Source organism: Lichtheimia ornata (genome assembly GCF_029851405.1).
Source record: "Lichtheimia ornata isolate CBS 291.66 chromosome Unknown scaffold00091, whole genome shotgun sequence".
NCBI lineage: Eukaryota > Fungi > Mucoromycota > Mucoromycetes > Mucorales > Lichtheimiaceae > Lichtheimia > Lichtheimia ornata.
The window spans coordinates 1-69302 of NW_026695411.1; the positions used below are offsets into that span (position 1 = coordinate 1).

Consider the following 69302-nt stretch of genomic DNA (forward strand, 5'->3'; position numbering starts at 1 on the left):
CGTTCAATGTCGCAAACAGCCCAAAAAATATTTTTTGGTCGTCGTCGTCGAAGAGGTCGACCCCCCAGATCCAGTTTGGCTGGTGGCGACATTGCGAAATCTGGGATTGGCAAGCTTGATCGTGAAACTTGCACCCAAGGTGCAGTTGGTCAAGCCAAGCCCATTGCTCTAATAAAAACCCCACGTTTCATTGTAAAGTTTGGAGATACAGGCACCTTTATGTTTGTAAGCGTGATGCTATATGAGAAGTGGTCTTTGTTCATTGCCAAGTAGCCAGACCTTGGAGAGCCAAAGATGCAGAAGGACCTCTTTGTGTAACTCAGCCAAAAAGTCAGGACTTCAGGGACAATGCATGAAAGGTACGCAACCCTCACTTTTATGTCATACATTGGCAGCTAATAGCCACTTTTGTGCATTCCCAACTTTTGTGCATTCTATTGTAGGTGGACAATTCTCCTGCTCTAGACATTCATTTCCATGATTAAAGTAGGTTGATCCGAGTTGATTTGGTTGAGTTACGCTCACACAAGATTACATCGGTTGAGCTACATCGAGCGTGCTTGATGTCCAGAGTGATGTAATCTCTCTTTGACCGCAGCTCAGTCAAATCAGCTCGGATCAACCTACTTTAATCATGGAAATGAATGTCTAGAGCAGGGGCATCGTTCCCATGCAGTGGATCTCGCAACAATAATGATTGGATAAAAGTGGCCGTTAGCTAGCAATACATGCCTGTTCCTAAATGATCCATAAAGTAATTATACAGTGACCCTTTCATTCGTGCAAACGTAGCTGTGTTACACAACGCGACCCTCTGCATCTTTTGCTCTGTCAGGGTCTAGCTACTTCACAATGAACAAAGACCACTCTTCATATAGCATCACGCTTACAAATATAAAGGTGCCTGTATCTCCGAACTTTACAATGAAACGTGGGGTTTTTATTACAGCAATGTGCTCGGCTTGGCCAACAGCACCTTGTGTGAAAGTTTCGCCTTCAATGTCGCAAACAGCCCAAAAAATATTTTTTGGTCGTCGAAAAAAGTTTCAAGAGGTCGACCCCCGGATCCAGTTTGGCTGGTAGCGACATTGCGAAATCTGGGATTGCCCACGATGAACTTCATACTTTGACACAAGATTCCTTTGACCCCGACGAGCACGTTGATCTATTAAAGAGCCCATGTTTGATTGTAAAGTTTGGAGATACAGGCGTCTCCATGTTTTTACTATGTTGTAAGCGTGATGCTATATGAGAAGTGGTCTTTGTTTAATGTAAAGTAGTATGACTATAATAGAGCAAAAGATGCAGAGGGCGTGTTTGTGTAACTTGAGTCATTCAGCACAGGCGATGCATGATTCTTGTACACTATTTAGGAATAGTTCAAAATGCCAGCTAATAACCTTAGTCCTCCCATTCACCTTTGTTACCCGATCCAATGCATACGAACGATTGTCGTGCTCCAACCCAGCATGCCCATCATTTAACTTCCTTGATTTGAGCTAACCTGGTAGTAAGGCAATGGCTGTTGTTGGATCATCATTCTCATGTAAAGTGTAAAATGGCACACAACCTTTTGCTATATGTGAGGATCATTTCTTTTATTTATGTGTACTATTGTCTATTGCGAAGGTGATGATAATAATGGGTGGATGGTGTGTGTGGGGTCATTGAGTGGCCTCAGTGTAATAGCAGTAGGGGATTTAAACTTGGGGGCGGCAGCTCCACGACTTGAGACAACGCTTCTCTTTTTTTCTCCCACCTTTCCTTATTCCATTCACGACATCTCGATCAAGGTAATGTACTATAGAAGAGTGCTCTTGTTGGCTGTGAGGTGTTAATGTAGTTCTGAACATGCATTGTCAGGGAGAGTGAGTGTGTCCAAGTGCTGAGGAATGAGCGTGGTTGGTGGTTGGTGGTTGCCATGGCGATATTGTTGCTTCCTCTTGTTCGTTGCTTTTCCCGCTCTACGCTTGGTGTCAACAGGTACATTCAGAGTCCAATGTTGCAGCAAAACTTGTTCCATTGACGCGTTAGCTTGCATAGGGGACAAGTTTGGTTTCAAGGCGTTGGCTGGTTTGGCGTTCTGTTTCGGCTCAACTATACTACACCATGGTTTTCGGTTTCCAGTAACCAACAACAACGGGTCTTTGTGTATATGGAAAAGGCAAGTACAATGAAACAAGCAATGAAAAGGGTGTTTATTGTGCGTGTGTGCTAATAATGAATTGAATAGGTTTCTTTGGTCAGGCAATGCAACTTGGGGGCATCATCATCATCTCTTTGGGTTCAAGTCCCAGCCTGTATCAAGTGGCCGCTGCGTCGCTCTGCACTAGCCAAGCGTGCTGGAAAAGCTTCTTGGAGCGCGTCCAGGGCTCTATAGGCCTGCGTTTGAGTTGATGGGTCGATGACGATGGATTTTTGGAAGAGCATGGTCACCGTGTTGAGGTAAAAGGGGATTTGCAACAGCTTGTGAATGTGTTTAACCAACAAGCTCTTCTCGTGATAGGCTCGTTCTTTCCCTTGAGGATTTCTTTTCATGAGGTGGGAAAATGATTGGAAGGATTGGGGATCATTCTTTCTTTGGGGAGGATGAATGAGGACAACGATGAGCCTGGACTCTACGTAAGTGATGTTTTTCCTTACCATGGATCGAACTGGCCTTGCGTGATTCGTGCAGTGCCTTCTCAAGAACAAGGGATCGCGCAACGTTGCTCGTATGGTGGTGATTTGGTTTGTGAATTCCTTCTGATTTGCTTTCTTCCTTTGAGAGGATCGAATAATGGTATACCAAATCGTCATCATTCCCGGTATCTGATGGTCTAACTTGGCTGCTTTTTACTTATAGAAACGACAATTACGACAATTACGAGTTTGATGATGATTACAACAATGGCGACAATAACACAAGCAAGCATGGTTTACCTTTCTCTTGCCCAAGTTGATGTTGATTGATCGTATTCCATATCGCGTTGACATCGAACAAGAAACCTGCAGGATCGCATTCTTTTCTACTTGTGACCCCTTGGCTATTTGTGATGGCGACTTCGAGTACGACAACGATGACGACTATGTGGGAGCACGACTACGAGTACGACTACAAATGATGGTGAGTAAGGGAGGCGAGGTTGGTGGCAAAGTAGGTAGCCATAGTTACATAAAGGAAATAAAGGATTGTTTATTATCGCACTTGGACTTTGCTAGCTTATCCCTTGTTGCATGCTTGTGGATTACATAATAACATTGCTTGGATTCGATGAAGTAATAAAGGTGGATGTGTGGGTCCCGCCCATTGTTATCATACACACTGTGTGCATACCTTCCGAGAGGCAATCATCATCATCATCATCCATTCGTGCAGCAATCTGTCAATGAGGCGTGTATCATTTTACACTGTACACGATAATGATGACCAATAACAGCAACAACATCCATTGCCTTACTACCAGGTCTCCAAGCAGCCTTTTTCTAGAATGACTTACAACAGGCATAGCTGCAGATCTCTTAGGATGGCTGTTGAAAGTAAATGGCATTATCATGTGAACGATGGCCAATGTATCGTGTTTTTAGTGTCGGTATGTGGATCAGCGAAGAGTAGACAACCTAATATGTGGATACAACTTTTGACTTTGAAATGTGCTGTACAATATACAAGATCAACAAACAATGATCATCACTCATGGATCAAACAATGAGAGAAATCAAGCGCAACTAGCCCGTCCATTAGGCACCATGATTTATCAATCCGCCCCATCACCATCAACCACATCAAAAGTCCATGCACATGTTGTGTTAATAAAAGTTCAAACGCCTGGTATGATTCTTATTTTGCTTCCTAGCATGCTTCTAATATCCTCAAGGAGTGGGTCGTTTAGGCGGTAAAAAGGACGAAGGAATAGCACTCGTAAATTTGGGCATTGCAGCAGACTCAACAAAGCCATTGGCTTGGAGGATTCGAGGAACCTTGGAATGTCCAATTCAAGTGAGGTGATGTTTAGCTTGGATAGTTGTAAAAAGACGTCGTCAAGAATAAGGTCATCACTCCATATATGTAAATGCTGCAATTGATCCAACTTGCCGATAAATCCGAAACACCTTACATGCTCACTCTTGGTATTATCCGCCTCCTTCATCAAAGGCCAACTGATACTCAAAGTCGCAAGTCGTGGCAATGTTGTCAATGCATCCAATGCATCATTGGAAAGTCGTATGTGCTTGGGAAGTGATAGTGTGTGCAATAAGGAATCAATGCTGCCATGGTAGTGAATAAATCGCTCAATGCCTCCCATATCCATGGTGGTAGGATTTCCATTCAACCCGAATGTGAGAGACTCAAGTTCGCAACGACCAACAAGGTCATCAAATAATACACTCGTGTCCACCTCAGTGTCATCCATGCTGATCTCCATTTTTGTTAGATGGGGCGATCCTCGTGCCACCCACCTTGCCATGAGCATATCCTTAGGATCGATTAGATATTGCGTGTAAGTTGTCATTTTGGTGAAAAGGGGGTCACCAGCACCCTGAATTGCATGAGCAAGAATTGATGTGTCATATGTATCGTTGTCGTTATCGTCATGTCTCATGCGGCCCCTAGGCACTGGAATGTAAAAGTAGACATGTTGTAAGGTGTGGCTGTTGCGTCTCATGAAATCCACCAGGTCTTCGAGATCCACAAAGAAATCATTCGCCTCATCGCAGTCAACGTAGAATGTATGCACACCGACACGATCACCGTCACCATGGTCGCTTGTAGTCGTAGTAGCCGTGGGAAGATAGAAATAGGAGTCATCATCATCATTGCATATAACAACTTTGAGATTTGGGCAATTGTCTTGGAGGATCTTCACATCTTTGAAGTCATAAACAGGATTTGCCGCAAAAACTTCCAACCCAGGTAATCGTTTAGTCATATCATGGATATCCAATTCGTCATCAAAGTGCGAAAAGAGCAACCTTTTGAGATTGGTATGGCATTCAGGTGCGGTATCCATTCTAATGTCCACATTGCGTATCGTCAAATGTACGAGGTTTGGGCAGCTACTGAGAATCTGACCAAGACAACCACGGTATGCATATGATTGGACTTCCAGGTGTGTCAAAGTAGATCCCAACGTTGTAAGTGCATCAATGGTTCTTCCAATCATCTCGTAATTATAACCAGGACTGCATAAACAACATCAATGAATAGGCTGCTTTTTGGTAGGGTGTAATGTAGGTAAGACCACTTACTCTTTTGCGATTAATGTTTGTAACGAAGGAAACCTTGCTTTCGACGTGAGTTGAGGGAATTCGGTAGCATCATTTTGGAGCGTAAGGGAAGTACAACGTGGTGCAAGATACTCAGCAAATCATCATTGCTGCCAAGGTCGTCTTTAGCCGTGCTGAATACATGCAATTCTCGAACACAGGATAAGAGCTTCTCTCGCCATACACGTGACACGTCAAGATATTCTCGGATTTCACTTGGTGCCATCTCTCCCTGAGACAAGATCCATGGTGCGATATTCATAGTGATATCCAAAGGGAGTTCATTGATGAAATGATCCTTTTGCTATCACGTTCTTGAGCCATGGATCGCGCTTCGACAAGTCGTTGACGAGAGGGATCAGATAATGCAACAACAGCCAGCCCTTGATCATAGATCTCAACCGCCGCCTTTTGTCGTCCTTGAAGTGAATACACGTGACCAGCACACAAATATACAGCTACCGAAGAAGGAACCAGTTGTCGCATCCAAGCAGCATCCTTCAAGGCTAACTCAAAGTTGCACTGGTTGCCAAGGCTCTTGCACGCGTGTCGAGGTGAGTGAGTTGTTATTGTACGCATTGTTGAAGACGACATGTCGAATCGGCAATGACACTGGTGCATGAGCCTGACTTGATGGCAAGGATCGGTTGCTGTGTAAAATCGCTCCATACGCTGACCATGGTTGATAAAAGACAAAGGACTGTAGATTGAACCAAGCTGGATCGTCCGCCCGGACCATTGGCTTGTGCGACTATCACAAATGCCATCATTTTCAGCCGCAGACAATGGATCACCCCAATTAGAATCATTCTATTATCTTGTTTACTGATATATAAAGATAATGTGCATCATTGGATCATCTTACACCCTTGTCGCCATGAGTAAAATGGACCATCTTGTAAGAAGCGGTACGTAACGGATCTTGGCTATGTTATGTACAAATCCACGTCCGTTTATTATACATTTCAAGACTTCTCGAAAACAATGGTTTTTATATCATCTAGCTCGTTCTGCATTTGAACAAGTTGGCCCTGCAGATGTCAAGAGTAAATGTTAACATGCTAGTACATCTTCTGCTCCATCCCATTCGACCGTTTACTCACAGCTAGCGATTCAAATACTTGTGTTTGTCGTTCCTTCCTTGCACCATCTGCTGTTTTTTCATCCTATGGGCACTGGGATCAGAACTTCCACTACCATATACATCATCATCATCCGTTTTCTCACCTTCACATCCTGGATCTTCTCGCGCTCTTCAAGCTTAACCGGAAGCTGTTCTTCCTTGATATCTTGAAAGTGATCATGATGCTTCTTGATGGTATCCTGTGCATGAGCTAAACATGAGCATTAGATAAACAGCACTCTGCCTGCTCGATCCATCCATCCAATATGTAACTTACTCAGCATGGATGCCAATTGATTGATTCTCTTTTGCAAAAATGCAGCCTTGGTGGTACGCTTTGACTCATCATAAGCAGCTTTCAACCTTTGTAATTGAAGAGAGAATTCCATCTATAGTCCATAAACTCATTACCCAGAGCACGTTGGAAACCCTCCTCATCAGATCTTACCTTTTCCGATCGTTCTTCCAATCCATGCTGTACATGTTCCTTGTCGGCTTCAAGTCGATGAATATCCATATCCTTAACCTTAAGTTGCTGAACAAGGTTGCTTGCTGCATTCTTTCCAAATGCCATCAATCCGCTTGTCATCGTGGTGATCTCCACAAGTGTACACTTACATGCTCCGACTCATATTGATGCTGTAAGATGCTCAATTGCTGTTCATACATGTCGGCCTTCCGATTTTCCATCGCATTACACATAGCAACGGTCCGTATTTCTCTCACCGTCTGCATAAGCTCCAAGGTGTCGATTGTGTCTCTCAACACGTCGTCCGGATATTCCTGTTTCCACAATGTCAGCTTGCGATGGTGGATCTTTTCCAGGTACTCACATTAACAAAAGCAAAGACGACTGTTTTACATGATCCATAAAAGCATTCGGCTGTGATTTTGGTAAGCAAGTGATCCGTGTCGTTGATGATGCTGCCTTCATAGTTCACATTTGCGTAGTTGTTGAGAAATTGCACTACATATCATAGCAACAGGGTGAATCAATAACAGCTGCGATAATAGGATAGATCGATATTTACCAAATTCTGCGAATGAAGCACTCTGATCGGATGGTTGACAGAAGGGGAATAACAAATCGATAACGGTAATCGTTCCAAGGAGATGTTGACTGCCTGATAGCCGAATCTTCAATACAAAGGGCACCCTTGCTCCGTATTTGGGGATCTTCCATATGTCATCAGCGTTGTCGACCGGCTCCATTATCGCCTGCCAACCATTCTTGTCGATTTCTTGTTCTTTGTCACCATCGATGTAAGCACAAAGAAATGAAGGAACAAAGAATGTGCACTTAACTCTTCAACTTGCGGTTCACTCGTAGATCGTAGTAATCCTTCTCATCAAGGCCTAAATAGCTGAATGGGTCCAGGTAAACATTGACGAAGTGTATAATCCCCCAAACCATGTAAGATGTAATCACTCACGCGTAATGCAATTGGAAGGATCGGTTGCCATCTTGTTCTTTTGATTCATTGAGTTTTTCATCGAGGCGAGATAAGATTTGATGTATGATTGTTTGTCTATGTTTCATTGTTAAAAGGAGATGAACATGGGCCACCAAGTCGCATGACACATACCTATTCTTGAATGAATCCAAAGGCCTATACGACTATATCAATACTTCACGATTTACCCCGTTCCCCAATCCTATATTGCTTACCCTGTGCTCATGAATACTGCAGCCGAGTTATACCCTGTACCGTATGATGAGAATCGCCTATCAATAATACCACAAATTATGGCAAATCATACCATCAAGAGCCATCTGAACCAGATCTTCGACTTCAGCTTTACACTGCTCAGGCTGTGTCACACACCGAGAAAAGTAGTATCGTGCTCTACATGTTTACCGTGAGATTGTTGATATAAAAGAACCTTCGTCTTGTCGTGGTGTACCTGATGGGTCCAAACGCGGTAATGTCTATACGCGGCGATCAGTACGAGCTTGAGAGTATGAGGGTGTTTTCAAAAGTGAACCTACCAGAAGGAATGTCAACCGTAATAGAAGATCCCGGGACAGTGGTGTTGATTCGAAGACACGGTGCAGATGCCGATTGCGTAGTAGTTGGTGGCTGTACGTAAGCAATTGTGTGGATCTTGGACATGGCCATTGTGAACAAAGAGACGAGGAGGAGACAAAGGCGGTTCGAGCGCTGTTTGTTTCGTTGCTATTCCTCTTATGCCGCTCCACGCTTGGTGCAACCATGAAACATTTAGAGTCTTACATTCAGCCGATCTTGACCTATTGACGACGTTGCAAGCTTACCATGCTGTGATGGGTGTACAAGCTGGCACAGCTGACCTTGTTCGGTGGGATTCTCCTTATGTCGTGCTCGAGTGGATCAATGGAACGGTGTTTGTGAAAAGGCGATTACAATGATACAGGAGGAGCAATTGTTTTATATAGTCTTATCCTTTACCTATTCATGTAAACGTGTTAGCTAAAAGAGTAAAATAGAAGGTGTTAATAAAAAAGCGGGAATGAGCGATACAACAATAGGAAAATGTATGTATTCCATAATGAGGATGACTTTGTTTAAATGCACCAGAGGAAGACAAGAACAGCAAAAGAGAAGTCATGTGACCCACCCATTTCAGTGTTACGACTACCCGTAGTGAGTTTTACGGGTAATCGTGCCGAAGCTTGCATTGTTCGGTTACACTATGCCCCTCTCCAACGCATGGCATAGATTACATAGTAATCCCATCCATAAAATCTTAACATCCATAGCAACACAATTTATGCGAAAACATAGAGTAGCTACCATGATACACTGGGTATTTTACTTTCTAGTGCCCTTCTAATATAGGTATCTTTTGGATTGCAGGCAGGGTAAATTTGTAGATCTTCTAATTGCGGGCATTCCATTAGGGTCAATAAGCTAGTTGGGGCCTTGTTCATGAGGAGGAATGACATGACTAATCGAAGGGACTTGACTTTTAGATTGGACAGCCGTACAAAGACGATATCAGGTATTGGATCAGCGATGAATAATACTAGATGCAGTAATTGTGGACTTCTCAACCCCAATTTTTGAATGAAGCGTGAAACCTTTTCGCATCGGTATCTTCACCTTGCACCAAAGGCAAGCTTAATCCCAAGGTTGTGAGCTGTGGCAGTGTTGTCAATGCGTCCAACGCATCATTGGATAGGCGTACGTCTTGTGGAAGTATCAACGTGTGTAAGTGCGAATCAATTGTGTTGTGATATTGAATAAAACGCTCGATGCCTCCCATGTCATCTTCCAAAGGATCCATGATTGTCAACTTGACGATAGCCGATTCAAGTTCGCAAAGGCCAATCAGATCATCAAAGAGTGCACCCACATTAGCGTTCATGGTGTAAGTCGGGTACAGGTCCAACTTTTTAAATGGGGTGAGTTCCGTGCAACCATGCTGGCCATGCGTAGATGCTGCTGGTGGCGTATTTGTTGAGTATAGCTTGTCATTCGATTGAACGTAGTCAAAGCATTGCTATCTGAGCCATGATCAAGATGTTGTTGTTGTTCACCACCGATAGGGAGTGACCCATAAAAGCAAATGTCTTGTAATGTATGGCTGTTTCGTTTCACTAATTCCATCACATCATCTACCACGCCATGATCCTCATCCAACCAATGACCATCATCCTTGATTAAAAATGAACGCACACCAACAGCAATAGTAGTAGAGTCATCCGACGATGGCGGCGTACAGTCATCATCATCATCATCACAATCTTGGCTACTATTACCGATGACCCTGAGCTTTGGGCAATTGCTTTGGATGATCCTCAAATCACCCGCATAGTAAAAAGGTGTAACCATAAATCTTTCCAATTCAGGGAATCTCTTGGTGATATCATCCACGTCGAATTCATCTCCATGATTTATCATAAATGATAACGATTTCATATTGGGGCAGCATGTGGGTGCTGTAGACATGTTTGTATCAACCCAACTCATCTTCAAATCAACAAGGTGGGGGCAGCTTCTGATAATATTGGCAAATGGGATGTCGCATCCTTCTTCAACAAAGATTGTCAAGTGGGTCAAAGTTGTAGCTTGAAAAGAGATAATGGTGTCCAGGATAAGGCCACTGTTGACATCATCTTCATCTTCATCTTCATAGCTGTAACGAGTAAGGAACAAGGGCCTAAGGAAATGAATCAGATGTAAGGGATAACATAGAGGTATCAACATACTACATGCTTACCGGAGTATGCTCAAAACTCGTAATGATGGGAACGGTGTATTCGACATGAATTGACGTAACCAAGACGCTTCACTGCGGAGAGTAAGAGCGGTACAATAGGGTGCAATCAGCCCAAGCAAATCATCACAATCGGTCGTGCCTTCAATATGCAGATCTCGTATGCACATCAATAATCTTTGTCGCCATACACGTGAAACGTCAAGGTATTCTTGGATTTCACTGGGTGCTATAATCTCCTTAGACAAGATCCACGATGCAATGTTCTCAATGATGTCGATAGGGAACTCCTTGATGAAATCGATTCTTTTGCTATCACGTTCTTGAGCCATCGATCGTGCTTCCACCAGTCGTTGATAAGAGGGATCAGATAATGGAACAGCATCCAGCCCCTTGTCGTAGATATCGATCGCCGCCTTTTGTCGTCCTTGAAGTGAATACACGTGACCTCCACACAAATAGCCCACCGACGAAGAAGGACCCAGTTGTCGTATCATAGCAACATCGTTTAAGGCTGCTTCAAAGTTGCCGCTGGTTGCCAAGGCTCTTGCACGCTTGTCAAGGTGAGTGAGTTGTTCTTGTACGCAATGTTGAATACAGCGTGTCGAATTGGCAACAACATTGGCGCATGTGCCTGAAGTGATGACAAGGATCGGTTGCTCGGTGACATCCCTCCACCCGTTGGCCATGTTGGTAAAAGACAAAGGACACTGGGATTATCAGCAACACGACTCGGCGGACTTGAAGGATGTTACGAGCGAAGCATTGATGGAAGTTGTCAACTCCACCACTGGGAAAGCAATAAAACTAATGAGCATTGGACTTTGAAAACCACATGGCATCGCCGTACATAAATATCAGGCACATCCATGACAACCATTTATGTATCTGCCCAAGAGACCAAATTCTATGGATACTTTAAAAAGCAATCAATTCGTATTCAGCCAGATCTCCTACTTCTCATTGGTTTACTCGATACAGTGATAACGAAGGCAAGGAGTATCACACATCACTAAATCAAAATAGTAATATTTTCCTGCGGGCGAATTTGGCCCGGATGAGAGGCTATAACTAAATCGCGAATATCACTAATTCAAGTATCACTGAATGTAGTGGGCACTGTACGTCCACCATGTGTATTTACGAAAGTGCACTTTCTCTATCTTGTTTTCTAACATGTTCCTAATCTCGTAAATGAGTGGTTCCTCTTCACGAATGAAATGATTAACAAACAGCTTTTGTAAATTTGGGCATTGCAGCAGGCTCAATAAAATGGTCGGCGTGGGAAGCTTCAAGATGGGTATGTATAAGTTAAGTGAGATGATGTTTAGCTTGGATAGCTGTAAAAAGACGTCGTCAGGGACAAGCTCATCGCTACATATCTCCAAATGTTGCAGTCGATCTAACTTGCCAATAAAATCAGAGCACTTTTCATGGTCACCCTCCTCCTCTTGATCCTCCTTCATCAAAGGCCAGCAGAAACTCAAGTTCCTAAGTCGTGGCAACCTTGCCAATACATCCAATGCATCCTTGGAAAGTCGTGTGTGCTTGGGAAGAGTTAATGTATGCAGTAAAGAATCAAAGGTGACATGGTATCGAATAAATCGTTCAGCGCCTTCCATATCCATCGTGGTAGGATTTCCATGCAATTCAAAAATGACAGACTCAAGTTCGCAATGGCCAATCAGATCGTCGAATAATGCGCTTGTGTCGATCTCATGCGGCCGATAACACCGACTTAAGATTAGTTTGATTTCCTTTAAATGGGGAGATTCTCGTACAACCCATCTTGTTAATAGTATATCACTATAGTCGCCTATACAATTGACGAAAGTTGTCATGGACTTGAAGAGAGCACCGTCAGCAGCTTGAATTACATGGTTAAGGATGGGTACATTGTCGTCACCTCCACCCAGGTCAATGTAAAAGTAGACATGTTGCAAAGTGTGGCTGTTGCGTCTCATAAAATCCATGACGTCCTTGAGATCCACCGTCCAGTAGACGTACTCATAACAATCAACGTAAAATGTATGCACACCGATACAATCCTGCTGATCACCATAGTTTTGGCTTCTCCTGGTGGTGGTGGTAGTAGTAGGTACGTAAAAATAAGACGCATCATAATCATTGCACCCAACGACTTTGAGATTTGGGCAATTGTCTTGGAGAATCTTCAAGTCTTCGGTCTCATAAAAAGGATTCGCTACAAATACTTCCAATCCAGGTAATCGCTTGGTAATATCATCGATATCCGAGTCTTCATCATACAGCAAAAACAGCAGTCTCTTGAGATTAGGATGACATTCAGGTCCTTTATCCATATCAGTATCTACACTGTCCATCTGCAAATGCACGAGGTTCGGGCAGCTGCTGAGAATTTCACCAAGCCAAACACCGTATGCCGATGTCGTGATTTCCAAGTGTGTCAAGGTTGACCCCAACGATACAAGAGCAGCGATACCAGGATTAGAGTCATCGTCGTCATCGTCATTAGCACGTGGACTACATCAACAACAACATCATCATCAATGAATGGATGCTACATACTAGGTAGGGTGATGGATATTCAGAGAATACAATACTTACACGTTTGCGATCAAAGTCTGTAATGAAGGAAACTGTGTTTTTGACACGAGTCGAGGGAGTCCATGTGCCTTAATTTGGAGCGTAAGTGCAGTGCAATGGGGTGCAACCTGCTCAAGTAAATCATCATCATCGGCAAGATCATCATCGGCCATGCTTTCAAGGTGCAGTTCTCGTATGCACAGCAAAAGTCGTTCTCGCCATACACGTGACACGTCAAGGTATTGTCGTATTTCATTCGGTGCTATCATTCCTTCACACAAGATTCTTGGTGCAATGTTCTCAATGATATCAATAGGGAACTCCTTGATGAAATCGATGCATATGCTATCTCTCTCTTGAGCCATCGATCGTGCTTCGACAAGTCGTTGATGAGAGGGATCCGATGATGAAACAGCAGCCAGCCCTTGATCATAAACGTCAATCGCCGCCTTTTGATGTCCTTGAAGCGAATACACGTGACCTCCACACAAGTATCCCATTGCCGAAGAAGGAACCAGTTGTCGTATCCTAGCAACGTCATTTAGGGCTGCTTCAAAGTTGGCGCTGTTTGCCAAGGCTCTTGCACGGTTGTCAAGGTGAGTGAGATGCTCTTGTACGCTTTGTTGGAGATGGCGTGTCGAATCGGCAACGACATTGGGGCATGTGCCTGACTTGATGGCAAGGATCGGTTGCTCGGTGAGGCTGCTCCATTCGTTGACCATGGTTGATAAATGAGAAATGATGTTGAACCAACAAGTTCATAAGCGTTGTTATATAGTATGATGGCCGCCAATCTCACATATGAGCGTCTTGTACGACTACCACCACACGATCCTCATCTTTAGTCATAAACAATGAGTCGCACAAATTAGGATGCTGTTGTTTGCTATGTCAATAAAGTACATCTGTGAATCATCTTATTACACGCACGTCATCATGGGTCATCTTGTAAGAAGCGGCAGCGGGATTGTCATATATGTAGCGCAGCACAAACCTAATCTGCTAAGCCGACGGCATCCTGGGTCATGGTTTCATCCGTTTCTGATTAATGAATACAACAGAGAATCCATCAACGATGCCGCATTACGCGCTAGTCGTTTAGTGATCCATCTCCAACCACTGCCAGCTTGATATTTTTCCGTGTGCACAATCTTTTCATTGCACCATCCTCATTCATTCCGATCTCTCTCGTTTTGTTGATGTACATCCACATAGTTTATCCACGATGTAGCTATTCTTTATGCTATGTGATATCGTCCAAATAGGAATGTTGCTGTGCTTGGTTATGCATTCTCGCAGTTTTGATCTCGTCATATATACCCGTTGGTATGGGCGCATTCGTACGATTGATACATATTCACATTGGCGTTGTGTTGTTCACTGCCATAGGCCAAGTTCTCGTCGAAAGCCGTTATCAACCCCCTGCATAACACATGTGCGCTTCATTGTATCAGAAAGGTATACACGCTTCTTACAATACTGATAACGGAACCACGCATCCATATTTATTATCCCATGTTAGCGTTATCACTATGTAATCCACAAACATCCAACAAATGGATAAGCTAGCAAAGTGCAAGTGCGGTAATAAACAATCCTTTATTTCCTCTACATGGCTATAGCTACCTACTTTGCCACCATCCTCACCTTCCTCGTCCATCCTCATTCGTAGTCGTAGTCGTTGTCGTAGTCGTGCTTGCGGTCGTGCTCCCACATAGTCATCATCCACGCCGTACTCAAAAGTCGTAATCGCATATATCCAAAAGGGCACAAGTAGAAAAGAATGGGACCCGGCAGGTTTCTTTTTAGATGTCAGCGAGATATAGAACTTGATCAAGCAACACCACCTTCGTCAGAGAACGGCAAAAGCGTGCTTGTTTGTTTCATTGTGGTCATTGTCGTAATCATTGCCATTGTCATGATCATTGTGGTCATTGTCGTAATCATCGTTTCTACAATTAAGAAAGCAGGCAAGTAAGACCATCTGATACCGGGAATGATACCGATTTGGTATACCATTAGGCGATCCTCTCAAAAGAAGAAAGCAAATCAGAAGGAATTCACAAACCAAATCACCACCATACGAGCAACGTCGGGCGATCCCTTGTTCTTGAGAAGGCACTGCACGAATCACGCAAGGCCAGTTCGATCCATGGCAAGGAAGGACATCACTTACGTAGAGTCCAGGCTCATAGTTGTTCTCATTCATCCTCTCCAAAGAAAGAATGATCCCCAATCCAATCCTTCCCATCATTTCACACCTCATGAAAAGAAATCCTCAAGGGAAAGAACGAGCCTATCAGGAGAAGAGCATGTTGGTTCAACACATTCACGGCCGAGCTGTTGCAAATCCTCTTTTACCTCAACACGGTGACCATGCTCTTCCAAAAACCCATCGTCATCGACCCATCAACTCAACTCAGGCGTATAGAGTCATGGACGCGTTTCAAAAACCTTTTTCAGCAACCGGTCGCTTGACACAGGGTGGGACTTGAACCCAAATAGATGATGATGATGCCCCAAGTTGCATTGCCTGACCAAAGAAACCTATTCAATTCATTATTAGCACACACACAATAAAAACCCTTTTCATAGTTTGTTTCATTGTACTTGCCTTTTTCATATACACAAAGACCCCTTGTTGTTGGTTACTGGAAACCGAAAACCATGGTGTAGTATAGTTGAGCCGAAACAAAACGCCAAACGCGCCAACGTCTTGAAACCAAACTTGCTCTCTATACAAGCTGACGTGTCAATGGGACCAATTCGGCTGCAACATTGGACTCTGAATGTACCTGTTGACAGCAAGCGTAGAGCGGGAATAGCAACGAGCAAAAGGAAGCAACAATATCGCCATGGCAACCACTAACCACTAACCACGCTCATTCCTCAGCACTTGGACACACTCACTCCCTGGCAATGCAAGTTCAGAACTACATTAATACCTCACAGCAAACAGGAGAACTCTTTTATAATACATTGCCTTGATGGGGATGTCGCGAATGAGATAACGGAAGAGGAAGAGACGGTTGTCTTTTAGATGATTTCGTCCCCGCTGTCATTATCATGTCCAAGCGGGGCACAGTTACATCATGCATGGTTGTGTGCCTGCCAATGGAGGGTTGTGGCGGCCTTCAGCCTTCGGCTTCAATAAAGAACATCTATGCTGATCATATCCATCGCCTAGCAATGCATTCGGCCTATTTCGGAAAATGTGTATTTTCACCCTTTACATGATGAAAATCGATTACTCTGCCACAAAACCTTGGAGCCAAGGGCGTAAACCTTTTAAACGCCAATGATGCAGCACCATTTACAGCTGAAAGTGAGAATGGGTATGGGTAGCATTTTTTTATCCCTGCATGTTGTTTACTGCTTTTGCATGCAGTAACAAGGCGTACACTTATAAGATTATCAATGTACCGAGGCCATCACCATCATTCGATGATCATGCAAGAAGAGCATACAATGTCTGCTGTGGATTTACGATATGTACACCATACCATTTTTTGGATCTGAATGCATGTATGTATGATCATGCTTACCGTATCGATAGCAACACCGGTCCCTTCAGGAATACATATAAAATGGCATCCAGCACGGCGGCGTTTTCGAAATTCATCCTATTCTCAACATGAAGTCTTCTTTCCTCGGTGCCATTATCATTGCAATTGGGGTTATCAACAATGTTTCCGCTGTTCAATATGTGGATAAAGAAACGTTTAAGTATTACCAAAACAAGTGCCATGACACCCCTTTCGAAAAGTGCGATACCGTTGGATACTGCATCCCTGACCAGGGTAAGCCAGCAACATTCTGGTTCGCATTTCGTATACTAAAATTCCATGTCGATATCGATTTAGCGTACAATGGAGATCTAAAATTGGTCCAAAACTGCTTGATCGATTTCAAAAAATATGATGTATCAGGCAGCCCCCCCGCTGGCATGGTTAGGGACGAAATTGACTACTGACAGCATCTAAAGGACTGGTGGTGGCAAGGTATCACCACAATGACTATCTTATCAAGCGCAAATTCACATTGGAGCGTTTTGCTCTCCCCAATAAACAAAGTTAATTTTACCATTACCATTACCATTTCAGCAGCTTGTCTCATTCAGCCAGCCCACATTTCTTTCACACGTGCCATGCTTAACATCTCAGCAAAAATTTGACATGTATGGTTATCATTCAGATGATAGCATGTGTGACAATGTACCTGTTTTCAAATGAAATTCCTTTCAAGGAATGATGGTGTTATGAAGCAGCCATGGATCGATGACCTTAACCTCCTTGAATGATGATGATTATTGACACAGGAGCCTTCTTTACCCCTGCATATTGTTTACTGCAGCACCATGTTGCACCCAAGTGTACCCTTTTAAGGTTAACTATGCATCAAAGTGGATACGCACATGTTAGATTTTCTTGTGCTTTCGATACATCCTCCTCGGGAAGGTGTAGTGATTATGCACCTGCATGCATGATCAGGCTCACGTATATACAAAGGGATAACGATGCTCCGTTTTTGACAGGTTCCATTTTTGTCTCCCAACCATTCTCGCCAATGTCTTGTTCTTTGTCACCGAAATAAGCACGATGGAAACAAAGATCAAGGTATCCACTTGCTCTTAAATTTTCGGTCCGTTCATGCATCGTGGCAGGTTCCATCGCTACCAGAAACTAGATGAAGCCGAATTTATTCAGGTATGGTATTAGAGTATCGAATTCCCAAACGTGAGCCATTCACTCACGCATAGCCCAATCGAGTAACTCGATTGCCCTCCTGTACCTTGTGATTTCATCGGTCAGCTATGTACCTCCCATTTACGCAACACCCCAACCCGCAACATGATTTGAGCTTGCATCGTTTGGTTACACAAAGTCTCAACGTGTAAAATGTCGTCAGAAGCTATGCCACAGATCCCCATCCGTATAGAACCACATGCATGTAACATTTATAGTGAAACAAATCATACAAAGAGATAAAGCAGAATTTTATTACCACGTTACGCTGGGTATTTTACTCTTTAGCATCCTTCTAACGCATTGGCTGATTGGGTCCTTTGTATTGCAGGGAGGATGAATATGTAGCTCTTGCAGCTGTGGGCATTCCAGTAGGTTCAATAAGCTTGCTATTGTGTTGCTATTCAATCGTATGATCAATGTAAGCGACTTGATGTTGAGCTTGGACAGCTGTACAAAAACGATATCAGGCATTATTTCTTCACTGCTGGATATTTCTAGCTGCGCTAGTTGTGGACATCCCAAGCCGAGTTTCTGAATGAAGCGTGAAATTTTTTCACCATCCCCATCACCCCGATCACCATTTCTTAAATCGTCTTCCTCTAGCACCAGAGCCAATCGAATCCCAACGCTTTGAGCCGTGGCAGTGCTATCAATGAGTCCAACGCATGAGAGGATACATATAAGCCTTGTGGAAGTATCAACGTATGTAATTGCGAATCGATGGTGCTATGATACTGAATAAAGCGCTCGATGCCCTCCGCGTCTCCAAGTTCATCCCGACATGGCAATCGGACGATGGCCTCTTCAAGTTTGCAACGGCCAATCAGTTCATCAAAGAATACACCCACATCGGTTTCCTCATTGCCAGTAGAAACAAGCTCAAATTTTTTCAAATGAGGTGATTGCTGTGCAACCATGCTGGCCATGATTTCATGCTGCAATGTGTCTATCTCTTGCGAATAACTTGTCATCCGATTGAATAGAGGCGGGTTGCTAGTATCAAAATCTGCAACGTCCTCAAATCGTTGATTGAACGGGAACGACGCGTAAAAGGAGACGTCTTGCAATGTGTCGCTGTTTCGTTGCATGAATTCCATCACGTGATCCATATAGCCATGATCCTCATTCAGCCAATGATTCTCGTTATCCTGAACATGAAACGTACGCACACCGGGAGTAGGCGTATTGTCATGATCGCTTGTCGCTGGTAAATCACCGACACGATTTTGGGTACCAATGACTCTAAGGTTTGGGCAATTGTTTTGGATGATCCTCAAATCGCTCGCATAGTTAAAAGGCGAAACTACGAGTCTTTCCAATCTTTGGGAATCGTTTGGTGATGTCATCCATATCAACGTTTTGCTCTTTCTTCAACAAAACGACAACGATTTCATATTGGGGCAGCGTCTGGGTGCAGTTGACATGTTTGTATCGATCCAACTCGTCTTCAAATCAACAAGGTTTGGGCAGATGCTAAAGATATCGCCAAAGCGAATGCTCCAACGATCGTCAACAGAGATGGTCAAGTGTGTCAACGTTGCTGCAGATTGAAAAGATACAATGGTGTCGGAAACGTGGCAACTGCCATAATCTTCTTCATCATCTTCATAGCTGTATGGACCAGGACTAGGAAAATGGATCAATTTCAGGTCTACATACGTATCACATCATACTTACTCGATAATGCTCAAACCCCGTAACAAAGGGAACGACCGCGCATCAGATATGAATTGACGTAAAGAAGTAACTTTGCTTTCAAGCGTAAGGGTTGTACAATAATGCGCAATCAGACGCAGCAAGTCCTTATCATCCGCAAGGTTGTCATTGATTGAGCTTTCCACATGCAATTGTCGAAGACAGGGTAAAAGCTTCTCTCACCATACATGGGACACGTCAACGTATTCTCGAATGTTGCTTGGTGTCATCTTCTTCTCAGACAAGATCCTTGGTGCAATATTCATAATGATATCCAAAGGGAGCTTTTTGATGAAATCGCTTCTTGTGTTATCGCGTTGTTGAGCCATCGATCGTGTTTTGACAAGTTGTTGATGAGAGGGATCGGATAATGGAACAGCAGCCAGCCCCTGATCATAGATATCAATCGCTGCCTTTTGATGTCCTTGAAGTGAATACACGTGACCAGCACACAAGTATCCAGAAGCCGAAGAAGGAATCAATTGTTGTATCTTAGTTGCATCTTTCAAGGCTGAGTCAAAGTTGCCGCTGGTTGCCAAGGCTCTTGCACGGTTGTCAAGGCAAGTGAGTTGTTCTTGTACGCATTGTTGAAGACGGCGTGTCGAATCGGCAATAACATTGGGGCATGTGCCTGACTTGATGACAAGGATAGGTTGCTCGGTGACATCGCTCCATACTTTGGTCATCGTTGGTAAAAGACAAAGAGCGCTGGGTTGAATCAATCACGCGAGCGCTCTTTTCCAAGGAGATGGATCGCCCACCCAACAACGCCAACGGCGTATCCGACACTACCGCCACAATCGCCATCATATCCAGTTATAGACAATGAACCACCTAAATTAGGATCATGTTGACTGCTATAACATAAAAGTGTCAATGATTAACCTTATTCATGTCACTATCGGTCACCTCGCATGAAACGGAAGCGGGGTATTCATTTTCCTAAAGCAGTGCAAACGTAGTATGCTACGCCGAGGCATCCTTTTGGGGCATGCCGCGCTCGATTCCATCAGCAGCCTAGGCGTATTGCTTGATGAAGAATGATGCCACTGATTAGTAGACATTGCTTTAAATTACCTACCAATATGGATGAAGGAACAAGGCAAGCACGCAGCCCTTTCAAGTGGCCAGAAAAAGTCATATTATAGACGAACAGGTTTATGTACATGCAGCAATTTGCTTCAATACATATGAATTCTAACCATGGTGTGTGAATGATTATGACTATTGGTTTGGTACATTGGATGAGAGGAATTGGATATGTATATAACGCGTGGTGGAAAAAAAGAGCCTTGTGCTTATGTATGCACTGTCAACTTGGCCATTACAATGCTCCTACTTTTAGCCTATATATAAGTGCGACAGGCATCCACCATCCATGCTCTGCATTTTACCTTAGGGATTACGTAGGTAATCTCCAATCATTGCCATTTTGACATCTTTCCATATTCACATTCTTCATTGCCAGCCCAACCTCCGTCTTTGATGCATACACTTTTTCAACATTCCCATCGCTCACGTTTTGGTGATACACCCATGTATTTCATTCGCGACAAAACTATCCTGCAAGCTACCTGTTGTCCTCCAAATAAGAATGATTTGCATAGTCTTGATTTGCCGCTTCCATCCGCGCTGTAGCAGTAGACTGAAACCTTATAAGTACATCGTGAGCAGTCGCTACATCAAAAGGAATGTTAATCCTCAAGCAATATGAGAGTATGTTTTGGTATTACCCGAAGAAAGGAACCAAAATGGTGACAATGAAAGTAGGATAACAATGAAATACTATCATCACAAATGTTAGTATATGGATCGCTCACAAAAAGGCTATTAACCGCGATACTCACATCAACTTCGATATCAGCAATCAAAGAGTGATATGACAGAAGAAAGAGATACGTGCGGAAACATCCATCGTGTTTGGCGTGTGATTTTCTACCCGCAATGAGGAAAGGATGATATTGGAAAACGGTGATGGATTGACGGATTGGCGCATAAGCTGTTGAAAAGCATCATGAATAATGTAGAGGCGCTGGTTGATTGCCGATGGTGTCGTTGTTGGAACCACAAAAAACAAAGGCTCGTAGCAGTTGATGAAAGATCCAGTCCCGTAATCATGATCCTGCTCCTCTGCGTAATGAACATCGCATCCAAGTAATTTTGGCGCAGTTGTCTTGAGTGAAGTCCAGGTCTTTTGAGGGTCAAATGTAGTGTGCTGATAACGATGGCTGATGAGGTGTCTCCGAGTTGAATTATGGTGAACATGGCGATAGTAAAAGAGCCGAATCTTCCATACAAGGGTACGCGTGCTCCATTTTTTGGTGATGTTCCATATGTCTTGGCAGATGCTGACTCTTTCCATGTTTGCATCCATCCCATCCTCGTGAATGTGTTGCTCTTTGTCATCGATGTAAGCATAATGAAACGAAGGCCAAAGATGTTCCATGATACATGCTTGCTCTTAAGAGACCTGTAACAGCATCATCAAAACACTGCTACAATTGGCTCTACCACCATCCACCAATGCTTACCATTGTGTCCATGAACGCTGCTAGTGAGGTATATCCTACACAGCACTATGAGAATCGCCTACCAATCATACAATGCGATATGGGATGTACCTTCAAGAGCCAGGGTTTCGACTGTTCAGCTTGTGCCACGCGTCGAGAGAAGCTACAACTCTTCCTACAAGGCACCCCTATGAGCTCGCTGGTACATTAAGTCAGCATGGTGGTGGACTACCTGATTGGTGCCAACGTGGCAATGTCTGGTACATAACGATCGGTATGAGCTTGACAGCATAAACGCGTCTTAGAGAGGGAACGTACCCGGTGGATTGTCAACAAGAATAGAAGAACGTCGATTACAAGATGTGATGCGTGTAAAGGTTGTCATTGCTGGTGGCTGTAAACAAGCAAGAGTGCGGATCTTGGACGCGTCCATTGTGAAGAAGAGACACAATGGGTCCGGTAAATCCCGCGTTGCTATTTTCATTGTCAACCCCCGCTTATGCCGCTCGATGTTTTGGATGGTGCATTCAAACCCTGATATAGAAGCCCTCCTTGATGCTGAATGCTGTCTCATTTAGCTTATGTGAACTTGCGTTGTATACATATTAGCACAGCTGATAGCTTACATGCATCAGGAAGATGACGAATACTGTTTACTGGGTGCTGTTAATAATGTAGTATTCCCATTTGCTGCTTATACATGTATCTATTTAGAAACTTTGCCTCGTAAGTGCAATAAAAAAGAGATCTATGAAAGCAATCTGGGAAGGAGATGCTACAAAGAAGGATGATAAGAAAAGACACGTGATTCAACCACCCGTTTCCAGCTTCTGAAATTTTACGGATTGGGGGAGGGACCTGCTTACGTTATCTGAGCTCGGATGGTCCCCCACCCGTAAAATTTCAGAAGCGCTATTGTGTAACGCAGGGGCTCAAGCTTGCATCCTTTGGTCACACAACATCCCCCACCCGTAAAACGTCGCCAGATTCATCCTACAGATTCCCATCCGTATAGCACCACATTTATAGTGACACAAATCATGTAAAGACATAAAGCAGAATCTTACTACCACGTTACGCTGGGTATTTTACTTTTTAGCATCCTTCTAACATGATTGCTAATGGGATCCTTTGTATTGCAGGGAGGATAAATATGTAGTTCTTGCAACTGTGGGCATTCCAATAGGGTCAATAAACTTGCTAATGTGTTGTTGCCCAATGGCGTGGCCAATTTAAGCGACTTGATGTTTAGCTTTGACAGCTGTACGAAGATGATATCAGGCATTGGATAACCGCTGGATATTTCTAGGTGCTCTAATTGTGGACATCCCAAGCCCAGCCTTTGAATAAAGCGTGCAGCGTGTTCACCGTCCTTATCATCAAGAGCGTCATCACTTGAGTCATCCTCATCTAGCACCAAAGGCCAATTGAATCCCAATGTTTTGAGCCGTGGCAGTGCTATCAATGTGTCCAACGCATCCTTGGATACAAATACATAATCTGGAAGGATCAGCGTATGTAATTGCGAATCGATGGTGCTGTGGTATTGAATAAAGCGCTCGATGCCTTCCATGTCCATCAAAGGGTCGAAGCTCTCCAATCGGATGATAACCGATTCAAGTTTGCATTTGCCAATCAAATCATCAAAGAATACACCCGCATTGGTGTCATCATTGGAAGCTGAGATAAGCTCAAATTTCTTCAAATGAGGTGATCTCTGTGCAACCATTTTGGCCATGCGTAGATGTTGCAGTACGTATATCTGTTGCGTATAACTTGTCATCCGATTGAATAGAGGCGCATTGCTAACATCAACAACTCCAATTTGATCCGATGGTCCACTAAAAGGGAGCGACGTGTAAAAGGAAACGTCTTGTAATGTGTGGCTGTTTCGCTTCATGAATTCCATCACGTGCCCCATCTCGCCATGATCCGGATCCAGCCAATGAGCTTCGTAATCATGAACATAAAATGTATGCACACCGGCAGTAGGCGTATTATCAGTATTGCTTGTCACTGGGAAATCACCAATACGATTTTGGCTGCCGACGACCTTGAGCTTCGGGCAATTGTTTTGGATGATGCTCAAATCACTAGCATAGTAAAAAGGCGAAGCTACAAGTCTTTCCAATCCAGGGAATCGCTTGGTGATCTCATCCATATCAAAGTCTTGATCCTCATTCAACATAAACGACAATGATTTCATATTGGGGCAGCATGTGGGTGCAGATGACATGTTCGTATTGATGGTGGTGGTCTCCAAATGAACAAGGTATGGGCAGCTGCTAAGAATATCACCAAAGCGAATATCGCAAAGGTCATCAACAGAGATCGTCAAGTGTGTCAATGTTGCTGTGGATCGAAAAGACACAATCGTGTCGAAAACGTCGCGACTGCCAAAATCTTCTTCATCATCTTCATAGCTGTGGTAATAAGAACTAAGATGAAGGATCGATGTCAGGGGATACTTGTAGAGGTAACCTACGCACCACATCACATCACTTACTCGACTATGTTCAAAGCCCGTAACGATGGGAAGCGTGCATCGGATATGAATTGACGTAAAGAAACAACTTTGCTTTTAAGCGTAAGGGCTGTACAATAAGGCGCGATCAGACCAAGTAAGTCGTTATCGTTCAAGTGGTTGTCATCGGTTGTGCTTAATACATGCAATTGTCGTATGCATATCAGGAGCTTTTCTCGCCATACACGTGACACGTCAAGGTATTCTCGAATTTCACTTGGTGCCATCTTCTCCTCAGACAAGATCCTTGGTGCAATATTCATAGTGATATCCAAAGGGAGCTCCTTGATGAAATCGATTCTTGTGTTATCACACTCTTGAGCCATGGATTGTGCTTCGACAAGTCGTTGACGAGAGGGATCAGATAATGCAACAGCAGCCAGCCCCCTCATCATAAATATCGATCGCCGCCTTTTGTCGTCCTTGAAGTGAATACACGTGACCAGCACACAAATAGCCAACTGCCAAAGAAGGAGCTAGTTGTCGTATCCTAGCAACATCTCTCAAGGCTGACTGAAAGTTGCCGCTGGTTGCCAAGGCTCTTGCACGGTTGTCAAGGTATGTAAGTTGTTGTTGTACGCATTGTTGAAGACAGCGTGTCGATTCGGTAATAACATCGGCGCATGTGCCTGAATGGATGGCAAGGATCGGTTGCTCGGTGACATCGCTCCATAGATCAGCCATGGTTGTTGGCGGGTAAAAAAGGCAAAAGACGCTGGATTGAGTCAATCACGTGAGTGTTGTTTTTCTACATGGAGATGGATTGCCCGCTCCTCACGTCAACAGCTTGTCCGACACTGCCACTACCTCATCATCTTAAGCCATAGACCATGAATCACCCAAGTTAGGATCACGTTGACTGCTATAACATTAAAGGTTGTTTGTATAATTGCATCATCTTGTTACATCCATCATGCCACTACATATGAAATAAACTAGGTCATCTGGCAAGCAGAAGAAGCGGGGTATTACCCTTCACATGTGCGTGTGTAATGCTACGCTTAATTCATGATGTGATCATCCTTGCATACGTATGTCGTAGTGACATCATGATGGTTTGCACTCGATTGAATGGAGATCACACGGCATCAAAATAAAGTAAATAACACTCGTAGTATTGGCATGCATGATCGCACACAATGGATCGACAAATGGAGAAAAAGGGACCATTCCAAAAGAAGACATAGACCTGTTTTATGTATCCAAGAACAAGCCCAGACACAGGTATGCCAAGTCGCTCTCCTTTTCTCTCTTTCTCTTTATTTATAATATACCCAACTTGTTTCTTGTTCATGTATGCCAACCATAAATACAAAACCAGCAACAGTATCATAGCGTGGTGGTCTATTTATTTCTCTCGACGAAGAGTTGTTGTTCAACACGGCCTCTTTTTGATCGCCCTCATCCTCTCCATCGCCTTTTTCTACGCATTGTACCAATCGTCACTCTATACCACCATTCCTGCGATTGTGCCCTTTTTATCGTCCATACCTCAGTACCACAATGCCTGGACATTTGCACCTGCCGTTGCTATGCACCACCCACAAGAGACCTTGTACAAGGCAGCGTTTGTTACGTTGATCCAAGGAGACAGTGTTGACGATTTTGGACCTTTATTACGTACAGTGCGTGATCTCGAAGATAGCTTCAACCATGCGCATGGATATCCTTTTGTGATCTTTTCAGTGGATCCATTGAGTACGCGTGCAAAGGAACTGGTCGCGTCATTGACATCCGGCACTGTCCATTTTGAAACGTTACACGGCCAGCAACAATTTTATGGCTATGGATCTGACACTCAGCTTGGAAAAGCCGTCAAGGCACGCCATCAATTGAAAGATCAAGTGGATGAGGGAGATAGCAAGACGTTTCGATTCAATGCAAGGTTCATCGCAGGCACCCTCTACCAGCATCCTGCGCTCAAGGACCTTGATTATTATTGGCGGTTCCAACCTGGCACACACTACCCCTGTCCCATCTTTGAAGAGACGAAGGATCCCTTTTATTACATGTACAAGCATCAGAAAAAGTTATCGTTTTCGCTCACGGTGCGTGAACCCACTCAAGCAGCACCCACCTTGTTCCAAACGGTTACCGATTATATAGAGCAACATCCTGAAATCCAGTCCCGGCTCTCGCAGCGTGATAGTCTATGGCCACTTGTAGCTAGCAAAGAGGATGGGCAATACACACAATGTGAATTCTCTAGTAGCTTCCAGGTATGTGTATATGGAGGGATGGACATGGAAGGAAAGGATCACTTATTGGGTGTATATAGATTGCCGATCTTTCGTTCTTTAGGAGCGAGCAGTACCAATCCTTTTTTGATCACATTGACAAGGCCAATGGCATCTTTTATGAGAGATGGTAAGTATCAGCGATAAGAGGAATAGAATGGGGGTTATACCAACACAATGGTTTAGGAGTGATTCCGCTATTCAGTCCATGGGCGCCGCCTTGTTTTTGAAGAAGCAGGATATTCATCGATGGAAGGATATTGGTTATCGTGGATTGGGAGGTTTACTGTATTGCCCTACGAACTCGGATCTTTGGTCAAGATGTGATTGTAGACCTGATTACAACTTTGATGATTCCCACGCTTGCTTATCATTCCTTGCATAAATTATGTACACATTTTAAAAGAGGGAAAGAAAATATACATTTCATTTATACAATATCAGTGATGAGCTTGCTACAGACATCCAAGAACGGGTATACACTAAGGATCTTGTCACCACCATGGTCATCATCATCATCATCCTCTCCTCCTATTGCATTCTTCCTCATCCAGATAGGTAGTTGTGCCTGTTCATCGCCCTCTTCTTCCTGATGTGGCTGTTGCTTGTCCAAATGCATCTTTTCAACCTCTTCTTTGACCTTATCCAATGTTTCATCCACACGACTCGGGTCTTTGCTTGAGTTGACATTTTTAAAATCCACCAAGTAGCTATTGTTGCCTAGCTTGTACAATTGAAGATCGAACTTGACCACCAGATTGGGTATGTTGTACCGATAGCGACACCGAATGTGATAGGGATCAATGACACGCCATTCCTATTGTATCCTACCATGAGTCCTTTTATCACAATAAAGCCGTAATCAATACATTACCATGCCCACATTTTGTAATGATCGATAAATTTCCAACATGACTTCCCATACAGGACATTTACTACGTATACCAAAATGCCACTTGGATCGTGGTTTCCCTGATCGTCGCGGTGATGTCATGCCATGAGGTTGTGCGGTTGCTGAAAGACGATGTTGTGAAGGGCGTGATGGAGTATCACGGGGTGCTGAGGATACAGGGGCCATGGCACCAGGAGGTGGCGTTCCCACAATAGGCGCAATCGGTTGTCCCCCTCCCATGGTAGCAGATGCTCGTGAAGAAGAACGTGCGCGTGCTATTTTGTATCATACTTAGTTCGATCCTCTCCAAAGATTGCTAATAAAACTTACATGTGGGTGTTGAGGGTGGTGGGAAGCTGCCATCGCTTTTAGGAAGACTTGAGCTGAGGACGGTGATGGAGGATGACAAATCATGCATGGAGTCGTTATCACGTGGTTCACTTTGATGATCCTATTGTTCCTCAATAGATCAATATCGATCCCGATTCCCGATTCTCAATATACTTACACTGAAGCTTGTGTTCCATGGAGGCGGTGATGATGCAAAGAAACTTTGGATGTTGCTGTCCGCTGTACATAGCCGTAAGCAAATGTACGTCCAATAAAATCCGGTTCTACTTACATTCTTTCAGCATCCTTTTGTGGTCGATTACCAATTGATAGGCCACCTTGATGTGGTTGTTTTCTGGTGCATGTAACGCTTTTTGTACCTTGTCCTCTGGATAGCCCATTTTCTTGACAACAAACATGTCAGCCCACTGAACCCCACGAATGCTTATCTTTGCTTACCTTTGAAAGTTCATGTGCAATGGCATCATCCACAGGACGACAAAGTTCATCTTCTGTATCTGGAAGGGGCATCAAGTATTCTGGAAGATTCTTGTTGAACCATGGGTTTTGTCTATAGATACAAACACACGCACACAATGAATATTTTCCTTTTCTCCTTGATCTCCTTCCCATTACATACCTGATTTCTTGAATGGTGATGCGTTTCATAGGATCCACAACCAGCATGGACGTTAACAGATACTTGGTTTCAGGACTGAGATAGGATGGCATAGTATAGATACCCCCTAGTATAACAAAGAGTCAGTGGATCCCTCGCTTTATCACCATCGTAGGCTCTTTCTTACCATTGATCTTCTTGAATAAGGTGGGGATGTATTCGTCATCAAAGGGCAATCGTCCACACAGCATCACGTAAAGAATAACACCACAGCTCCAAACATCCACTTCAGGTCCAGCATAAAGCCTAGGTGAATCATTAGCAATCATGCACCATGCCCCCCTGTAAATAGATTTTTACCTGCCAGAAATCACTTCGGGCTACACAAATAAAGAGGACAATGAATACCATACCATGATGGGATAGACACACACACACACGCACAACGTACCGCTGCATAATTGGGACTTCCACAGCTTGTTTTTAGAAAATCGCCATCGGTCATGATGTTGGATAAACCAAAGTCGGCAATCTTTACATTGTTGTTGGCATCCAAGAGTAGGCTAAAAATAGCGTACATAAGAACATTCTCTGGAAGAAAGTTGCTTGTTTTATAAATGTACTTACTTTTCGGGCTTGAGATCTCTGCATGCCGGCGGATAGATGATTAACACATATACCCTTTCTCATTTGCCATGGACACGCACTCCTCCCCTTACCTGTGTACGATCTTGTGTCGATGACAATATTCCACTGCACAAATGACTTGTTGAAAGAACCTTCGAGCATCATCTTCTGACATCTAAATCAAAGGGAGGGTGTCAATGTAAAAGCAATGATAAGGTGGATGATGATAACACGTACGCGGCCTTTTTCCACAATGTAGTTAAAGAGTTCACCACCAGCATATTCAATGACCATAATGATGTCAGTTGGCGTGACAATGACTTCGTATCTGGAATATAGAATCACGTGTGAATAGAGGAACCATACCGGATAAACAGAGTTGCTTACAACTTGATGATATGAGGATGTCGTAACAGTTTAAGATATTGGATCTCTCGTTTCACTCGTCCTCCCAAGTCCATGCTGGCGATCTTTTTCTTGTTGATGAACTTGAGTGCTACCTTTTGCCCGGTAATGGCATGGACCGCCACTGTTGCATAAAAATGTCAGCCCAAGAGCCCATTCACACGCCCACGCCCACTTTCTCTGATCCCCCCAAGGGTTACGTTTGACTTTGCCAAAAGATCCGGTGCCGATGGTCTTGATGATGTTGTATTGGCCGAGCTTAATTTTGCCGTTGCTAGTCGACATGGGTGTGTCTGTGTGTGCGTAGGTAGGGTAGGTAGACGAGAGAAAAGGAAAAGGGTGTGGTTGGTGTGTGTGTACGAGAAACCGACATTTGACCCTTTTCATTCCCAGCGCCCTTTCTAGTACTCTTCTTCGCGCATGATTCTTGATACTTTCCAAACATGTCATGTGCATCCCTTGCATGTGAATTTTTCTTTTACACATACAAAGCGTTGTTATGGAGTTAAAAAAGAACATCATTCCTTACGTCAAAGCAACCATCATACACCCACCATAACGATCCATGTATACCGCTTCAAGAATAAAGTAGTCTCTTACGTCATATCTAGAACCATCCTGTGGATGAATCTAAAGTGCATTTGGATAAGAGAAAGGGACCATTCACAAGTGGGAATACAATTCCTTTTTATTCATTCCTATGCCATAAGCAAACATAATTTAGCTAAGGCTGTTGAGTTATTGAGAGGATTGAAAAAGGGTGTAAAAGCTCCTCCTTGGGTATCACTCATGGTTGCCAGCTGGGTGCTTGCTGAATTAATAGTGGGCTCGCTTTCTTTTTTACTCCTCCCTCCTTCTTACTTTACATATACCCAACACCCCGCCGCCCCCCATGTCAAGCATTACGGACTCGACCGATCCCATGCCTGCTATCCAACAAGCTCAAAAGGCACTTGAATCTCTGCAGATAAAAGACACCGTCGACAAGATCAACGACAGCTACCAGCAATTACAAACCAAGATTGAGACACAACGTGAAGAGGAACAACGCATAGAACAAGGTGAGCTAGTAGCTTTTATGTACAAGGCACACACACACCACTGATGCAGCCATATAGAATTACAGCAGGAGTTGGATATGTTGAAACAACAACTGGAGGAAGTTTCAAAGACGCATGATTTGGAGGCATTGGATCGCGAACGCGAAAAATTGGAGGAGGAGACGCGTGCTGTTATTGAACGAAGACAAGCAATGGAGGTGGAAGTGGATCAGCTCAAGCAAGAACTACATGCTTTGGAAGCAAAGGAGTTGGATAACATGAGCAAAGACTTTTACAGGTAAGAGTGGATAGGCTATCATGGATCAAGAGGGAAAGCTGACAATGTGTATGTATACAGCTTGTTGATGGTGATTTATCGAGGACTGGGCGTGAAGACATTACCAGAGGAGGATGGATCATTCAAAAAGCTTCAATTGAGTAAGTAGAGAGGGGATACGAGGAAGGAGGATCGATGGATGGGATGGTAACCATGTCATTCATGTAGCGTCACCCGACAACCAAAAAGTGCAGGTCTTTGATGTCAGCAAAGGATACACCCCCTATTACATAGCAAAAAAGATCTGGCAATACATTACACCACCCCAATAATTGTATATACGTATATCATTTTAATACATAGTTTCATTTTGCATGTATACATATGTCTATTTACAAAAGCCTATTGTTGTTCGGGATTGCTGCTTGCTTCTGCTTCTTCATTCCATAACCCATCCAAATCATAATGCTGACGTACTTCAGGTGTAAAGAGATGCACGACGCATTGACCCAAATCCACCAACACCCATCCAGATTGATCATCACGTCCTTCGATACGAATCGTGGGTAAGTCCTTCTTTTTGCCTTGATCATGGTGTTTTCGAATGGCTTGATTGACCTAGATGCGTTGCTATGAGACACACATTCCTTCCTTGTCACTCACTATGTCACCACCTACCGTTGTTCTCAAAAGTTCAGCAGCATTCGTAAGGAATCGATCGCCCATGGAACTCTCGGCCACAATCATATAATCGGTAAAATCGCAACGACCACGTACATCCATCACTCGCACATTTTCCATCTTGTTCTCTTCCAACAATTGCTTGAGTAAATCAGGTGACATGTCGCCCGTCTCGATCAACTTCTTGGATATTTGTTCAAGCGATTGTCGTTCTCGTAAATGATCTCCCATCGCACGTTGTTGCCACAAGGGTACAAAATCTTCTTCGCTATGATCCACAAACCATTCGGTATCCACCATTTCCTCTTCTCCTTCTTGTGAATAAAGCTCAGGATATTCCTTTGGATCCAATTGCTCGATACCTTCTTCTTCGTCTTCTTGTAAAGTGGAAGCACTGCTGTTGTTGTCTTGTGTTGCAGAAGTCGTAGTGGTCGTAGAAGGGCGAATGGGCTTTTCGCTTTCCCATCGTGTCAAGCATTGTGAGAAGGGACGACATGATCCAGTGACCAAGGCAGGTCGAATGATACGTGAACGTGATTGGCAAAGTAGAATGCGTGGTTGGGGTGCCAACAATCGGTGTAAGACGAGTCGAGTATGCATGGTGTAAAGAAAAGAAATGCTGCGCGTCGTCGCTTGGACCCCGCCCAACTATAAATTTGTTGCCAAACAGTCATCCATGACCCGAATCCTTGGGTCGTGTTGACTCCTATCATTCTCTTAACATTGGGATGCAAGTATCATTTAGCATGTAACATCCCCCTATGCTATGACAGCATCCAGCATGCTTACCTCTTTTTGAAAAGTCATCATTCTCCCTTTCGAAGCGCATTTTTCATGATACATACATAGCACACGAGCACAACGATTCCCGAAAGGCTTAATGATTGAATCAAGACAAAGAGCTGCTCTTTCAACTACAATCATATAGCCACTGTTCACAAGATATGATTCAGTGAACAAAAACCACCATATCCTACTGTGATTAGCAGTGAAAGGATCATTACAGTGCTTTTAAGACGCGTACAAGGTACAAAACAGTGATTCATGACCACATGTAAAGGTGGGCTCCAGCGTATAGGTGCTTGTTCAAGGATAGAGTATGTAATGGCGTAAATGATTGCATGCAAACAAGCCCCCCCCTCCTGAAAATGGTCAGCCTCTGATACATGTGACATTATCGCGCTATGAATGTAGCATCAATGTTGTTAGTTGTTATCCCTCTTGCATAGCGCCGCATACCTCTCCTTTTCATGCTGCTTCTAATATTTAAAGCACACGGCGATATCCAACAAACCATCCACTAGTTTCCTTCCACCACCATCTAACTATTCCCATGAAGTTTTTTATTGTTTTTGGAGTGTTAGCCATGCTTGCGTCGGCGTCCACTGAACCTCAGCAACTAAACCAATGTGGAGAGACGGGGTTCCAGATAGTGGACCAGTGCAGCAACCAACCTTGTGCCTATGAGGAGAGAGGTCCTTCTACGAGTGTGGATGGAGAAACCTGTAAGTTATATACAAAGGGCACATCATCTAAGAGCACGAACACTCAAAGTGTTCGTATGTTTTAGCTGTGTATACCTCTTGTGTCGCACCTCCTGATGGCGTTGACTGCAGCAAGTTTACGGACCTTGACGAATGCGCTTCCAATCAATGCTCTTTTCTGATGTGGAAGAATGGTAAGTAGTACCACGGCAATACGTATATGAAGATGATTACTAAAGGATATTCTTCCATTATTACATAAAAGCTTTCAAGAAATGTGTCAACAAAGTCCCAGAGATGCCAGAATAGAAGCTCGTACAAAACAGCAATATTTCTACATGTGATTGAAACATTGGAGGATCACTAAATACATAAAATCTTTTACTACATACGTGATTGGTCACAAAGGTCATCATCGTACACGTACCAAAGCTGATAACCACCGTTAGCTGCATGAAATGCATCCTGCGTAGGTGGATGCCACCATTTGGTGGCATCCCATCCTTGAACATGATCAGCGCCCGGTGGAACATAACATGAGGGGACGCATTAACTCGAAAGCTCCGATCATGTGCTGCTGAAAACAAACATCTTCTCCCTAAATGGTCACCTTGGCTATGTTTTATAAAACAAATTGCTTATGTTTCTGAGTGAGAGATGCATTTGTGTCCTGGGATTGAGGTTTACATGTAGAAATATTCTTAAAAGATCAAGAAAGATATGTAAGCAAACTTGTTAATCATACAATACTAGGCTGGCAGTAACAACATCGCTGTACCAATCCCGCTTGTAGTACGTAGTATCTTTTTTATGTTGCACTTTAGATTCCAAAGTTTATTTGTCTTCTATACTATGTAGGATTACTGGTGGGGGTTATCAAAAAACCTAGTTATAATACATAGATCGGCATTGGATACATAGCCAAATCTCGGCAGGTCATAACATCCTCCTTCAAAAGCTCATCGCCGAAATAATGGCTTCCATCTGCTGCTTGAACAAGATAGAATCTTGTCATCCATCATGGATACTGGTATCTCCAGCACGCAAAACCTTCGCCATCCAGTGACATTGGGTAAGGCGTACACCATCCACCAAGACAAGGAGCAGAAGCTTGTTTGTTGACCTTGCAATGGTCATTTCTGTCTCCATGGCAACCTCTTTCACCTTGGTAATGTTTCAACAATCGCTCATTCGACGATACTCGAGACTGCGCCAATTTCAGAAATAATGTTGCCAATCCTATAATGGTAGCACGTGAGCAAAGTGTTGGGCAATAGCAAGGTATGGCTGTTATCTTACATTGGTTAAAGAACACCTCCCACAGATGTAGGATCCTGATTCCTCCATGACAGCTCCAACAACCAGCTGGTTGATATACCCAATAATGCCTTCGAGATGATGTCGATGGTCAAATAGAGGCTAAAGTAAATACATCAGAGAACTGTGATGCTGAAAAATGACATATCCCCATCCAACATACCACGTGCTTCTTGTACGCATTGCTGTATCCTTTGCATCTTCCATGATACATCCAAGCTGATCGAACAGGGTGAATCCCACAGTTGCCATGACGACGCGTGGTGGATGATGGCAGTAAATGTTGCTTTGAGCACCAAGACGACGACAACGGCTATCTCCAACAAGAATCCAAAGGAACAAAGAGCATCGTGCTTGCTTTGTTGTTGTTGTTCCTACTGCAAATGATGGTTGAGTACTTCATTGTATCCATGTATCATTGTATTCACCTTCCAAAGAAGCACCACACTCGCGTGAGCAAGACAAAAAATTTGGTTGGAAACAGGGTCGTTGTGAATGGAATCGAAGACCAATCGGGGATCGACAGGTCGGCGAACACCATACGCCTTGAACTCAATGAGACACCATTCAACGTTGCTGGGACAAGATCTGCTGTAACATTAGGCTATGAATGGGGAGCTGTCGTTGCCAAGTAATGGTGGAGCGGCATAAGAAGAGCGGCGCTATTCCAAGTCGCGGAGCTGACCCTTATCGAAAACTCTCCCAGTGCTTCATGAGACGCGCACACAATATAAAGCAGTGATGCATGGACACATATAACGGTGGAATTTAGCCTTTAGATACATGGTTCAAGGATAGATAAAGGCGTGAATCAATATAAATGACATGCAAAATAGTCCCCTGGAACTGAGCAGCTCCTGCAGGTACATAATACATATCGTTATGAATGTGTCCTTCCATTCGGAAACTTTATTCCAACATGACGCATGCAGTAAATAACGCAATGGTATGCAGCATCACCCTAAGTCGTACATAGCAGGCTGTATACAGTGTATGTTGTAGTAGAGCGAGGGATCTACTACGTATATTATTCACGCCTAATGTACTGCTAGGATTTGGCAAGCTTCTAAACAAGATGGATTATACTTGTTTAATATTGACACCTATGCAGCAGTAACAGTAGACGATATGCGTAGCGCCAATGTTCTTCATCCTGCATATGTTGTTTGCTCTCCTTTTCATGCAACTTCTAATATTTAAAGGATAAGGATGATCAACAAGAGCCATCCATTAGTTCCCTTCCACCGCCATCTTACAATTCTTATGAAGCTGATCAGTGTTTTTGAAGTACTGACCATGGTAGCGTCGACGCTTGCTGCCACTACTGCGCCTGGCACATGTGAAGGAAAGTTGCCCAAATTTACAGTGGACAAATGCAACAACCAACCTTGCACCTTTGAGAAGAGAAGCTATTCTGGTGAGAAATCAGCCGCAAGTAAGTTGTAAAAGGTATTCCATCCAAGAGTTTGATTACTCAAAAAGAACGTAGGTGCACTTGTTTCTTGCCACAAGCCTGATGGAGTTGATTGCACCAGCGTTAGTGTGAAGAATTGTCTTGTCAATGGATGCTCACTTCTGAATACCGCTTCAGAGTTGAGTGGATGGGGTGAGTATCACGTAGCACATGTAAGAAGTTTACTGAAGGCCGTTCCATAATTTTGCCAGGTATGCAGTGTGTCAACACCGTCCCCAAAGAATTAAAGCTCCAGCCATCAGCAAAAATGACTGTATAAAACAGCCAGAGACGTATGATACAGTATAATGAAGATACGTTTAGTACATATGACCAGCATCGGAAAACAAACAAATACATAAAAGGTGTCAATCACTATGAGCATATACATTAAAGCTGACCGCCCAGGCAGGTTACTTGCTTGACAGCTCAGGGCTGAGACACCCGCTTATTGACATCACGTGGTTCATGATGCTCTTTGCGGAAATGCACTCCCCCAAAATGGCAGGTCAAATTGCCAACAACGACATCGTCTCTTTTATGTGAGGTTTCTTGAACGTAATCAACCCTCGATATGGAAGATGGTTTCGTTAAAGATGCGTTAACCCGAAACCTTTAATTAGCGACGCTGCATGCAGCCAGCTGAAAACAAAGACCTCCACCATGCTGCATCTCGCTACTCCTCATACTAAGCTAACTATATTCCATGAACCACATTGTGCATGTCTTTGAGCGAAAGATGCATACTATAGGTGTCCTGTAATTTGGAAATGTTCTTGAGACGTAAAGAAAGATAGATACTTCTTGTGCATAATGTAGTATGGAAGTAATAGCATCGTTGCACCACCCCCCTGCTAATAGAACTGTATGGTCTTTTTATGATATGCCGCTTTAGATTCCAAAGTTTATTCAAGCTACCCTCCAAAGTAGGATTAAATCTTCTTTATCAAAGAGTCAACTAGGTATGATATAATAGATCCGCAACTTGCATAGCCAAATTTGGGTAGGCCACAACAACATCCTTCAAATGCTCATCAACGAAATAATGGCTACTTGTTCAAAGTTGAAATGTTGACATCCATCATGGATACTGGTATCCCCAATACGCAAATCTCCTTCCTCCATTCAGTAACTTTGTCCTTGCAATGGCCATCTCTTTTCCTTTGGAACAAAAACGTTTCAGGAACCGCAAACCTCCATAGAAGAGCATTATATGGCTTGATGCAATGATACTTGAGACTGTGCCAGAGTCAGAGTCACTGTTACCAATCCTATAATGGTAGCACATACCTCGTGATCGTAAGAGAAAGCTGTAATATTACACTGGAAAAAGAGCATCGCCCAAAAAGATCCTGCATCGGTGCTGTAAGCCTCAGCCTGTTGTTGAGTTGTTCCCAATTCGATATCATGAAATAGAGGCTAAAGCAAATACAGTTTGGTCAAAGAACATTGATATTGAAAAATGACATACCACATCCAACATCCCACTTACTGCTCATGTCCTTTGCTTTATCCTTTTCCTCTTTCAGGTGCATCTATGCGGGTCGAACACCAGTAGCCTTGACGACGCGTTATGGATGATGGCAGTAAATGTCGCTTTGAGCACCCAAGGCAATTTGCAACAAAAAGCAGTAATAGCAGAGAGTATCCCTTTAGTTTTGCTGCTAATAGTCCTTCAGTACTTCATTGTACCCATGTATCATTGTATTCACCTTTCAAAATAGCACCAGACTCACGTGAGCAAGACAAAGGATTTGGTGTGAAAGTAGTGCCGTTGTCAATGGAATCCAAGACCCAAATGGCGATCGACTTGTCGACGAAACCATACGCGTTGAACTGAATGAGACACCATTTAACGTCGCTGGGACAGGGGTAGTTGTAACATTAGGCTTTGAATGGGGAGCTGTCATTGCCAAGTGCGGTGGAGAGGCACAAGAAGAAAGGTGTTTCTCAAGTCGCGGAGCTGACCCAAAGATGGAACTAGTAGTGCTTTTGAGACGCGCTTGGCTTTCCTGTAAGACCATTTTCAAGTGTAGTAGAATAGTAGAATCCTTTATAGAAATAAAATAGGCCCCTGAATGATCTCGTTACCGAAGACCTTAATGAAAGTTTCTGGCAATGCAGGGGAGTACTCCTGGATTCTGCCATGTAGCATTTTCTTACTAGTAATCTGATTATGTGCTGTAGCATAGGATGGTGTATGATGTGATCAAGTGGGAGGTCTATAAATATATGTACGTTCATGATGCACTGGGATTAGGTATGTAGACGCTAGACAAAATGGTTTATACTTTGCTTCTATGTATATACATCGGGTAGTAGCAGCAATGCTCTTGTTCATGCTAATGGCGCTAAGGCTGCATAGCTCTCCTTTTTCGAGTTGGATCTAATATATAAAGAACAAGGATGATGATCAGCAACCATCCATTCGTTTCCTTTCACAGCCATCCAACAATTCCTATGAAGCTGATCAGTGTTTTTGGAGTGCTAGCCATAGTTGGGTCAGCGTTCGCTGCTACTACACCTGCTACATGTGAAGGGAAGATACCAAAATTTACGGTGGACAAATGCAACAACGAACCTTGTACCTTCGAGCACAGAGGTCCTCCTTCAGACCCCTATGGATCCACCGGTAAGTTGTAAAAGGCGATTGATCCAAAATTGTGATGACTCAAAGAGTTCCTAGGTGTATATGCCTCGTGTCATACGCCTGTTGGAATTGACTGCGACAAGTTTGGACAGGATGGGAAGAAATGCATTACCAACGGATGCTCTGTTGGGTGGCCAATCTCATATTTTGGTCACGGTAAGTGATAGCACGGCATCATTTGGAGCAAAGATGTTCACTAAGGGACATTCCATGACTATACAAGGTGTCAGATGTTTCAAGGAGATTCCCGATGGCTCAGTGGTCAAGGCACCAATAGAAATCCCCAGGATGTAAACCAGCAAAGGTCCTATGATGCAATAAATAAACATCTACTAGCATTGAAAGATCATCAAATAAAGTCTTTTACTATGTAGTTACGAGTCATTACCAAAGCCTATTACTTGCTCGGCAGTTGAGAAGACTGGCGGATCCGTTTATTGATAGAACTTAAAATGCTGCTGCATGCCACGGGTTGATAACATAGTACCTCTTCGCCATGCACCATCGCCCTACGTTTACTAAACTAGATTTTGTCACCTTGCGTATGGTTATGAGCGAAAGGTGCTTGGAGTTAACACACAAACAAGGATCCTAGGGAGGTACGTACAACAAAGTAGACAAAATGATTATATAGTGCTTGCTCATATAGCATGCTTGTAACATCGATGCGACGTATCCCCAGCATTTCCCACTAGCACAACATGGTTCTCCTTTTATGCCGCATTAGATTCCAAAGTTTATTTAGCTTCCAATCTACATAGGGTTAAGTCTTCTTTATCAAAGAGTCTAGATATGGTAGATCGGTAACTTGTATGACCAAACTTGGACGGGTCACAACATCCTAGCAAGATAATGACATCAGCCTGAAACTTGATCGAAGCTGCGATGTTGACATTCTTCAGGGCTATTCAGCACGCGAAAATGAAGATCCCTTGATCCTGCTGCCGCCGTGTGTCCTGTATCCATTAGCCTCCTTTAAAAAGCGTTCAAGAATAGACTACATACACAAAAGCATTTCAGCCAGAGCGTCTCGTGAATAAAGGTCATCCAATTCCCTTCTTGTTGCCTTTCCTTCGATCATTGCTTCTCTGCCGTCACCCAAGACATCCTATATACCCCGGTGATACGCCACTAGACCCAGAGCTCATGCCATCCAGAAAAAAAGTTGTCAACATTTCCTCTCAGCTTGCCGAGGAACAAGGTATACATGTGTCACTGTCTACCATCCTAGCATCCTTTGGAAATGGTTCACTACTTACGCGCATAGATGAGGATGGGGAACAAGCAGCAAATCAACTGTGAGAGATGATGGTATGAGTATTGGAGCACAAATGTTACTATCTCTGGTACTTACCATTCCATAGCACTGGTGATGGTGCATGTTGTGATTCCATCGTTGGTGGCAACCAGCCTTGCTTTTATGTGCGTAAACATGCAAGAAAAATAGTCGTGGTTGATTGATAACGTGGACCACTGGCTCCAATCGATATGAGGCACATTTTGTAGATGGCGCGTACGTATCGTCCACGTGATCCGATAAACGTGGCATTATCTCCTTGATGACAAGCATATCAGCCATCATTCTTAACCCGGAAAGTAGAGCACTATATCCTCGTCCACGTACATTGATGCATTGATGGGTAATAAAGCGTCTTAGAATAGCGTATGTGTGATCAGCCGGCGACAGTGAAGGTGTTATGTATAAGGGAGCTTCCTGGGACCATGATGGATCATCGACGAAAAGTGATAAAGTATGCTGTTTGAGCTGGCAACATATGGTGACGAATGTCGCGAGAAAACCACTTGGTGAAGATTGGTTATTGTTGTCGTCATTGGTGAAGGGTTGAGATGGGAAGCAGTAATGTAGCCATGGCGTAGTTGTCTAGACGACGTCAAATAGCATCGTAAGGATGGAGCTGTTCATGTATTGAGCGAGGGTTGTTGTTGTTGTTGTTGCCATGAAAGAAAGAGTAGGAAATTCACCTGGCTTGCATTGCTGCATTTTACGTCTAGCGGGGTGTCATCATCATCCATGCCCTTGCATGTGCACACACACGCCAACAGTTGATGGTTCACGTACGCATTTGATTTATTATAAATGTCCTTGACGACCATAAGAGTTATTCTTTAAGATTGCTTTCATGTAAATACACACTATCGAACACGACCAACAGGTCGCGGTAAACATCAGCCATATTTTGAGCAGTGGACAAATCAAATTGACGTGCACGATCACTGATGGTGATAAGTGGTATTGACCCCGTTTCTTTGGTAGTCGAGAGTGACGCTCGCATGAGATCGGATATGAAATGTTCAAACTTGTGCAAGAAGCACTGCCAAACTTGGTTGGGATCGGTCATTGTTGATGGGATATCAAATTGGAACACACCAAGAACGCCATACACATAATGAGCCGCATACTTACATTCCCGGCAAGATTGTCCAAATACTTGTAATAACGTGACAAGTGATCCAAGATCCATCCAATTCAAATCCATGTTGAACCTTCGGCTTGCTCTCAATTCCTTGAATGAAGGTGCTGGTGCATGTAAGGGTCGTATCCCTATGATAAACGTATCATCATTAGTATAGATTGTCGCTTGCGTCTTTTTTAAGTACATACCGTTTTCCATAAAGAAAAGAAGCATCCTTCCTAGCTTAGCCTCAAAGTGATAGAGATCATCCACATGCAGCATATGATCATTGGAGACTTGGTTGGCTGTTTCAGCCATCAGCAAGACATCTTGAGGTAGCACCGTTTCCTGCCACATCCACACACGCGTCCACCATATGCATTGCGTCAACAAAAGAATGTGATGATTCAGCTGCTCGTATTGATCCAGAAAATCATTCAATGACCTATCGGCACTTGAGAAATCAGGGTCCATATCCCACATGGAATACATTTGCGGTATGATATCCGGGTCACAGTCAATCATGGCAATGCATCGTGTACAGCAAGCATAAACATTGCCGAGAATGTCAAAAGGGAAATCATTCGAACGTGCACACAAGACATCGATCCACCAGTAACTATCAGGTTTGTCTTCAAGTAGCTTGAGTAGCGTGTTTCGCTTTTCCAATCGCATCGGAACGGGTTCCATTGGATGGCCATTTTCATCCTCCACGTAATTGAAAATATCATCCCACATGTGTTGATTGGTCTTGGAGATGTTCCAAAGATGGGATAATGCATACCATGTCGACGGAGTGAGTTCCCCTTTGTTGATCCTTTGCATGATACGATTTCGGTGGTATGAGTCGCTGGCAGGCTTTACAAGCTTCATTTTTGTCTTAGCGGCAGGAGATACATAAAGCAGCAGAAACTCAGAGTGGCCCAAGAGCTTACAGAGTCTCTTTTTGAATCGTCGCTTTCGTTCTTCTGCCCAACCTTTATGATTTATGTGAATCTTAATACACCAGTCATTAGCAGACGGTTACATCATGGTGTGGCATGTGCTTGACATACGTACTTGGGAGGGATCACAGGTACTAGAGTCGGCATGTACCATATTAAAGAGGTCAAAATGTAAGAGTGGGAGGGGTGGGAACAGTATTGGATATTCTCATTCCTTGTGTATTTATATACATGCATAATGCTAAAAGACGCATGCGTTCGTGCACAGAGATTTTGATGCATTTCTCATACTTTATAAGCTGCACGACAGGTGGAAGGAATAAGATGTCTTGGTACATGTGATCAGTGCATACGCTAACAAATAAGGAAATCTGGGTGTTGGGATGTCAAAACAAAGAATCCAAAGGGGCATAGGATGATGGTTGAAAAGAAGATCTCTTTTATTTCCTCATTTGCTATTGTGCTTCGCTTCCCAGCGTCCTATGAGCTATGTCCTCGTTCTTGCGCTATTGGGCTTTTCATCTTCACAGCTACGTTTTGTGCCTTGTCATCCATCCATGTGTGTTGTCAATCCTTGCCATGATCCATGGTCCTCGTTAGTCATCCTCTTGAATTGATAAATCCAGCTCTCGTTCCCATCACATGATGATACAGCATCAACACAACGTGATCCCATTGCTTTTCTTGCGTGAAGCATTCGTGTCAATGATTGACCCCAGGCCAATAGCAGTTCTGGTTATTCATACGTCTCGTAAAGTGCCTATGCAACAATAAGCATGTTAGCCATCTTTTCTTTTTCATTCTACTACCATCTCTTACCTTGAGCAACGGTAGTCCTTGTAACAACGTGCAACCATCTTAGTAACGTGTGCGTGCATATCGAGTGACAATCAGCTTGAGGCTCCTCAATGTCGACAATAAGACTCCCCGTGGAATTGGCTTGTCATTGTCAGCAGGTGTCGAGGATCAGGAGAATGAACCACTTGCGTAGTTGTAAAGTCATGTTGGCAGTGAGAGATCGCTGTGGTGGACGATGTCGAGCGAATAAGGTGTGGAAGAAACAGCACTGCATTAACGCGACGACGAGAGCTGAATTTTACGTGCAACCATTCCCATCATGCATCATCCAATCTCAACCAGATCCCATGATGAATAGATGTCCTAACGCCCAATACCAACGCACTTGATAGTAAAATAATGTATGATTATTCACGTCTCTTATATGGTACAATTATACTCGATAAGCAAATCACGGTAGACGTCGCTCATGTTTTTAACAGTTGTCAAATCCAAATGACGAGCACGATCATTGATTGTGAACAATGAAGGTGGTGGTACATCCATTTGACTTGAGGATTGGTTACACACGTAAGCCTCGACAAAGTTATCAAGCTCTGACAAAAAGTCATGCCAAACTTCCTTGGGATTCGCCATCCTTGGGATCTCAAATTGAAGCACACCGAGGACGCCATAAACATAATCAGAGGGATCCATACAAACTCTGGTGGACCCTCCAAATGTATCGAATAACGTGATAAGTGATGCCAGCTCCTTTTTATCCGAAACGCGGTAGGTGTTGAATTTTCGGGAAGTTTTCAGTTCCTTGAAGGCGGTGGTTGGGGCATGCAGTGTCCGTGTGCCTGTGGATAATGTGTGAATCATCTTGCGTGATATAAAGATCACATGACGTACCATGTCGCATACAGCAAAGAATCATCCTTCCCAGCATCGCTTCATAATGATCAAGGTCATCCATACAAAGCATGTTTTCATCAGAGACGTTGGTGGTTGTTTCAGACAAAAATAGGATGTCTTGAGGAAGCACCATTTCTTGCCAAGTCCAAACACGCTTCCACCATTCACATTGCGTCAACGAAAGAAAGAGCTCATTCAACTCTTCATACTGGGAGAAATACTCATCGAATCCTATTTCTTCTTTGTCGGATGCACGTGGAAAATGAGGATCCAAATTCTTCATCGTATGGATTTCGGATATGATACCAGGAGGACAATCGATCATGGAAATCGATTGAGTACAGCAAGCATAAATGTCACCCATAATGTCCAACGGTGTATCGGTGCGTGCACACAAGACATCGATCCACCAGTAGCTGTCAGGGTAAGCTCGTAGTAAGGTGAGTAGCGTGCCACGTTTTTCTGATCGCATCCAAATAGGATTATTCCCTTCAGGATTGATTGGCTCCCCATGTTCGTCATCGAGGTGGTTACTGATATCGGTCCAAAGCTCTCCCTTGGCTTTGGCAGGGCCCCAGTAATGGGATAACGCATACCAAGTAGTAGGATTGTTTTCACACGCGTTGATTTTTTGTATCATGCGTTCTTGATGGTATGCGTTCTTGGCAGGCTTTACAAGCTTCAGCTTTGACCCATCATCATCGGGTACATGGAGCACCACAAAATCCTTATGGTTTAAAAGTGCAGCGACTCGTTTTTCAAACAACCGTTTACGATTATCATCCCAGCCTTTCGCCTTAACATGTATCTATGCATGCATGCACTATTCGTTAATATGGGATTGGGGATGTTTCGTTTTGGCATACTTGGTTGGAGTCATAGGTATCAGAAGAGAGCATGATAATAAGCAGCTACAAAGAGAAAAGAGGTGGGAATTGAGAAACGAAAACTGTATTTTGCAGCTAATGCTGTGGTACCACAAGTACCTGTGCTTGTGTTACGTATGCAAAACGCCAACCGGACATGCCTTGATGTATGGTAATCTTTATGAATACCCAGCACGCATGTCATTTTCTTTTATTGGAAAAGAGTGCATGACAACGAATAAATGTGCCAAGTGGAATAAAGTTCGAGATAAAGAATGAGATGGTATCAGCTCAAGCTTACGAGATAGAGGAAAGGAATCTTGCAAATCAGTCATCGGAATACGGAAACACGTTCCGGATGGGAATCCTATAGCGTAACACGACATGATGATGCATCTGAATGCCACACTTACACGAAAAAGTAAATTCATCTCGTAATGAAAGGAGCTCTTTAATTTAATACCTAGTCATTGCCTAGGGTAGACTTGATCCATCTACAGCATTTGAATGCTCCCTTCTTAAATCAAATCAATTATCAGGTCTCACGTGAAAAGCTGTGTACAGACATAGTAGGCCAACCATATCTTTCCACCAGAATGAGAATGTGCTACTTAAACACGTGACATGTTGGTATTGGAATAGTGAGCTACGGTGGTGTCTACGTCTATAAGCAGGGTACTGAAGGCGCATTCACAGTAGTAACTGTAGCAAGCGGGGTTGTGTGTGCATCACATTTGAAGGCGACCAGAGGAACAAAAAATGGCTCTTGTCCTCCACTCGCGCGTTTGCAAGATAAGGCTTGTACTCTATTTGCTTAATACAAAGCATTCACTCCTACCATTGCTTCAATCCACAAGATCGTTGCGTGAGAATTCCAAACGAATCGGTAGTCCATTGACGTGTCAAAACCAACGACAGCGATGCTTTACAACAAAGGTACTGGCGATCTTTCCCTAACGCGAGCTTCATTACAGTACAGTACTCGCATTCAAGCACTAGACTCGTTTTATCGCTCATGCTTGGTGTCGTTCACGTGCAGCTCTCTATTGTCTTGCATATACAGTTCCAATTGACAACGTATGTATTCTTCCCCACTTTTTATCCTTACATTCTTACTCTTGGCTATGGTGAAAAGGAAAGCGGATGCGATGGTTCAATTACTATGATGCATTGCGTTTGTTCTAGGTTGAACATGTTGGAGGATGACACCTACGAGCAGTAACAAAATATGGATCTCGAAGCATGGTACGTATATCATTGTTGAATCTACAAGACAAAGTGTATTAATATGCGGTCCAACAAGGTGCCATGTATACAAGTCAATTGCATTGATTTGGAGAACATCTATCAACGTAAAACGCTACGACACCAGTGGACCCGGTACTAGCAGCAGCAAAGCATTATCCATCTTTATTGGTTATGGTGAGTGGGACGTTCTTTCACTGATGTGCATGCATACTGATGTTAATGCGATGTCAACGATATCATAGTTTGTGGTCGAGCGTTCTGGTAGCTTCGTGTCACGTGTGGTCATTCCAATATATCGATTGCTTTGGTGATGGCGTCATTCGGCATGGTATTGAGAGTGTATACGTTCAGCGGATAAGAAGAGCGGATCACTGGCTAGATGGGTCTCTGATGGTATTGCCAAGACTGGAACTTCCTTGTAAGTACGAGAGTGGATGTGTCTTTGTTACCAAGGATTAACAAGGACTGTTGGTTGTAGCATCATCTTTTACATTAGTCGCTGCGACACTAAGCAACAGCAAACAGCACGCAATGCTATCTTCTATGGGATGGGCGGACATTACAGGTGCGATTCAACGATCTTTGGTGCGCTGTTCTTGAAAGAGTCCTCATTCGATATCCGTCAATGATGAGACAGGCTTTTGGTGATGTACAGGTAAGGGAACAAATCATCAACGCAAAGTTGGCGTGATACGGATATTAATGATAGTTTTATATTTTAGCTGTATGGCGTTATGAAGATGGATGGATGGTGCACGTGATTATAGGAGAAGGCTGAATCAGAGCATATCTATTACAGCATCCGCTATGCTTTCCTTGTTCGCAACCGATTTATCAGGGCCTGCTGAGCATTTACAGTCATCAGATTCGTCACATTCAATCAATGGCATCGTTATTACGACATTGCGAGGTGGACTTATCGATTTGCATCGTGTCATGTTTCCATCATCATCATCTACTTCTTGGTGGTGCTAATCGCCTCTCAAGAAATTTGACAACAAGGACGTTTGGGTGATGGTTCTTATTCACCTTCGGCGACTGGTGATCAAGAAGAATGTAGTCAGCCTTCAAATGTACATGGTCACGCTCTTTTTATTTATCAGCAATTCGACATACAACGTCGACATGATGCAATGTTTGCAACCAACACGCACTCGTATCACAAGAAGAGTGGTGGAGGAGAGGATTCCTATTGCATGGTGGATGTGGATGGTGGAAGCTATACCTGTTGGAATTCATTGATATGGATGAGCCAGACGAGGATTGGTGTACATGCTTGATGGATACGGACGTTGCTTTGGTTCAGCTCTCCTTTTGGTCATCAGGAACATGGATTTGATTAAGCACCCAACACGCCTCCTCGACGAGATTGATGTCACTATTTCATGATGGGAGTGGACACCCTGGCAAAGAACCCGATTTCATCACGAATGCATCAACTTTTTCATGCACCCATTTATTCAGCTTCTCGTAAACTTTCCAGATTTTCATCCACTCACTTTATCAGCTCATGCACGATCCCCCAACGAGAGCTACCGGTTTATGCATTCCCCAACAGCAATACACTGCTTTTCACACGCCCACGGATCATATAAGAAAGGATGTTGTTGCCCATCATTGTGCTCCACCCATTTTCTTTCCTGCATCCATTATATCTCTTTGATTGCTTATATCGCCATATCACGATTATGCAAGAAACAGTGGCATTGAAGGGGGTGATGACAATCAAGAAGAAGGTGGCATTGGGCAATGATGACGCCCAACAAGTGGGCTTCTTTGAGCGGTGCTCACTGCAAGAAGATTATCGCGTGGAAGAAAGAGATGGGCAATCTTATGGAGGTGTTTGGTACGTTACTTGAGCAAGAATACTAGCACTGGCCTTATGAGTTTTGACTTGCATGTTTGTTAGGTCCTGATAGCGACATCATGAGGAAGCTTGAAGGCCTCGCTACAGGCGCCACGATCGAGCTGGTCGACGGCAAGGTCTTGGAGATCGATGGACCGGTTCAAAAGAAGGGTGATCATTTGATCAAAGTTATGTAACGTATGGCACAGGCAAAAAGTGGTTATGTATTTGACTATCAGCTTCTAAACAGACTTTTTCTTTGGTAGCTTGTAGTTTTTGGACCATCACCCAAAAACTACGTAACAATCTCAGTTGGCGGCACTGAGGTATCGCAGCACTTGGCTGCTTTGCAGCAAATGGTGGGTGCCAACCGAAAAGTGGCGGGTGAAGACAAACTCGATTTTTCCGTTTGCAAGATGGATGGCGAGTGGTCGGCTGTGCAGGTAGCACAATTTGCAAAGGATGTTGCAACAAGCTTGGATCAAACGCCACCAACAACCCACGACATCTTTGTATACGATGGTGTCGCTTTTGTCAACACCGGCGGCCACAATATCCAAGGTATATGTTATGCTCGTATGTGTCTCTTTGTTCCACTTCAACTAAGCAAATGTTGGTTTATAGTCCTTGGAGTCTGTCCCACGGATCAAACGAGCTCCATACATGAGTTGATCGGTATGCATTGATCCTCTTTAGGATAATCCAAAGCCATACTCATTATTGTTTTAATAGAGACGCTAAAGGGCGGGAAAAAAAAACCAAAGCGCTCTGGCGATAGAAAACACGACCCACTGCACTATCATCAACAAGAAGACATTTTCTTCGTTCATGGCCACTTTATGATTGATCACCAATTCAAGCCATTATCTGCTGGAATGCGGTATGTGATAATGTGGTCGAGTGGGAAGAGCTCATTGTTTTTACCAACATACATGTGAAAGGAAAAGCCTGTACGTATATACATATCCAGAGCCCATATCACGATACGATAGTTCACTCCTCCAAGCCCCCATGAATAAAGAGAATGAACATTTACATGCTTAATACCTTTATCTCCTTTGACCCATCATTGCTATTGTAGTCGAATTTGTGATTCTACGAATAAAAGTCTTACTCCTTATCATGTTGACACCTATGATACACAGTCGTATACAGCGAGGAGATTGCGATATACATCAGCCAAGTTTCGAGCAGCCGCCAAATCGGTTCTACGTGCTTCCTCAGTAATTGTGATAAGCCGAACTTGATTCTGTTCAATGTTGTTTGTGAATTGCGAACGCGTGAACTCTAACAAGAATTCATCCAGCTTGGATAAGAAACAATTCCAAACCACGTTAGGATCGTGGATGTGCTCATCCGTCCTTGGAATATCAAGAGGGAGTACGCCGAGCACACCATATATATAGTCGATTGCATACAAGGATTCCCTGGAAGATCGGCCAAACACATCAATCAAGGAAACAAGCAGCCTTGAATCCATCTGCTCCATAACACGATGCTTATCAAACGTTCGAGAATATCTCAATTCCTTGAAGGCAGTGGTTGGTGCGTGTAGTGGTCGTGATCCTGCATGATGCTGCATTAGTAAAACACGATTTGAAAAACAAACTCCATGTTTGCTTTACATACCATTCTTCATAAAAACAAAGAGCATTCTTCCTAGCATTGCCTCAAGGCGATAGAGATCATCCACATGGAGCATGCTATCCTCGGATACTTGCGTAGTCGTTTCGGCCATAAACTTGATTTCTTGGGGTAGCACCATCTCTTGCCATGTCCAAACACGCTTCCACCAATCGCATTGTGTCAAAGTGATGAGGAGATTATTCAGCTTCTCGTACTGATCAAGGAATGCCATGAAAGGCATATTCTCATAGGTATCCATATCCACATCCTTCATCGCATGGATTTGCGATATGACGGCAGGTTTACAGTCGACCATAGCGACGCATTGGGAGCAGCATGTGAAAATGCTTCCCATGAGTGTTGAAGCCTCTACGTTGCGTACGCAAAGGTTGTCGATCCACCAGTAGCTGTCAGGATGGTTTTTGAAGAGTGTGATCAAGGGCTGTCGCTTCTCAAGGCGCATATGTTGGTAAGGGCGGTCCCACAAATTCAATGGCTTTCCATGTTCATCATTCATATGGTCCCCAAGATCATGCCAGCAGTGTTCATCGTATTGCACTTTGCCCCAGATATGAGATAATGTGTACCAAGTCGTGGGTATAGCATCCGCTTTACTCTCGTTGATTCTTTGGATAATACGATCTCGATGGTATGCATTGTCGGCAGGCTTTACAAGCTGCATTTTTGACTCATCTTTAGGCACGTAGACCAACATAAACTCTGGATGGTTCAAGAGCGTCTCGATCCTTTTTTGAAAAAGCTTTTTACGGTTCTCGCTCCAGCCCTCTGTAGGAACATGAATCTAATATTATGGACATGTAATTCTTTAGCTTATGCTTGAACATCGATGATCCTACTACATGTGCTTGTTTACTTGGCAAGGCTCATTGTCGTTAGGTGTATCAGACATCATGTCAACTCTTGAAAGGAAAAAAGAGTGGGAAATCGAAAAAGGATGTTTGCAGCTGTTGTACATCAGTCCATGCATGCATACTTGTGTTACCTAATGAAACGCCAATCGGATTTGCCGTGCAGTACGGAAATCATTTTGAACGCTAACATACATTGCATTATTGCGTTTTGACGACTTTTTTTTTATATAGCGGTACAATACGTATCAATAATCTAATAAACGACAAGGCAAGGATGGAAGACAGGGTGGGAAATATCATAAAAGCGTGCGTGATGATGATGTTAGGGAGGTGGAGACGTGCCTTCCGAGATAGAATCATGTTGCGTAACCCTGTGCTACATGTCTACAAAGGAAATTCATGCGGTGAGCTAGTCTAAAACCCGTCATGCGCCGAAAAGGATGCTTTGCAAATATGATATTGAACCCCCATTCCCTCAGCAATCCATCACAATGTTTGAATCAAGATCCTTGAACCGTTTCACGTGACGCGTGATGCTCTTACTTTTCTCATCACGCTGGTAAAATAATCCCACCTTCCTCGTTGTCATACCCATCCTACCCCTTTCCATCCATCTACCCACAACCCTATGTTCCTGCATTCTTTTGATTCACAAAACGTTTCCTGGATGATTGCTTCTTTATAATATTCAATGACAAATTGTACATTTCATCTAATCTACCAGGTTGCTGGCTACCAAGAGTTCACTGGATGGATGAGTAACAAGGCAGGGATGTCAGTAATCCATATGATGTTGAGGGTTCCGCCGTCATTGATGAGCCATGTTGATGAGGAGGTGTGTACTTGAGAGTGATCCTCTTGGACAATAGCTGATATGGTATCATTTGGCGTTGAATCCATGTTGAGAGCGATGACGCGAACTTGCAGCATCGTATGCAGAGTCATTAGTCGGATCTCGTCACCAATATCACATACAAGCTTGCAACATAGCAATCCATCGTATCCTCGACTTGGTCCAAATCACACATTCTCAGCCTTGTGAACGAACACCGGTATCATAGTAAATATCTCCAGCGCAACATCCTTATCATCTCGTTGATCCAATGCCAATGTCGATTGTCAAATAAATGCTTCATCATCCCACATCCTCTGAACACCTAATCAGTGTTACATACGTTAGGCATGGCTTGACACTTTAATGCACAAATCCACCCTCTTCTTACCATGGCTTATAAGACTTCTTGCCACACCATGGGATCAAGCTTTACAGGACCAGTAGTTGTGTATGCTGGCACTTGCTCACGTGATAATCACTGCTGCTGCACGGCACACCCTTATCGACGATAGAACTATAGCTCCTGTTTGACTTTTGTTGTATCTTGTCAGACGACTTTACGATCGTAGGCAGTTGAATTGCAGAGGCTTTAGAGTAGGAATGCCTTCATTGAACACATTGACGGCCGGCGATTGCTGAATAAAAGAAAGAGAAGGACACCACAAGATGTAAATGGCAAAGAGATAGTAGCAATGTCAAGTTGAACGAGAGCTGGCGGTGTGTGTGAGAGAGAGAGAGGCGTGAAAGAAAGAATGCACACAAATGGATCTTCCCCCCCCCAATAGTTTAACCCCCAGCCTGCTTGATTGTTCCTGTAAGATCGGCATCATTCCATTTTAGCTACATGCTATTTGCCCATCTTTCTACAAGTGAAGCTATCAATAAATTATCCTTCAAAGACATCCAAATGGGTTTATTGTCATTGAATGCCACAGCTGAATCCACGTACTACATACAAAGAGCAACAGCGTATAGATCTTGTCCTCTTTTAAAGCATATAGCGTATACTTAAAAGGCGATGTAAAGGGATGATGCGGATGAATCAAGACAAAGCTGCCAAATACAGGCACACCACGCTTGTCTCACCCATGTGTAATTGGTGCCTACTTTTACAAAGCCTACTGGGACATCCACCCCATAATGCCAAAAAAAATGCATCCAACAGCATTGAATCAGATGACCATGGTCATTCACAACATTTCTTCCAATGGTAGGGTTACTCGAAAATGACAATGGCACCCATCATTTCTTTTATCATTGCAACCCTATCTCATACATCATTGGAAAATGATAATAGACTCTGGATTGCAGTAGTCAGCTGCATTATAGCGTAGCCAACAAGTGACCCAACTGATTTATGTGCCAAATTCGCGTAAAACAAAAAGAGCAAGTGTTTAGCTTGAATAAAGGGATGGGTATCTAGCACTTGCACTGGTCTGTGGACGATTTGCATTGCCATTCACCCTGATAGCATGCTGATGAGTCACCCGTGTCCAGGCCATAGCCACTACAGACAGAGTATTGGGTTTGGAGGCAGACGGATCCCAAGGGCGTATACGTTGTTTGTTGACATGAGCAGCAGCATGTGGTTTCCGCTTGTACGTTGGCAACACCGAGGATCAAAGATAAGGAAAAGACAACCAGGATAACTTGATGCACGTGGTGGAACATTCAACCAGTAGTAGTAGTAGTAGTGATGGGAAAGTAGATGATTTTTGTGGTAATGATGGTAGTTATGTATGGATCCAAGGCCATGTATTTATATTTTTTATTCAAAAGGTACATGAACGTATACAACGAGATGGCTAAATGTTCGAGACCTCGCATCACATCGAATCGAATCGAGAGAGCATACCCCTTTGTCTAATCAAGATACCTTGTGGTTGATGTTAAGCTGTTGGTGATTGCTTAGGTCCGTATATCGCATGCAATTCTTGGAATCCAATTGGTTTACTTTTCTTTGACATCCTTGCATTTTCTTTTCTCATATCAATGACGCCGTGGCAAAGGATTTATCACTGCTGAAGACCAAAGTAATGGATTTGTAGTATGCCAGGGGTTCATAGGCAATAGCGACCTTTCTCAAAAGATTCATGATGTGCCTTCTCTCGGTCTTTTCGCATATAAAGTAGATGACATCTGAGATGCAAGTGATCAAGCACAATCGATGCTTTCATGCAAGAACGGGTTCTCATTCCATAGCCAATTGCCCCCGATACATACAATCGCTGTTCGCATCCAAGAATTCGTAAAGCTATTATAGCTGTTACATAAATACGTGCGTAGGGTCGCGAATTAATAGCTTTAAGTGTGGAATGGAATGGAAGATGGAAATGTATGTAAACGTTGGATGCTGTACAAGCGGATACCATGCCACGTTTTGGTTAAATTACAACATACAGTAGGATGATGTGCTGCATACATCCCCTCAATTCAATCCAACCAGCAGTAGTATGTAGGACTGAAGTGGGCGAAAAAAGTTCAATGTTGTTGATACTACTGTAGGCTATTCGGCAAAGTGAACGGAACATGTCTTGGGTATGTACATGTTGTTACACGTAGCTGTAGCATGGCGCATGAATGTTTGTGTCGGGGCGCTTCATATCTCTCGCATTCATAGTCTCAGGGGTACGTAAAGCGGATGTGTGTTGGATGACGCATGATGATGGCATCTTTGGTGTTATCATAAAGGGATCATTGTAGTTATATGAAAAAGACAGTTTATTGGTCATTAATGTATTCAATTGACATCAATCATAGCAGCCATGGATATCGTGTATGATCTTTTGGTTTACATCTCAAGTGGGGTTGGTGGTGATGGGAGGGGGATGATCAAACGTGCGGCTGGGCCATTATCTGGGAGGCGCTGCTGCGTCTAAACGCGTTCATTCTTCTTTTCTATATTTCTTCCAGCCGCAACATGACTCTGCCAATGAGTAATTCTATGAGCAACAACAAGGCAATGACACCCTGACGTCTACAGCGCGGAAAGCGACATGCGATGGAAGGAGACCAACATCTGAACAGCGGCATGTTGCAAGCCTTTACGAGGATGAGCAAGGACAATGAGGGACAGGACAAAGAATGTGGATCGTTTACCGAGTTTGGAGCCAAAGTTACCCTATTGGCCAAAGACACCCAAGCATACAGAAGGATTCTTTAGGTATGTGTTGCGCACCAATCGTTGTCACCACCACCATGTATGTGCCGATAGCGCTATTCATATGTATGCATGATTTTTCGTTGCCAGGAAACAGCATCAGCAAGGTATCCTTGGTATTCGTATTAATCGGATTGGTGGTTGTCAGTGTATGCGATTTCCAAGTCTGAGCTTTGGTATTCTAGCTGATGCCGAGATGTCTTCCACAGGCAACAAGTACAGCCTTTGACTCAAGATCTTCAAGACAATGTATTGAAAGGATGGGAACAAGACCAAATGGAGAGGTGAAAAAGGTAGGTATCATGGGTCAACGTAGATGTAGTCAGTGGATTGGTGGATTAGCAATGTCGTCAATAAATAACCTATTTTAGAAGGATTTAGTAATTAAGATACACTTATCAAATGTCAAATGAAAGAGCATTTAAAAATACATATCAGCTACATGTTCTATTGTATTGTGCCACGTCTATCATGGTGGTTATGGTGGATTTGAAAGCTCAATGTAAGAGCGCTCTCCAATTGTGGTGGTTGATTAGACATGATGATGGAATAGGCGAATCATGATCGGTATTAGTGGTAGTGGTCAATGCTGAATGCATGGCTGTGGCCGATTGAGTGACCCTGGGATTGGGAGCATTAAAAGTAGGTGTATCATTTTCTTGGTCTGTTCTGGATGATGATGATTCTTCTTCTCAGTCACTTGAGTTGATGTGGGTGGTGGTGTTATTGAAGTGTGCATGACATCATGCAAGGACGCTGGCAAGGATGATCGACGTGGATGTGTGTCTTGATCCAAATAGGATCCCCCCAGGATCGATTGGCTCTCAGTGTTAGTCATCGAGATGGTTACTGGTATCGGTCCAAAGCTCTCCCTTGGCTTTTGCATGGCCCCAGCAATGAAGCATGCATACCAAGTAGTAGGATTGTTTTCACATGCGTTGGCCTTTTGTGTGTCATGCGTTCTTGATGGTATGAGTTCCTCACATGCTTTACTATAAACAATATTATAAACTTGATGAGAGAAACAACAACATTCGGTTGGAAGTACAACAACACGTTATCATTTGATCATGGTCACTGACAACATTTCTTCGAATGAGCGGATTACTCAAAAATGACCATGGCACCCATCATTTCTTTTATCATTGCAACCCTATCTCATACACCATTGGAAGACGATAATCAAAACTTCCTTGCCATGATATTTTTAACACCAATACAAGTAGCATAGAGGACATTGGATTACAAAGTGAGCTATGGAGAAAGCGATGGTATGATGGACTAACGTAGCCAAAAAAGTGAAAGCTGATTTATTTTCCAAGTTCGACAAAACGAAAAGAGCAAGAAGGTAATATTGGAAAAGGTGGGATGGTGAATCTAGCACTTGCACTCGTTCATGGCGTCTACGCATTGCCAGTAACCCCGGTCGCATGCCTTTGGGTCTCCATCGTCCATGTGTTTGCGATTACAGACATCGTGTTGGAATTCGGCACAACCACCAAAGAGATTAATCTGACATTCGCAGCAGCATGCGCGGTACGCGTGTACGTTGGCAGCACCGAGGATCAAAGATAAGGAAAAGATGACCAGGAAAAATTGATGCACGTGGTGGAACATTCTGCCAGTGATAGAAGGAGTAGTAGTGACAGGAAAGATGATGAATCTTGCCGTAATGATGGTGGTTAGGGGCCATGTCTTTATATTTTTGGATCCAAAAGGTGTTGTACATGTACGACAAGATTTCGAGACCTCGCATCATATGGAATCAAATCGAGGGAGAGCACTCGACCTTTGCCTACAAGCTGTTGGTGATTGCTTAGGTATAGCGTATGAAATTCTTTGTTTATTCTTGGATTTGGTTCACCTTTCTTTTGCCACCCTCACATTCTCTGATCTGGTGCATATCATCGACATTGTGGCAAAGGGTTGTCATTGCTCAAGACCAAAGTATGCCATGGGTTATTAAGCGACCTTTCTCAAAGAACCATGACGTGCCTTCGCTCGGTCCTTTCGCATATAAAGTATAAGGCATCTGAGATGCAAATGATCAGGTGTTGCCATCCTCCGCGCAGTGGATTCTCATTTCATAGCCATGTTCGCATACAAGTATTTGATTTTAAAGTATACGTGATAGCTATTGTATAAATACGTGCGTGGGGCCAAGTCAATGGCTTTACGTAAGGATGGAAATGTAAACGTCGGATTTGTATGTACAAGCGGATGCCGCATGCCACGTTTTGGTTAAATTACAGCATACAGTAGGATGATGTGCTGCATGCATCCCCTCAATGCAATCCAACCAGCAGTAGTATAGGACTAAAGTGCGCGAAAACAGTTCAACGTTGGTCATATTGCTACTACAGGCTATACGGCAAAGCGAACGGAACTCTTATGTCTTAGGTATGTATGCATCTATTGTTACACGTAGCTGAGTGGCATGGTGCATGAATGTTTGTACCACGTTTTACTGCAGCTAATCTAAGAGACGTTGCCAACAATCACACGCTCGCAAAAGATGGATAGATGAATTTATGTATTACTACGTACATCTCAAGTGAGGGATGGTGATGGGGCGGCTGAGCAAAAGATTTCCCCATTATTGGGAGGGAAGGCGCTGCTGCGTCTGAACGCGTTCACTTTTCAAGCTGCAACATGACTTTGCAAACGAGCAATTCTCCAAAGCAACCAAGCAATAGATCCATAACGTCCTTAACGCGGAAAGCGACATGCGATGAAAGGGGACCAGCATCGTTGAGCGAGTTTGAATGTCTAGGTTTCGAAGGGACTATTGACCAAAGACAACATAATGTAAAGGAGGATTCTTTAGGTATGTGCTGTGCACCAAGCATTGCCACCAACACCACCACCATGTACCGATACAGCTATTCATCTTTATGCATGGTTCTTCGTTGCCAGGAAACGGCACCAGCAAGGTATCCTTGGTATTCGTATTCGTCGGAATGGTGGTTGTCAGTGTGTGTGCGATTCCTCCAAGTCTGAGCTGGCGTATCCAAGACGACGCCGAGATGTTTTCCACATACAGCAAGTATACCTTTGGCTCAACATCTTCAAGACGACGTATTGGAAGGATGGCGTCATGACCAAATGGATGGGGTAGGTAAGGTGAAAGAGGTAGGCATCATGTCTTAGTAGTCGATTACATAGCATTGTTGTCAATAAACATCCCATTTTATGTATAGAAGGATTCAGTAATTAAGATAACTTTATATCAAATGTCAAATGAAAGAGATTCACAAATAGCATTCACAATATCAGCTACATGTCCTATTGTATTGAAATCCATATCCATGTCCACCGATGCAAGCGTGTCACGTGTATCATGCTGGTTACGGTGGATTTGAAAACTAAACGTAAAAGCACTCTCCTCTCTTGATGGTAGTTGATTGGACATGATGATGATGGGAATGGGCGATACATGATTGGTATTGGAGGCGGTATTAGTCAATGCTGAATGCAAGGCTGTGGCCAATTGAGTGACCCTGGGATTGGGATCATTAAAATTAGGCGTATCATCTTGGTCTGTTCCGGATGATGACGACGACTCTTCATTCTCAGTCACTTGAGTCGACGTGGGTGGTGTTACTGAAGTATGCATGATGTCACGCAACGACGCTGGCAAGGATGATCGACGTGGATATGCATCTTGTTGATGGTTGGATCTTGTCAATGGAGTACTAGTAGTGGGGATAAGGATTGGTGGTAACAACACGTTTTCACTATGGGATGCACTACACTTGGTGTCAGCAGTAGGGCAAGCTTTGTACGAGATAAAGATACCTACGTTGCATTCGGCTCCTCGTGTTGTTGTTGTTGGTTGCCATGGCTATTGTTGCGCTGATGATGTTGTTGATGATGCATGTTGCGAAAAGGATAAAGGTGGATCGTTTGTCTAGAAGACTCTATATATAAGGCGAGTGGATGTCATTGTTAACGGGGTAATGTTGTCATGGTATAAACAAAGAAGATCATTATCTACCATAATGGGAGCCAAAGAAAAAGCACAATTGGGCAAAAGGGATGTTTATTGAAGGATAATCTTTTTCTCTATATGGATATGGGTCCATGTTCCATTTGATAGGCTTCGAACAATGCACGATAGCAAAAATAATACTGGCTTACAGCTTGTACCATGGTGGTTCTTTGTCTTCGATACGCATCTGTGAGCGTGAACACGAGATCATTCTTGTCCAAATCCTCCTCTTGGATCTTGATGGCATTTTGTTGATGCATCATACGAAAATACTGGATACCACTATTGATGACACAAAACGTGCCTGTACGACCACATCCTGCACTGCAATGAACGATCATAGGACCTGCATCTTTGGGTTGGAGTTGGTCGGCAAGATGAGAGAGAGCAATGACGGGGTGGGTATCATGAGGCACACTGAAATCGGCCCATCCCAAAAACTGTAGCTGGGTCACCGTCGTCTTTTTCAATACTTTGTTGTCGTCATTCATAAAGGTGGCATGAATCCTTCGTATCAAACAATCAGCCTTTTCATCATGTTGTTCGGGTTCTGGGGTGGATAATTCGACATGGAGATGATGACCTTTGATGACAAGCGGGGGTTCATTGTAAAGAGGCCAATAACGAGCACATTTCTCCATGCCATTCTCGAACTCGGGAGAAAGAGCCACAATCAAACGGGTATCTTGTTCAATCACCATACGCCAGAAATCTATCAGCGTCGATCGAATAGGTCCCTGAGAAGCAATGTACTGCCGTGGGATACCGAGCGGTGCCTGGATCATGCTTGCATTGATATAATCATCCCCTCGTGAAGGATCAATCGCCATCAACGACGTATCCTCAAGACGCACTCGATTGTAGTTGAAGGGGATAATGTTGCTGTATCGGTTCTTGGCTTGGCCCACCGCACTGGTTGCTATCGACACACTGTAACGAGCATCCTGCTGCATGCGATGCACTTGTCGCTTGTTGAGTTGGCGAAATTGCTCAGAGACATAATCTTGGACCGATGCCGTGGGTCGCGATAAGAGGGTGGCGAGGAACTTGACTGCTGATCTATCCGCCATGATGGAACAAGACGTTAAAGAAAAGCCACGATGGTCTATCTGTCTCTCAGAAAGGGCGGGCGGCATTGACTGCTGCAGCTGGTGGAGGTAACAATACAGGTGCCACAAATGTTTTAGTTTCTTTGTCTCTCTTCCTCTTCTCAACACAGACCCCTACCCTAATCGAATGGCTGGCACGTAAGTAGTTTGAAGTCTTGCATGCTGTTGCTCCATGAAGCTCACATCCTTATACTAGAACGGTGCCAAAGCAACATGAGATTCAAGTACCCGAGACATTGTTGAAAAAGAAGCGTACGGATGAAAGAGTAAAAGAACAAGCCCTTCAAGCCAAGCAAGCTGAACAAAAGGTATACCGATACAAACATACATGCCATGCACGCAATCTTTATTCATTCATATTACATGATAGCAACGAGCGGTCAACCGTCAACTTGCATTCAAAAGAGCAGATCAATACGTCAAAGAATATCGACAACGAGAACGAGATGAGATCCGACTACGTCGTCAAGCCAAAAGCGTTGGCAACTTGTACGTTCCTGCCGATCCCAAGCTGCTGTTTGTCGTGCGTATCAAGGGTATCAATGATATCCATCCACGTGTTCGCAAAGTCTTACAACTCTTTCGCCTCTTGCAAATCAACAATGGCGTCTTTGTGCGTTTGAACAAGGCAACGGCGCAAATGTTACAAATCATCGAGCCCTATGTCACTTATGGCCCTCCCAATCTCAAGACCGTACGTGAACTCATCTACAAGCGAGGATTCGTCAAGGTGGATGAACAACGTATTCCCATCACCGACAACGATGTCATTGCAAAACAACTCGGCAAGCTGGATATGATTTGTGTGGAGGATGTGATCCATGAGATTTATACGGTGGGTCCCCGTTTCAAAGAGGTCAATCGCTTCCTGTGGCCTTTCAAGTTGAACAATCCTACAGGAGCATGGGAAAAACGCAAGTTTCGGCATTATGTGGAAGGTGGTTCAGCCGGTGATCGTGAAAAGGATATCAATCGATTAGTGCAATCCATGATTTGATTCAATGTATATAATATAAGGGTCTTGGCTTGTGTATGCGTCATTGTATGTGGATTGGATGGGGCTTGTTGTGGAGTATAATGTTGCCAGTGGTCTCCTCTTTTGGGGCACTTGAAGTGCGACACGGAATGCCCTTCTAGAATGAATAGCCTATTTGATCCAGTGATAAGAGATACAATCCCTCCTAAGTTTACCCGGCATCCTGCGTCCTGCCCTTTCCTGCCGAACATTATCTGGTTGTTCTTGGATCAACTCTATAAACGCCAACCATGTTCAAACCGGTTTTGCTGCATGAAGCTTGCGCCAACGACAAGAGCTGGATTCGATTTTTTTGCATGGATCGACATGCCAAGCTCCTTGATATGTAGGGGTAACTTTTCGTAGCTAATTTTTGGTGTGTTGGAGATACCTTACACGTGAACTATACTACCCACTTGTTAAAGAACTCATATGTTGGGTGAGTTTTCACACCTACAAGGTAGCCTGGATGTTTTGTGTCTTATGTAAACGAGCAAGTTTACACTCTGTAGACCTTCTCCTTAGTATTATTTCGCCACATGCAGCCGATGCCGTTATGTTCATGTGTGTCTCTGCATTGTTTGATGTTGCTATGCATCAAAGTGGTTACTATTGCTACTATGACTACGGTTGCTTGGCAACCAGAAATCTATAAAAGATCAATTACCAAGCTTGGCTGTCACCCATAATCACTCATCAAGATGAACTTCAAATTATCCCTTTTCCTTACTCTCATCATTGCAGCCTTCATGGTGGTAGCTGCACCACCACCACCGCCACCAACATCAGATCCTGCAAAGTCTCAAGGAAATACTCAAGCCTCTGGAGCGGATGATGCTGCCCACTCAAGTCCAGGGAATGGCCAAACCCTCAGCATCGAAGAAATGAAAGCAAAGTGTTCAGATTATTGTAGAGCTGCCAATCCTTTTTACTTGAGCGAATGTGTGACGCGATGCGAGACTATCGTTAAGAAATGCACCAAGACACAGTGCCCTATTTAGCGGTTGTTGTAGATGCTATGATTGTGCTTTAAATACAGCTGATCTCTTTCACTGTACCCATAATACGATACCAAGGGTTGCTTGTGAATCATTTCCATGTAGGATGCTTTATGTATGAAAATGATCAAGATTACCTATGCAGATGTTCCCCTTAGCACTTTTTCGCCACACGTAGCCAATCCCCTTAGATGCCTGTATCGTTTGATGTTCTTACCCATTGTGAGGCTACTCCTACTACTGCGGTACCTTAGATTCCACAAGTCTATAAAAGGTTGCTTCAAAAACCAAGAAACGCGACTTTTATGCATTAGCAGCTCATCAAGATGAATAAATTATTCCTTTTTATTACTCTCATTCTTGCTGTCGTCACGGTGATAGCCGCACCACCACCGCCACCACCATCGTCCGATCCCACAAAGTCTCAAGGAGAAGGTGGTCAAACCTCTAGTTTGGATGGTGCTGCCAACGCAAATCAAGGGAATGGCCAGACCCAAAGCTATGAAGAAATCGACGAAAAGTGCAAAGAGTGCTGTAAAGCGTACACTGGTTACCATACTCTCATGTGTTTTGCCGGTTGCCGGTCCCACTATGCCAGATGCAATAAGCCTCAGTGCTAGCTAGTGGTTGTAGATGTTATGATTTACACGTTTGTGCTCTAAATACACCTAGTCTCTGTTACTGCACCCATGATAAGCGGTACCAATGGAATATCAAGTGTTGTTTGTGAATCATGTATACCATGTTGTTAGGTAGATGCTTTATGAAGATGATCAAGATGACCTAGGTAGACATTTTTCCTTAGCACTCTTCGCCACATTCAGGAGACGACCCCCTTTAATTTGTATGCCCTTCTGTCATTTGATGTTCTTATGTATCGTGAGGTTACTCCTGTTGCGATGTCTCAGCTCCCAAAAGTTTATAAAGACCGATTTGAAAATCAAAGCAAACACGACCATTACCACAATAACTCATCAAGATGAACATCAAATTATCCCTCTTCATTACTCTCATTATTCCTGCTCTCACAGTGTTAGCCGCAGCACCATCACAACAACCCGATCCCCAAGGAGATGGTCATCAAGCCTCTGGTTTAGATGGTGTCCAGGCGAGTCCTGGGAACGGCCAAACCCTCAGCCCCGAAGAAATGAAAGAACAGTGCTTCGGCTATTGTCAAGTTGCCGATGAGGAGTTGCTTTACGCATGTTTGGGCAGCTGCAAGTTTAACATGGAGAGATGCAATAAGCCAGAGTGCAATTGAGGGGACTTCTCTAGAGTATAAAACCAGCTACATAGTTTTCCTCCAAATCATGTGACATAAGCGAGATGCGAAAATAAACGAATTGATTACCCAAATGGATATGCTGGTTTGCATAACAATGTTGGTACCTGCATCATTGAGATGCCACGCGAACCAAGGGAGGGATGGTATGCTCATGTTGGAATGTGCGAGATCGCGTATGAAAGAAATAGGGTGGGAGATGTATTCAATGATCATGGAAACGATTACGCGAATGCATGAAAAGAGCTGATGTCTGCTTCATCCATACTGTACCACGCATACCTCTCCCTCTTTGCTTGTTTATTGCAAACACACACCCCCTAATCATCTGTGATAGATAGACTCGCTTGCACGGATTCAATCTTCCCTTTATAATGTCACATGCAAAACAGATTTTGATGAGTGCTATTATGGAGGATCTGAAAATTTACGGGGTGGGATGGGTAATATGGTAGCGGAGCTGAGAGCTGTTGGCATGGAGATGGGGTGTATTGTTGGTTGCTCTAGATACGTATAACGTATATGCACATCCATAGTAGATGCCATCATGTCTCATAAGCTGGTAGTAATCTGATCCATCCTATTTATTGCCATCCAACATCCTAATGTATGACTCTATATATGCAGTACTGCTACTACGGTGCCGGCGGGTCATGTATGTCTTGATAGTGCAACAGAATGATACGCAAAACGAATCCTGCTTGTAATGTCCACCTCGCTCGTCAGCTGTACAAATCGACTTCCACGTAACTCTGAGATATTACCTTTTTCCACCGTGCCGTGGTCAACGTATGTATTGTATTGTCAGGGCCGTTGCTTGTTGTAATCGGTAAAAAGAGAAAGGAAAAGGGGTGTGTTAACAAGACAAAGAAAAGAGCACATCTCTCCCAAACTTCCTGCTTGCCTTTGTAATATGCGATAACGCCTTTCCAACACTTGCAGTATGTCCAATGTTGCTTGTAAGATAAGGGTTGGTCGTGAAAGACGTGCACTTGTTGACAAGGAGAGTTGGATCGGTCCTCACGATGCGAATGAACAAAAGAGCTGTGACAATGTTATAAAAGCTACTGGTAGCAGTACTGATGCCTCCACACACTTCATTGCTGGACAACATTCCGTATGCCTTGCTGATTGAGGTATGTTGTTATATAAAATCGCTGAAAACAGGTACATGATAAACAGTGTTGAGATGCGGTTGCTACCTCCTAGGCGCCTGCTTGGCCCAATGCAGATCTAGTTTCAAGAAATGCAATAAACCACAATGTTAGTGGGTGGCTGTAGATACCATCATTATTTACGTTTCTGTGCTCTAAATATAAGTGATATCTTTTACTGTATATACCTATGATAAAGTGCCGATGAAATTTCGATTGATGTATGTAGGTGAATCGTTTCTATCATGCAGTACGAGTGCTTTATGAAATCATCAAGTTGAGCTAGGTAGACGTTCTCCTTGATACCCTATAGCCATCCCCTTAGGTTTACAGGTTCCTGCGTCTCTGATGCATGGGGTTATCGTCAGCTAAGTAGGACTACTTATGGCGTTTTCACGCACTTAATAAAAGAGCTATTCGAAAATCAGCAACAACGACAACAACCTCATCAAGATGAATTTCAAGCTATCTCTCTTTATTACTCTCGTCGTTACCGCTCTCACGGTGCTAGCTCAATCATCTCCAAATCCCACAGAGGCCAAAGGAAATGGTTACGTCCCTCCTGAGGAGAGAGAACAAGCGTGTTCCCAGCTTTGCAAAGAAGCAAACCTTCGTGATGCTCAAGATACAAAAGGATGTGAAACAAAGTGCATGGGGAACTTGAAACAATGCAGCAAGTTGTTTTGCAGATCAGCACTAGTTAAAGCGTGCAAACTACCCACATGCAAAAAGTATCAGTAGATTGTTTACTTGCAATGAATTTGATACGTTTCCACATCCCATCATACGCTATCTATTGCTCTTGTCCATGATGCCATCTCTTTTTTTTATAAATTACTTTATTATAGGGTGGATTGATATAATGGTATGCACATCTTTTGGATGATGAGAATGAAGGGGAATGATTATGCAACAAAACGAGGGAGTTGATCAAAGAGGGATGTAAAAGAAGAGGTGGTCGTGTTGGGAGTGGCATCACTAATATCAATGGCGTACAATAAGCTTTCTTTGGCTTCTTTGAAGGATCCTTGATGCTTGTAGACTTGACCTAGCAAAAGCCTACAAAGACACGCATGATGAGTATACCATCCCCCATCTTGTGAATGTATCTAAAACGTACCATGCTTCAGCACAATCCCATCCACGTGCTTTGGTAGCTCTTTCCAATAAGCCTTGAGCCACTTCCCATTCATCCAATCCCATGTACAAGGAGGCGAGATCAATATGGGTGCCCAAATGTTCTGGATCCAAGGTCAATGCCTTATGATAGGCCTCCAAAGCGGTTTCCGGATCCGTGGTATGACGTTGGCTGGCAATACGACCAATGTGTTGCCATACATCCGAATCGACCAATCCAAGTTGCTCAGCTTCCGAAACAGCCTTACCCGCTTCATCCAGACGACCTGCTCGAATAAAAGTGGATGCCGTCATGAGCCATAATTGAACCAACAACTTTTGCCATCGTTCACGCATAGTGCGGATAAAGGTGGTTTGTGTGGATGAATGCGTGATGGTATGACAAGGTGGCGAGAATAGAGGTGTATGCGAAAAGGGGGCGATAAAAGAATCATTCTTTTTGTCATTGTCTTGTTGAATGGATGAACTGCGTGAACGTGCTGCTGCTGCTGTTGTTGCATGATTCTGGCATATAAGGATACGCAAAGTAGTAGGGGATTATTGTGGAATATACATGTGTGAATGTTGTCATTGTGTGCCATCTTTTATGGTCATTTCTACTTGAGATGATCAATACGTGTATTGGCACTTGAAATACCACACCAGGGATCTTAAAATGAATAACCTATTAGATGCATCGATAAACGATGTAATCCATCCTTAGATTCACACACCACCTTGCATCCTATTATGTATGCTTTCCTGCCAAACACCATGTAATCAACATCGGACATGCCTCATACCGGTTTTGCTGCATAAAGTTTCCGCCAACCGCAAGAGCTGGAATCCAATGTTTGCATGGATCGTCAAAACAAGCTCCTTAATAGGGATGACTTTTCGTAGCTACTTTTCGTGTGTAGTAAATACATACTTTACATTTTGAAATATGACATCCACATGATAACGCGGTCATATCGTTGGATGAAATTTCACACCTACAGTGTACTCAACGTTTTGAAGCTTTACGTAAAGGATGAGTTTACTTGTAGGTCTTCTCCCTAGTATTATTTCGCCACATGCAGCCAATGCTGTTCCGTTTATGTGTCGCTGCGTTGTTGTTTGATGTTGCTATGCATCAAAATAGTCGCGAGGCTACTGCTTGTATGCTGTGATTTACCTACTTGTTCACTAAATACAAAGGATATCTTCACTACACCCATAGTAGGTAACAATACATGTTTCGCATTGTCTGTAGTATGATCTGCCATCTCTCATGTAGTGCATACGGGTACTTTATGAAAGGTTCTCCTTAGCACTCTTTCGCCACATCTAGCTGACCCCCTTAAGTTTGCATATCTCTGCATCGTTCGAGGTTTCTATGCTGTTTACTGTACTCCTACTGTAGTAACTTAGATTCCAAAAGTCTATAAAATGATCCATTCGAAGCCCAAAGCAAACACAACTTTCGATCCATTAATAGCTCATCAAGATGAACTTTAAATTATCCCTTTTTTTTACTCTCATTGTTGCTACCATCACGGTGCTAGCTGATCCACCTGCTGGACAACCACAAGGTGGCGCAAATCAAGCATTTTCGGAGGCGGACAAGATAGTATTCGGTACCCAAGAAAACAAAGCAACCTGCCGGGACCGGTGTAAAAATAAAATTGGTTGGGCCAAGGGGGTCTGTATCTCCAATTGCGCAGTTAGCTTTCATGGTTGCAATAAACCAAAGTGTTAGTTGGTGGTTATAGATACCATCATTGTTAAAGTTTTCGTGCTCTAAATAAAGCGATATCTTTTACTGCACGTATCCATGATAAGGTACCAATGTTCTTTCGACTGTTGTAGTTGTGTAGGCAAATCGTTTCTATCATATAGTACGGGTGCTTTATGAAAGGTTATCAAGGTTATCAAAGAAGCAGACGTTCTCCTAGCAATCTTTAGCCATATGCAGCTGATCCTCTTAGGTTTACATGATCCTGCATCTTTGATGCAATCAGTTATCGTCATCTATGCCTCCTTAGTTTCCGCGCCTTAATAAATCGGCAATGCCACCCCATTTTTTTTCATCAAGATGAACCTGAAGCTATCCCTCTGTTACTCTCGTCGTTGGCACGCTCACAGTGCTCGCCAAACCACCACCTCCAGGTCACCCAAAGGCTCAAGACAATGGTCAAGCCTTCGATGCTGAGCAGGCACAACAAGCGTGTTCCCAGTTTTGTAAAGAACTAAAAACTCCAGATTCTAAATCGACAATGCTATGTGGAAGTCTTTGCATCATAACATGAAAAAATGCAGTAAGCTGATCTGTGATGAACAAAAGGCCAAATTTGTGCACTCTACCATCGTGCAAAAAGTGGACATAGATGCTACGTATGATCACTTGTTTAAGATCTAAATATAACCTATTTCTTTCACTGTAGCATGAGACAGCAGCAATAGAATCTCAAGTGTTGTAGGTCGCATACACGTTGCTATCTCGTAGCTCTTATCCATGATGCCATTTTTTTGGTAAATTACTTTATTATAGAGTGGGTTGATATAATGGTATGCACATCTTTTGGGATGAGGAGGAGGAAGGGAATGATTATGCAACAAAACGAGGGAGTTCATCAAAGAGGGATGTAAAAGAAGAGGTGGTCGTATTGGGAGTGGCATCACTAATATCAATGGCATACAATAAGCTTTCTTTGGCTTCTTTGAAGGATCCTTGATGCTTGTAGACTTGACCTAGCAAAAGCCTACAATAACGCACGATGAGTATACCGTCCCCCATCTTGTGAATGTATCTAAAACGTACCATGCTTCAGCACAATCCCATCCACGTGCTTTGGTAGCTCTTTCCAATAAGCCCTGAGCCACTTCCCATTCATCCAATCCCATGTACAAGGAAGCAAGATCGATATGGGTGCCCAAATGTTCTGGATCCAAGGTCAATGCCTTATGATAGGCCTCCAAAGCGGTTTCCGGATCCGTGGTATGACGTTGGCTGGCAATACGACCAATGTGTTGCCATACATCCGAATCGACCAATCCAAGTTGCTCAGCTTCCGAAACAGCCTTACCCGCTTCATCCAGACGACCTGCTCGGATAAAAGTGGATGCCGTCATGAGCCATAATTGAACCAACAACTTTTGCCATCGTTCACGCATAGTGCGGATAAAGGTGGTTTGCGTGGATGAATGCGTGATGGTGTGACAAGGTGGCGAGAACAAAGGTGTATGCGAAAAGGGGGCGATAAATGAATCATTCTTTTTGTCATTGTCTTGAATGGATGAACTGCGTGAACGTGTTGCTGTTGTAGTTGTTTGTGTAGAAGAAGAAGTAGGTGGTGATGTTGCTGAGGGTGATTCATGTGATGATGATGAATGAGAAAGTCGTCTGATATCCAAAAACACCATGCTCTTTTTACGAGGTCGTTTCTTGAGAGTATTGTTATCAGCCATATCTTCAGGAATTGGTGGTGGAGGGGGTACTTGGGAAGGATCCAATAACTTGGAGGAGGATCGAGAAGGTGAAGGTGTTGTAGTAGATGATGATGATTCACTGGCACGTCGTATACTTGGGACAACTTCTCCTTGGTGGTTCATGCCAAGACCTTGAGCCAATTTTGTGTAAATGGCAAACAATTCATTGTACGACTTTAGCACTGCATCGGGTCCTTCCATTTTCTCAAGCAATGCCACTTGTGCCATCCGAATATGCAAATACGCCTCCGCTTGTTCATAGTACCTTCGGCTGTAATTCTCTCGCTCACTCCATGATAATACTGGTAATCCATACTTCAAATTGGTGGGAATGTCATTGGTATCAGGAGCAAATCGTGAAAGAGCCGTTTGGATGGTCTCGAGTGCACGTGGTGACGTGTCGTTGAATTGGCGGCAGGAATATAAAAGCGAAAGAAGATGCCATGATGGTAAATGAGAAGGCTCCAAATGCAAAGAACGGCCTATGGAATTCAATGCCGCTGCCACATCCTTGATTTGGGCTTGTTGTGTTGCAAGTTCATAGTGGGTCTGCCATGATGTTGGATCCAATTCTGCAGCTTTGGTCAAGGAGTCGATGGCTTCATGATGACAGCTTGCTCGCACCTCAGGTGATTCACCTTAACAAAGAGAGAGAGTCAAACTCTTTTCCCCTGATGATAACAATGATGATGATGATGTTGACTTACATTGAATGGCATAAAGACCATAAGCACATCCACGCATACGATAGCATTGTGCAACCAAAGCATCCCATTGTTTGTTGTTTTTCTCGTTCCTTGCCTCATTTAAATCCTTGACAAGTTCAACCGCCACATCCGCCACATGAGCTGCTACATGGCCATTGTGTCGTTCTCTGCCATACAATTCCACACCCGCAAGCAAGACATGAATGACATCGATCTCCGTTTCCTTGGTATCATGCACGGTGCGTAGTCGTTGTTGGATGCTGTGTACCTTGACATCCTCCACCACCGGCTGATCAATCTCTGGCATGCCAACCAGTTCCATATAGCTG

At 43.5% G+C, this 69302-nt stretch overlaps 22 protein-coding genes across 22 annotated transcripts in view; 7 read left to right on the forward strand and 15 right to left on the reverse strand.

Moving 5' to 3' along the window:
• Nucleotides 1-3800: 3800 nt before the first annotated feature.
• On the reverse strand, nt 3801-5927 carry O0I10_011460 (uncharacterized protein; the record flags this gene model as incomplete). The annotated part of the gene is made up of 5 exons (XM_058491427.1): nt 3801-5163; nt 5230-5266; nt 5341-5551; nt 5620-5769; nt 5823-5927. 5 exons carry the CDS (start codon nt 5925-5927, stop codon nt 3801-3803), a joined length of 1866 nt encoding a protein of 621 aa, XP_058337774.1.
• Nucleotides 5928-6212: 285 nt separating this feature from the next.
• On the reverse strand, nt 6213-8490 carry O0I10_011461 (uncharacterized protein; the record flags this gene model as incomplete). Its single annotated transcript, XM_058491428.1, has 15 exons — nt 6213-6278; nt 6351-6413; nt 6475-6581; nt 6648-6759; nt 6819-6929; nt 6989-7153; nt 7204-7337; nt 7402-7617; nt 7676-7734; nt 7804-7899; nt 7957-7980; nt 8040-8073; nt 8132-8217; nt 8276-8300; nt 8361-8490. The coding sequence occupies 15 exons, from the start codon at nt 8488-8490 to the stop codon at nt 6213-6215; spliced, it is 1428 nt and encodes a 475-aa protein (XP_058337775.1).
• Nucleotides 8491-9140: 650 nt separating this feature from the next.
• O0I10_011462 (uncharacterized protein) lies at nt 9141-11259 on the reverse strand (the record flags this gene model as incomplete). The annotated part of the gene is made up of 4 exons (XM_058491429.1): nt 9141-9376; nt 9454-9853; nt 9973-10513; nt 10574-11259. 4 exons carry the CDS (start codon nt 11257-11259, stop codon nt 9141-9143), a joined length of 1863 nt encoding a protein of 620 aa, XP_058337776.1.
• A 411-nt stretch (nt 11260-11670) lies between these two features.
• Nucleotides 11671-13857, reverse strand: O0I10_011463 (uncharacterized protein; the record flags this gene model as incomplete). The annotated part of the gene is made up of 2 exons (XM_058491430.1): nt 11671-13072; nt 13157-13857. 2 exons carry the CDS (start codon nt 13855-13857, stop codon nt 11671-11673), a joined length of 2103 nt encoding a protein of 700 aa, XP_058337777.1.
• Nucleotides 13858-16769: 2912 nt separating this feature from the next.
• Nucleotides 16770-17108, forward strand: O0I10_011464 (uncharacterized protein; the record flags this gene model as incomplete). Its single annotated transcript, XM_058491431.1, has 2 exons — nt 16770-16935; nt 16999-17108. 2 exons carry the CDS (start codon nt 16770-16772, stop codon nt 17106-17108), a joined length of 276 nt encoding a protein of 91 aa, XP_058337778.1.
• Nucleotides 17109-18135: 1027 nt separating this feature from the next.
• O0I10_011465 (uncharacterized protein) lies at nt 18136-20264 on the reverse strand (the record flags this gene model as incomplete). Its single annotated transcript, XM_058491432.1, has 5 exons — nt 18136-18529; nt 18586-19203; nt 19270-19494; nt 19561-19716; nt 19762-20264. 5 exons carry the CDS (start codon nt 20262-20264, stop codon nt 18136-18138), a joined length of 1896 nt encoding a protein of 631 aa, XP_058337779.1.
• A 2890-nt stretch (nt 20265-23154) lies between these two features.
• On the reverse strand, nt 23155-25296 carry O0I10_011466 (uncharacterized protein; the record flags this gene model as incomplete). Its single annotated transcript, XM_058491433.1, has 3 exons — nt 23155-24526; nt 24595-25023; nt 25127-25296. 3 exons carry the CDS (start codon nt 25294-25296, stop codon nt 23155-23157), a joined length of 1971 nt encoding a protein of 656 aa, XP_058337780.1.
• An 848-nt stretch (nt 25297-26144) lies between these two features.
• Nucleotides 26145-27234, forward strand: O0I10_011467 (uncharacterized protein; the record flags this gene model as incomplete). The annotated part of the gene is made up of 3 exons (XM_058491434.1): nt 26145-26831; nt 26891-26979; nt 27036-27234. The coding sequence occupies 3 exons, from the start codon at nt 26145-26147 to the stop codon at nt 27232-27234; spliced, it is 975 nt and encodes a 324-aa protein (XP_058337781.1).
• Nucleotides 27235-27279: 45 nt separating this feature from the next.
• On the reverse strand, nt 27280-30007 carry O0I10_011468 (uncharacterized protein; the record flags this gene model as incomplete). The annotated part of the gene is made up of 15 exons (XM_058491435.1): nt 27280-27666; nt 27724-28016; nt 28072-28192; nt 28250-28311; nt 28364-28475; nt 28531-28642; nt 28712-28817; nt 28878-28996; nt 29051-29070; nt 29142-29253; nt 29318-29335; nt 29410-29492; nt 29555-29645; nt 29705-29846; nt 29923-30007. 15 exons carry the CDS (start codon nt 30005-30007, stop codon nt 27280-27282), a joined length of 1863 nt encoding a protein of 620 aa, XP_058337782.1.
• Nucleotides 30008-30614: 607 nt separating this feature from the next.
• On the forward strand, nt 30615-31371 carry O0I10_011469 (uncharacterized protein; the record flags this gene model as incomplete). Its single annotated transcript, XM_058491436.1, has 4 exons — nt 30615-30783; nt 30841-31060; nt 31121-31200; nt 31268-31371. The coding sequence occupies 4 exons, from the start codon at nt 30615-30617 to the stop codon at nt 31369-31371; spliced, it is 573 nt and encodes a 190-aa protein (XP_058337783.1).
• Nucleotides 31372-31441: 70 nt separating this feature from the next.
• On the reverse strand, nt 31442-32320 carry O0I10_011470 (iojap-like ribosome-associated protein; the record flags this gene model as incomplete). Its single annotated transcript, XM_058491437.1, has 2 exons — nt 31442-31657; nt 31718-32320. The coding sequence occupies 2 exons, from the start codon at nt 32318-32320 to the stop codon at nt 31442-31444; spliced, it is 819 nt and encodes a 272-aa protein (XP_058337784.1).
• Nucleotides 32321-33086: 766 nt separating this feature from the next.
• O0I10_011471 (uncharacterized protein) lies at nt 33087-33513 on the forward strand (the record flags this gene model as incomplete). The annotated part of the gene is made up of 3 exons (XM_058491438.1): nt 33087-33225; nt 33291-33398; nt 33470-33513. The coding sequence occupies 3 exons, from the start codon at nt 33087-33089 to the stop codon at nt 33511-33513; spliced, it is 291 nt and encodes a 96-aa protein (XP_058337785.1).
• Nucleotides 33514-40744: 7231 nt separating this feature from the next.
• On the reverse strand, nt 40745-41911 carry O0I10_011472 (uncharacterized protein; the record flags this gene model as incomplete). Its single annotated transcript, XM_058491439.1, has 2 exons — nt 40745-41187; nt 41248-41911. 2 exons carry the CDS (start codon nt 41909-41911, stop codon nt 40745-40747), a joined length of 1107 nt encoding a protein of 368 aa, XP_058337786.1.
• A 1289-nt stretch (nt 41912-43200) lies between these two features.
• Nucleotides 43201-44576, reverse strand: O0I10_011473 (uncharacterized protein; the record flags this gene model as incomplete). The annotated part of the gene is made up of 3 exons (XM_058491440.1): nt 43201-43622; nt 43675-44485; nt 44544-44576. 3 exons carry the CDS (start codon nt 44574-44576, stop codon nt 43201-43203), a joined length of 1266 nt encoding a protein of 421 aa, XP_058337787.1.
• Nucleotides 44577-46598: 2022 nt separating this feature from the next.
• O0I10_011474 (uncharacterized protein) lies at nt 46599-48323 on the forward strand (the record flags this gene model as incomplete). The annotated part of the gene is made up of 4 exons (XM_058491441.1): nt 46599-46660; nt 47522-47637; nt 47701-47825; nt 47904-48323. 4 exons carry the CDS (start codon nt 46599-46601, stop codon nt 48321-48323), a joined length of 723 nt encoding a protein of 240 aa, XP_058337788.1.
• Nucleotides 48324-48769: 446 nt separating this feature from the next.
• O0I10_011475 (uncharacterized protein) lies at nt 48770-50173 on the reverse strand (the record flags this gene model as incomplete). The annotated part of the gene is made up of 3 exons (XM_058491442.1): nt 48770-49203; nt 49267-50065; nt 50138-50173. The coding sequence occupies 3 exons, from the start codon at nt 50171-50173 to the stop codon at nt 48770-48772; spliced, it is 1269 nt and encodes a 422-aa protein (XP_058337789.1).
• Nucleotides 50174-57359: 7186 nt separating this feature from the next.
• Nucleotides 57360-58009, reverse strand: O0I10_011476 (uncharacterized protein; the record flags this gene model as incomplete). Its single annotated transcript, XM_058491443.1, has 2 exons — nt 57360-57867; nt 57933-58009. 2 exons carry the CDS (start codon nt 58007-58009, stop codon nt 57360-57362), a joined length of 585 nt encoding a protein of 194 aa, XP_058337790.1.
• A 186-nt stretch (nt 58010-58195) lies between these two features.
• O0I10_011477 (uncharacterized protein) lies at nt 58196-59191 on the reverse strand (the record flags this gene model as incomplete). Its single annotated transcript, XM_058491444.1, has 1 exon — nt 58196-59191. The coding sequence occupies one exon, from the start codon at nt 59189-59191 to the stop codon at nt 58196-58198; it is 996 nt and encodes a 331-aa protein (XP_058337791.1).
• Nucleotides 59192-59357: 166 nt separating this feature from the next.
• On the forward strand, nt 59358-60227 carry O0I10_011478 (uncharacterized protein; the record flags this gene model as incomplete). The annotated part of the gene is made up of 3 exons (XM_058491445.1): nt 59358-59368; nt 59427-59538; nt 59601-60227. 3 exons carry the CDS (start codon nt 59358-59360, stop codon nt 60225-60227), a joined length of 750 nt encoding a protein of 249 aa, XP_058337792.1.
• Nucleotides 60228-62222: 1995 nt separating this feature from the next.
• O0I10_011479 (uncharacterized protein) lies at nt 62223-62504 on the forward strand (the record flags this gene model as incomplete). Its single annotated transcript, XM_058491446.1, has 1 exon — nt 62223-62504. One exon carries the CDS (start codon nt 62223-62225, stop codon nt 62502-62504), a length of 282 nt encoding a protein of 93 aa, XP_058337793.1.
• Nucleotides 62505-64584: 2080 nt separating this feature from the next.
• Nucleotides 64585-65152, reverse strand: O0I10_011480 (uncharacterized protein; the record flags this gene model as incomplete). Its single annotated transcript, XM_058491447.1, has 2 exons — nt 64585-64738; nt 64800-65152. The coding sequence occupies 2 exons, from the start codon at nt 65150-65152 to the stop codon at nt 64585-64587; spliced, it is 507 nt and encodes a 168-aa protein (XP_058337794.1).
• A 2233-nt stretch (nt 65153-67385) lies between these two features.
• O0I10_011481 (uncharacterized protein) overlaps nt 67386-69302 on the reverse strand; it is a gene marked incomplete at both ends in the record, with an annotated part of 3473 nt that continues 1556 nt past the window's right edge. Inside the window, 3 exons of the mRNA XM_058491448.1 lie at nt 67386-67539; nt 67599-68904; nt 68974-69302. The exon at nt 68974-69302 is cut by the window's right edge and continues 513 nt beyond it. Of these exons, the coding sequence (XP_058337795.1) occupies nt 67386-67539; nt 67599-68904; nt 68974-69302 (1789 nt within the window). The remainder of the gene's footprint in view (nt 67540-67598; nt 68905-68973) is intronic.